The 71879-nt window shown below is 42.6% G+C and overlaps 4 protein-coding genes, 2 long non-coding RNA genes and 1 other non-coding gene across 8 annotated transcripts; 3 read left to right on the top strand and 4 right to left on the bottom strand.

Moving 5' to 3' along the window:
* The first annotated feature begins 11323 nt into the window (after positions 1–11323).
* Positions 11324–14613, top strand: LOC147861212 (microtubule-associated protein RP/EB family member 1A-like). The gene is made up of 8 exons (XM_087323428.1): positions 11324–11543; positions 12238–12306; positions 12383–12469; positions 12549–12658; positions 12953–13140; positions 13225–13328; positions 13660–13773; positions 14115–14613. The coding sequence occupies exons 1-8, from the start codon at positions 11433–11435 to the stop codon at positions 14394–14396; spliced, it is 1065 nt and encodes a 354-aa protein (XP_087179554.1). The 5' UTR covers positions 11324–11432; the 3' UTR covers positions 14397–14613.
* A 1034-nt stretch (positions 14614–15647) lies between these two features.
* On the bottom strand, positions 15648–15720 carry TRNAA-AGC (transfer RNA alanine (anticodon AGC)). The gene has a single exon. It is a non-coding gene; the product is annotated as a tRNA-Ala (tRNA).
* Positions 15721–17479: 1759 nt separating this feature from the next.
* On the top strand, positions 17480–20442 carry LOC147861214 (peptidyl-prolyl cis-trans isomerase FKBP15-1-like). 2 transcript variants are annotated; one of them, XM_087323429.1, is made up of 6 exons: positions 17480–17648; positions 17819–17863; positions 17989–18051; positions 19454–19544; positions 19619–19723; positions 20123–20442. In XM_087323429.1, exons 1-6 carry the CDS (start codon positions 17565–17567, stop codon positions 20197–20199), a joined length of 465 nt encoding a protein of 154 aa, XP_087179555.1. In that variant the 5' UTR covers positions 17480–17564; the 3' UTR covers positions 20200–20442. The 2 variants fall into 2 exon arrangements, with proteins under 2 accessions (XP_087179555.1, XP_087179556.1); XM_087323430.1 differs by having other exon boundaries at positions 17486–17640; positions 17814–17863.
* On the bottom strand, positions 17540–17982 carry LOC147861215 (uncharacterized). Its single transcript, XR_015530105.1, has 2 exons — positions 17819–17982; positions 17540–17648 (listed from the first exon to the last, which is right to left on the bottom strand). It is a non-coding gene; the product is annotated as an uncharacterized LOC147861215 (long non-coding RNA).
* A 1185-nt stretch (positions 20443–21627) lies between the features above and the next one.
* Positions 21628–27129, top strand: LOC147861216 (uncharacterized). Its single transcript, XM_087323913.1, has 7 exons — positions 21628–21865; positions 23350–23386; positions 23474–23615; positions 23981–24163; positions 24775–24876; positions 25778–25933; positions 26782–27129. Exons 1-7 carry the CDS (start codon positions 21736–21738, stop codon positions 26941–26943), a joined length of 912 nt encoding a protein of 303 aa, XP_087180039.1. The 5' UTR covers positions 21628–21735; the 3' UTR covers positions 26944–27129.
* A 27903-nt stretch (positions 27130–55032) lies between these two features.
* Positions 55033–61048, bottom strand: LOC147861217 (phosphatidylinositol 4-phosphate 5-kinase 9-like). The gene is made up of 8 exons (XM_087323396.1): positions 59793–61048; positions 59260–59424; positions 58891–59056; positions 58686–58796; positions 58220–58407; positions 57310–57470; positions 56917–57157; positions 55033–55567 (listed from the first exon to the last, which is right to left on the bottom strand). Exons 1-8 carry the CDS (start codon positions 61028–61030, stop codon positions 55276–55278), a joined length of 2562 nt encoding a protein of 853 aa, XP_087179522.1. The 5' UTR covers positions 61031–61048; the 3' UTR covers positions 55033–55275.
* A 6250-nt stretch (positions 61049–67298) lies between these two features.
* Positions 67299–69216, bottom strand: LOC147861218 (uncharacterized). Its single transcript, XR_015530129.1, has 2 exons — positions 68866–69216; positions 67299–68144 (listed from the first exon to the last, which is right to left on the bottom strand). It is a non-coding gene; the product is annotated as an uncharacterized LOC147861218 (long non-coding RNA).
* Between the last annotated feature and the right edge of the window lie 2663 nt (positions 69217–71879).

Consider the following 71879-nt stretch of genomic DNA (forward strand, 5'->3'; position numbering starts at 1 on the left):
CGCCCATCATTGTTCGCATCAACACCCAATCTTGTGATATTAAGAACTTCTCATAGACCATCTACGTATGTTAGATATTGCACATCGGAATCTTTACTAAATAGTGGAATCTATAGAAAATATTGACAAGGACAAGTGTCAAGTGTCAAGGTGTTAGGGTTGAGGAAGGCATGCAAGTGCATCTCAAGGGTCGTGATATTTCTGAAATTCAAGACTAGGAAGGTTGTTAACGTGTGTGCCTAATATCTCATGAACTATCATAAATGAATTAGGGAGTTATCATATCATGTTGATAAAAATATGTATATGGGACAAATCTTCTTTTTCCCTTTCGTGTCCTTAGGAAGAGTTTGTTATCTTTTTCCTTGATTCTCTTAATTGGGCAAAAGAATAAAGATGAGACACACAAGAAGTTTGTCATCAAAGGTCCACAAAGAGAGTTTGAGACTAGGTGACAAATGACGATGGTCTTATAAAGATATATTGGCTCTCTTGCAACATATGTTGGATCATCTGAGCTACAATCCATGCTCTCTCTCTCTCTCTCTCTAAGTTGTTTCCATGATAATAGTTAATTTATTAATGATATTCCAATTAGTAATTAATATATAAATAAGCATTAGGGGAATTGAAACCCTAAAAGTAATAGGTTTTTGCTTTCACCAAGAGACCCCCTTTCCACCCTCCTAATGTTAGTATATTTCATATCCAAATATTAAATATGTATGCAAGTATCTTGCTACACTTGTATATTAGCCTCCTTGCTTGTCTATGGGGTATTTCATTTGAATATTTTCATAAAGATGTTGATTTCTTTCTGGTTCTTATTTAACTCTTATCACTCCTCCTCCATAATTCAAATAGGGATTTGTAATTCCTTGGCCTCGAGATAATCTAGCTCATGCATTCATTCATCTATCTCATACATGTTACAAGTGCGGTCTAAATCGCCTTTGTTCTCATCGTTATCTTGTCATTGTTCTTCATTTATTGTGACCACTACATCCATGATGTATACATTTGTGTCTCTAACCCTCTAGAAGCAGACTATTTTGGGGATCAACCTAAACAAGTTTGGAGCACTAAAACCAATTTTCTTAGTCAAAACTGCACTACGCATGGGTGGCGGTGTTAGTCAATGCAAGACTTCGTGCGTCATTGAAGGATATCCATCATGATAATGTTAGGGAATCTATCATCCTCCAATTTAACCAACTCTACTTTGTGTTTGTACAAAAAGGTGTCTTTGTTTGAGCGTTCCTTGACCAAATCCATAAGTTTTGATGATCTTGAAACCAAAAGCTAATCGGGACATTATAATGAGGTAACTCATCTATTAGCCCACCGAATATACCCATAGCACAAAGTTATGTCTGCACTAAGAGGTGTCATTGACTAGCATTCCTTTATCTAGTTGATCCATATGTCAAGTAGTACCCAAAGTTCTTCTGGTGTAACAACTTTTAACCTAAAAGATAGAACATTGTGGTGAGAATACTCATCTTGTAGGTCACCAAATACACCCATAACACAAAGTGGAGTTTTTTACCCCAATCCAAAGAGAGAGAATAGAATAGATTGTTTATCATCCACGAAAAGGTCAAATTTCATCTAGAGACTGAATCATCGATCACAACCAAAGAAGAGCAATGTTATAAAATACACATAAAATATTAATAAAACATACCAAATTCTAAGCATTTAAATGAATGAGTAATTTTGAGAACATGCCACCCAAGGCATCAATCCTTGTTTTACCATGGTAGATAACAATATTCTCTATAAAATAACAAATTATCTCCACCTAAGGTCAAGTTCATACATACATAACTTTTAAGTGGCTAAATTTGATGTGGTTACTCTTCTTGAGCACTTTTGGGTCCATATATGACTCCATGAAGCCCAAATCATTCCTAGTCTTGATTCCTTCTTTTATAATATACTCTCTAGTGGATGAATTAATTGATCAACTACATGTTATCCCTTATGCCAAAAAGAAGACATTGACTTATGATGATCATGGTGCTCCATTGCATGAAAGTTCCTATCATACATCTCCTACAAAAGTTTCACATCATACACTTGCTATGTAAGTACATACTATGAGAGTTTCACATCCATCATACATGTACTATGTAAGTTTTGTATCATACAAACTCGTTAGAGGAAAGTTTTAAAAAATAAATGAAGATTAGATATAATCAATGATCAGCCCCAAGTTGTAAATCTATCCCCATATGTGCTCTTAGAGTGCACATTTTGTGATTGCGCCCCAAATGAGGAGCGGCTAGTGTGCAACTTGACCATATGGGTCGATAAGGTGTTAATCTAGGAAACCGTAGATGCGTAGGACACAATGTATTTAGGAAAGAGAGAAATAGGTAATAGGATTGGCTAATCAAGTCAACTAGAATATTTTGTGGGCAAGTTACGATGTACTTAGTCTTGAAGTATGCGTCATTGACTTCAAGATAAGTACTATCTAGCACTAGCTTGTACCTAGGGAGTTGGTCATATTAAATGACAAGTCAGTTGACAGAAAAGGAATATCTCCACTACTATCAATTGACTTGCACATTTAATGTTATACTTAGACCAAACATAGAAAGCAATCCACTTTCTTTTCACAGTGGTTGGCTTGATTATCAGTCCCCACTAATTTTGTAGTGAGTTGGTCCATATCCTATCTAAGCTCTAAGGTGTGAGTGCATGGGAAAACTACCATTGTGAGCTACTCTCATATGTAATAGAAGTTTTGTTTTCATATATCCCATCTTTGTAGTTGTAACTCTATATACCTATCTAATCGATTCTCAATAATTCTAACAGTTTCACCTTGGTATTAATGGAAAGATGCCCAAAGGCTACAACGAATTCATACAATAGATTATAACCTTCATACCCACGTCAACCAACATGTCAAGTATCAAAAGCCCTCATGTAGGGTCGTTCCAAGACAGGGGGGCGGAAAAAGCCATCTTGGTGGATGTGAATAGTTGGTGACTTTACAATCGCGAATGTGAATAGTGGTTCTCTTGGAAAACCAAACAAAGTAGTTGATCTTCTTCAACTATGAGATGTACAGGTTGAAGAAGTATTGAATGGCTCATAATTATGACCTTAGAGGGCTTCATTTTTAATAGAGCTACTTTTGTTGTTGTCTATGGATATGGATACCTTGCAATGTGTCTAGGGAATAGATTGTAAATACTGAACTGTTTTCTTTATGTTGGAGTACATAGATTTGTTTCCTCGGCCATTATCTTACACAAGACAGGCTTGGGAAAAAATACTTTGTATGTTGAACTGTTATGACCTTTCTATATAACTAATGGAAGGATATTTTGTTTTGGAAAAAAAAGCCATCTTGGTGGAGCATATCTCCACTTTATTCTCTCTCCAAAAGAGGTGAAGACCTTTGCCTTTTTCCAAATTTCTCAAATTTGTTGTTGTTTACGAATCACAACCTCAAGCTCACTAGTTATTGCCTCATATTGACCTCTGTTGTCCGCCGGAATAGTAACCGACGGACAAGAGCGTAGGAATAAGAAATAATATAAGATCATAACGCATGTAATGGTTCACGCAGGAAGCGTGAACGGCTAAATAGACCCTGTGTATATAAAGGGCAGAAAACCTCTGATAGAGGGGGCGTGTATTTTGGAATGTAAGAAGCGTATCGTAATAGAATTCTATCTTCTCTGAAAGTCTGTGTATAGCTACAGCTAATCTACTGTGTGTATGGAATACCTAAGCGTGTAAGAACGTGAGTGTAACCACTGCCAAGGAGTTGGTTGTAGCCGTCTCCCTTATACGTTGATAGGTTACGGGGAACATTCCCCTACGCATTACGCATAGACGCCACCATTCATTGTTTCACAATCACTTGGAGATCTAGGTCGAAGGGCTGACCGCATACCGTGTTCCTAATCGGTAACACTTTTGGCACGCTTGGTGATCTATGTCTTCTCACAGACGAAGAACGACGAATGGATGTTTAGCCGTAGATGCCCCAGAGAACCAACACGACAAGACCGGCCAATCACAAGGTCCGTCACACGCCAGGTAGAGGAACGCGCACGGCAAAAGCCTCGCCTCAGCGACCTCAGTACTACTTGTCATGATTACAAAGGTGATTCTGCGCTCTCCAAATACCTCGACGATACGCGGGGAGCACGCTCACCACAACCACCCTGTGGTCTTTCCCGATCTGCCGTATCCCCCAGCATGGCCTTTGCCTATCCCCGCTTTAACGGCGAAACCGACGCCGCAACCCATATTCACATGTTCCTTAATGTCTGGAATGCGAACCACATGGCGCAAAGCCTTTCAGAGGCGGTAGCAGATCAGTCGAAAATGACGGAGTTCGGGTTAACATTGGATGGGCGAGCGGCGTTTTGGCATTCACAGATGGATTTGCCAACAATCACAACCTTTGATCAACTGCAGTCCGCTTTCTTGCGGTTCTTCCATCGGAGGGTTCCACAACGCGAAATCCTCGAACAATTCTATACGATTAAGCAATTGCCGATCGAGACGATCGTAGACTTCAACTTACGTTTCCAAAATTTACGACGGAAACTAGAACGGAGCTCCGCGGAGGACGAGGCTCGAGAGACATTTCTGGCAGCATTACGCCGACCCATACGAGCAACGCTCAACAACAATAGCATGAAAGGGGAAACGACGGATATGGTCATTGAACGAGCGTTACAGCTCGAGTTGGACGAGGAGGAGGAAAGGTTTTCTATGTCCTCCTTACGACAAGCGTTACCCCAAGACGAGGAACGCCAGTTTCGTCAAGCAATCCAGTGCACGATTTGCTTGAACTCAGGGCATTCCGTAGTGGAGTGCAACATGCGAATCCACTGCCCAATCTGCCACTCGAAGGCTCACACAGTCGACCAATGCGAATACAATATGTTGAACAGAGCCGCTCCCACAGTCCGCAACATAGACACATAGCGTCCCCCACGCCGTACTGAACAAAGGAGGCAAGAAGACCAACCACGGTATGTGGATCGCAACCCATGTGATGACCGGCACCACCGGAATCGCCGAAATCACAACGATTCCGAGGAAGACGAACTAGAGGATGAGGATTATCGTGGACATCCGAGTTATGCTAAAGGGGGCCGGCGCTATGAGAATCACCGGCCGACAAATAAACGTGATGGCTTCAATGGTTATCGTGGGAAGTCGCAACAATATCGAGATCATCGGCGTTACGACGAAAGCTTGGGAGATGAGCGACACCAAGAACCACGACGAGACCAACAACAACCGTCGCATGCGTTCCAACAAACAAGGCCGGACCGTGAGGAGCAAGTCGCACCAGGGGATCGACACACACCACCAGGAGCTGAGAAGGGCGAATCAAGCATCCATTGTTTTATTTGTCAGTAGCCTGGACATTATGCCACGCAATGCCTAGCACGCAAGGGCAAGGGGCCCGCCGTCAATACGATTACGGCGGAAGTGCAGCAAGTCACGACATGCCAGCAAACAAAAACAACTGATTGGGTTATGCAAGATGAGATACGATGACAAGCAAACGCGACCAATACAGAGCGCATGCGGAAGGAGTCTACGAATACGAGGGAGCGAGCGGAGGACGAAGGACCGATCCCGGACCCCATTTGGTAGGCGTTAGCGGGCTGCGAGATAACGTTAACCATGGAGACGCTGATGCAGCTAGTCCCACGCTTCCGCCAGACCATGGAAGAATGGGTGACGGGCATACCCGGGGTGAGCATCGCTACAAACCTTACAGACGTTAGCGACAGACCGCCTATAGTGGATCACCACAACCCAGCTATTACATTAATATTACACGAACAGGAAATTCCTGGATGCGTAATCGATGGCGGCTCAGACGTCAATGTAATTAGCGCGAAAACTTGCGAGCAGTTAGGCATTTCAGAATGGGAGGCTTGCCCATTCTGGCTCCGAATGGCAGATACCTGCTCAGTACGACCATTGGGGTTAATTCGCAAGATAGGCATTATCATGGGCGGACATCGCTTCGACATCTCGGCGGTCGTCCTCGCCTTGGACGCCCTAGGGGCGTACCTAGTGCTTCTGGGCAAACCATGGCTTCGGGCAGCAAATATCAAGCAGAGCTGGCAACACAAGTGTATCAGTTTCCAACACGGACGCACTAAGGTTCACGTACCTATGGAAGGAAGCACGCCATAACCAAAGGGTATAACACCATTATACGCAGAAGATATAAATATGTTGGCTGGGGTGGAGGATGCAGAATTAGAGGCATACCTAGATGAGCACCCTCGGATCATTCCGCTATTCGAAATCGACGTCATCGCAACCACGACAGAATATGCCATGACCACTATTCTCCACGACAAGGCTTACGAACCAAACCCAGAGTCTATATTGGAGCTCAGTAGAGCACGGGCGGCATTCGAAAGGGAAATGGAAATTTTACGACGAGTCACCGCCTCCACCCTAGAAGAAGTAAATGTGGGTATGGAGTCGGAACCCCGTTTCCTCTCAATCGCAAAGGAATTAAGGCCGGACCAGAGAAACACGATGATCGCACTACTCAAGAAATATAAAGATGTGTTCGCTTGGGCTCACGAGGACATGAAGGGGTTAGATCCTAAGTTCTATCAACATAAGATCAATTTAGCAACCAACGCAAAACCCGACCAGCAGCGTCGCTACCGCATGAACCCGAACTACGCAACCCGCGTAAAAGAAGAAATTGACAAACTCCTAAAGGTGGGGTTCATACGCACCTGCAACTGTGCCTGGAACGTTGCCGCACCGCACGCTTAAGCCTGAATCCCGCGAAATGTGCTTTCGGCGTGACCAGCGGGACTCTCCTGGGCCATATAGTCAGCAAGGAGGGAATAACGGTCGATTCGAACAAGATCTCCGCGATTACGTAAGCCAAAACTCTGACAAACGCGAAAGCACTCGACCGGTTTTTAGGACAAATACGGTGGCATAGTCGGATGATATGATATTTGGCGGACTTCGCCACGCCGTTACATGTTGCCGTGCATCGGACTCCCTTCCAATGGACCGCAACGGAGGACAAGGCCTATGAGGCACTTAAGATAATGTTCACACAGGCCCCCGTCATACAACCACCAGTTTGGGCGAAGCCATTCCACGTGTTCGTCGACGCCTCGGACATAGCAATAGGAAGTGTGCTAATGCAGCTCACCGAACCAAACTGGTACCAGCCAGTGTACTACACTAGTCGCAAATTATCAACAACAAAGCATAACTATTCCACAACGGAGCGAGAGGCGCTAGGGATGATCTATAACATCAATAAATTCTGGCATTATTTACTAGGGAGGAAATTCACGTTCCACGTGGATCATTCGGCGCTGCTGTATTTGGTGGAGAAACAAGCCCTAACGGGGAAATTGGCGCGATGGATGCTGCTGCTTCAAGAATTCAATTTTGTAATCCGGCACCAACCAGGGACGCAACACGCAGTGGCAGATTTTTTGAGCAAACTCAAGAATGGAGAAATAGTACATAGAGATGACGACGATTTTCCGGACGCCGACATCTTGCGGGTAGCAACACTAGCAGAAAGAACGGAATCGACCTTTCCGGACCGGTGGCTTATGGAAATGACATACTTTCTGACTACGGGATTGCCTCCACCACAATTACGCACGGACAAGAAGAAACGACTAGTCGTCCGAAGACGTAACTTCTGCCTCATAGGAATTTTATATCACAAAGGAAGTGACGGCATTTGGCGACGTGGGGTACGTCAGGATGAGAAAGAAGCAGTTTTACAGGAGGCGCACTGTGGCACGACAGGCGGCCATTACGCGGGCGATGTTACAACCCGGAAAATATGGTAGGCGGGCTTATGGTGGCCGACAACGCAAAAGGACGCATCCGAGTATTGTAGAAAGTGTGATTTGTGTCAATGGATGGGCCAACCCACGGAGGGCGCAAGGATGCCACACCAGCCCGTATTACCACTAGACCCCTTCCAAAAGTGGGGATTGGATTTTGTGGGGCCCTTCACACCGGCGGCAGCCCATATGGGCAATAAATACATATTGGTAGCCACAGATTATTGCACCAAGTGGGTAGAAGCAAAGGCACTACAAGAAAATACGACGACTGTCACAACGAGATTCCTTTACGAGTCACAGCGAGATTCCTTTACGAGCACATCTGGTGCCGGTTCGGCTATCCGATTGAGCTCATTAGTGACCAGGGGAGTCACTTTCTCAATACGGTGGTTCGGGAACTAACACATCATTACGCCGTAGTCCATAAGAAGAGTACGCCATATTATCCACATGTGAATGGGTTAGAGGAATCCACCAACAAGATGTTGCAGACCATCTTGAAGAAAATTGTCGATGAAAATAGAACGGACTGGGATACCAAATTACAAAGTGCGTTATGGGCGTACAGAACCAGCTACAAAACAAGCATACAGTCAACATTGTTTCGACTAGCGTTTGGGCTAGAGGCTGTGATGTCGGTCGAATTTCACGTACCCAGTTTGCGGATTCAGGTACGGGACCGACTATCGGAAGCCAAGTCGGAGGAGGTACGGCTCCACTAGTTACTCGAACTCGGGGAAAAACGCGTACACAACATGGTTGTGTTGGAGCAGGAACATCGACAGCGTAAAGCGTTTGTGGATCGGCATTGGAACGCAAGGGAAAAGGAGTTCGCCGCCGGTCGAGCCGTGCTGGTTTTCCAAACCAACATGGGCCATATGCCAGGGAAGTTATGATTCCGCTGGACCGGCCCATACTGGATAATTGGAGCGGAACAAGGCACGTTCCAACTAGGTACGCTAGTCGGGGAAGTAGTACGGCAAAAGGTGAATGGGTTTCGCCTTAAACCTTACTTGGGCCCTACGCCACCTAACCCATTCACTACTGAACAGGACAGAGCCGGAGAACCCGCGGCGTAAACGGACGGCCCCACTTGTACCATTATGTAAAAATAGGTTGTATATAACCGTTATGAAAAAAAAAACGAGAAGATGGCAACTATTAAAAGGACTAAATGCATGCACATACTCCTAGTTCAAGAACACGCGGCACCACGATGGCTCACCGCCCAATGAACCCTAAGCCACAAAAAGAAGGAAATAGAAGATCTTCTGCACAAAACAGAAACCCACCTTCTAACTATCAGTGCTCCCATCGCTCCTCCCCCTCACCTTCTCCTCCATCCTATCACAGAGCTCCAGCCCACCACAACCACCAGTCTCCTCCCCACGAACCTACTCTGGCGATGCTGATCTTCATCTCTACTACCTTACGCCGATGGCTCGTGGAGAAACGCCTGGATGGATACATCCGGGTCGCAGAGGCACCCCCACACCCGGAAGCCATGGACATCGCCAGAAAGCTTAACATCGACACGGTCACCAACTCTTCCATCCGAAAAAAGTTGGACCTGTCATCGCTAGGCGAAAGGCATTTCAAAATCCCTCCTGTAGAGGCGCTGCAGAGATATTTCGGGCCATATTCCTCCTCCGCCAAGGCCTATAGAACGTTGCAGGCCAGGCGGAATTGCAGCCCCACTCCCCGGAGCGTACAAAGACGGCCGACACCACAGAGGAAGTAACGATTGAGACAGAGCCGCGGCCGACCGCAAGCACGATGATGGCAGAGCCCAACCCACTAGCTCAAGAAGAACCCACCATACCCGGACCGCCCACACACGACAACTGCGACACCGGGAGAAGCCATTCCGACCAAACAGGGGAGCCACACCACGATGCACCTACGGGCCCTACGTCGCCTCCGAACGCGGACACCGTACCAGAGCCAAACATCCGGGCCATTTTGGAAGAAGATTAATGGGATGGGTCTGACGTGCCAGGGCACTGTCCCACAGGCGTGCCAGGTGTTGTCCGCCGGAATAGTAACCGACGGACAAGAGTGTAGGAATAAGAAATAATATAAGATCATAACGCATGTAACGGTTCACGCAGGAAGCGTGAGCGACTAAATAGACCCTGTGTATATAAAGGGCAGAAAACCTCTGATAGAGGGGGCGTGTATTTTGGAATGTAAGAAGCGTATCGTAATAGAATTCTATCTTCTCTGAAAGTCTATGTATAGCTACAGCTAATCTATTGTGTGTCTGGAATACCTGAGCGTGTAAGAACGTGAGTGTAACCACTGCTAAGGAGTCGGTTGTAGCCGTCTCCCTTATACGTTGATAGGTTACGGGGAACATTCCCCTACGCATTACGCATAGAAGCCACCATTCATTGTTTCACAATCACTTGGAGGTCTAGGTCGAAGGACTGACCGCAAACCGTGTTCCTAATCGGTAACAACCTCTTAGAGTATGTAAGAGCATTGACCATATCTCCTTGACTAACTCAACCGCACTCTGTTTTACTTTCTGAAATACACATTCTGAAATACGTTAGAGGAAAGTTTCCTTTGCTTCTTGTGGAGATGTATCAAGTTTTGAGCATGGTTACAAAGAATTGCATCTCGTAAAAGTTCTATGTTGCTCTACCTCTGTTCATCTCACTTTTTTCATGATTAATTGTTGTTGTATCATAGTGGGAACAACTTTGGAGTGTGACCTCAACATGTGGAAAGTGCTCGCTCTGCATGTATCTCTTCATCTCCTTCTTGTACCACAATTGGGAAGCCAACCAAATGAGAGGAGACTATCCTTCTTTCGCGTCTCATTGCAAAAGGCTTTGCGAGTCTTAATGAGTAGTATGACATCGACAAGAATCTGATCCCAATGTCATGAGAGCTACTCGACGTCCACATGTTTGTTCCTTTTTCTGGTAGTATTAAAATAATAGCCCCTCGCCCCCCCTCGGCAAGAGAGGGGCTCCGACCACCAATTGCCTCAAGAGGGCTTTGCCTAGGCAGTTCCTTCGAGAGGGCTTTCTCCAAGCAGTTCTCTCGGGAGGGCTTTGTCTAGGCAGCTTCCTCAACAGGGCGTTGCTTGGGTAGTTCTGTCGGGAGGGTTTTGTCAGGGCAGTTTCCTTGAGAGGGCATTGTTCGACTAGTTCCCTCAAGAGGGCTTTGTCCGGTCAGTTTCCTCGAGAGAATCTGTCCGTGTAGTTGCCTCAGGAAACTTTGTCCGGACACTTCCAAGTTCCCCCGAAGAGGGTTTGTCCGGACTACCGTAGGCCTTCATGTTTTAGAAACAAGTGGATTTTCAAAAAACACAGTAACTAACGGCTACCTTTCATTCTCCTTCTCCTTCTCCTTCTTCTTCTTTTTCTTCTTCTCTATTTTCTCCTACTTGAAAAAGGAGTGTCGCCTCTCTCTCTGTCTCGCACACTGTTACGGTCTAGGGTTCGGATCCAAACTAGGGTTTCTCGCTCATCTTCCTCCTTCCTCGCACGCTCGTGCTTCGACTATCTCTCCATCTCCTCTTTCTTCTTTTTCGTCTTCTTCTCTGCAGATTGTTGCCTATCCATGGCCGCTGCTAACATTGGGATCATGGACGGTGCCTATTTCGTCGGCCGCCATGAGATTCTGCAGTGGATTAACACCTCTCTTCAGCTCAACCTCACCAAAGTTGAAGAGGTAAGCGTGATCATCTCTCCTTTAACATCTAGGTGGAGGCTTCCATCCCTGTCGAGTTGACTGTTCCAACCTGTACGTTTTTAGGTTTCGATGCATTTCTGTAGTCCGTGTCGCCTTTTTCTGTGAAAAAATCATCCTTTTCTTCTATTATTTTTTCGTGAAAATGCGCGTTGCAGAATCTCCATCATAGGGAGTTGAAGGTTTTGAATCGTATGCGGTATTTCAGAGTTCTCTTTGTTAGTTTCATCTTCCAAAATTTAAGCTGCTTACTCCGTTTGTGCGCGATATCTTCATTTTAGGGTATTTTCGTCGGTTAGCTCAACTCCTCCTGTCTTTGAAATTTTGTCACGTCATCCAACTTCATGGAATTTTAGCTTTTTTGTAAGATATTCAGTTAAATTTTGTTAAATTCTTCGCGTTTTGCGGTCTGCACCCGTACTGGATTTCGTGTATTAATGTAGTCTCCCTCTATTTGAAACTTTGTTACCAGATCTGTGTGTAAACATACTCTCTTATACATTTGTTATGCTGGTACATGAATAAGCTTGGATTCTATGCCCTTGATCGTTCCCACACGCACTTTCCCTTCACATTTTTAAAAGCGTTTTTTGTTATGGATTTTAGCGGATCCCGTTTGCATTTTAGTGTCTTGTTCTATTACCTCTTGATATCGTGCATTTGGCTTGTACTTCAGACAGCTAAAGGAGCCGTTCAGTGTCAGCTAATGGATGCAGTCCATCAAGGAATAGTTCCCATGCATAAGGTCCACTATCTAAAGCATTTCTGTCTTCCTTCCATGTCATTACGTCCTAGCAAGGTCTTACAATGATGTGTTTCAGGTTAACTTTGATGCTAAAAATGAGTATGAGATGATTCAGAACTATAAGGTGCTACAAGACGTTTTCAACAAGCTAAAAATTGACAAGGTGCAAACTTTCTTCCAACTAGTTGCATGTTCTCTGTTAAGAGGGTAGGGATAATAATCATTTCTATTTCTCCTCTCAGCATATTGAAGTGGCCAAGCTTGTGAAAGGGAGGCCTTTAGATAACTTGGAGTTCATGCAGTGGATGAAGCGATATTGTGATTCCATAAATGGAGGGTTTATTAACAGCAAGTAAGATGCTACTGTGATTAGGTCAATGGATTTGATTGACATGTTGGACTTAATTATATGCAACATAATCATACTCTTTGAAAAACCAACAACCATAAGTTGTAATGGTTGACTGATATATCAACTGCAATCCAGTTTATTAGATCAGTTTAGGATTTAGAGTCCAATGTTTAGGCTTTTGTAGACATACAGTATTCGTGTTCGGCACCATTTGAGTACATAAATGATAAAAGTGGTACGCAAATTTTTGAAGAAGCAGAGTAAACTGAAGGTTATGGTTGTATGATTTATCAGCTACAATCCAGTTGAACGTCGAGAAAATTGCAAAGGTGGTAAAGAAACAAACAAGAAATCTTCAGCTTCCAATGTATTGAATATGCAAGCATCTGCTAAAACTTCAATGACAACAACATCAACCAAGAGTGCTTTGAGCTCAGGGCCTAAACGTGTAGAAACTACCACCATAGCTGTGCCAAAAGGAGGTCAATACTTACTTTTTAACATTTTTCTTACTAAATTGGTGATAAAGAAATATAAAATTTGGGCGAAATTTTCTTTGTTCACAGGGTTGAGACCTGCAAGGGTGTCTCCTCCTATGGGTGTACCTGTCTCTTCCACGGCTGACGTTGCTATGGTACCAGCTTCACAAGTGGAGGTCCTTAAAGAACAGGTTTTTGTCGAACTTCTTGTTTCTTAAGGATTTTTTTCTGTCCATGCTTAGCACAAGATGTTACTTATTACTCTTTGATTAGCACAATGTGTTCTCTGTTCTTTTCTAAAGTGCCTTTGATGTATATGGTTCTTTGTGTCTAGTAAAATATATTCTACCTTACTCCTTGGTCAGCAATACAGTATCTAATGTTTTGTGATGAGCTTTTGTTATGTATCTACCATTAATATTGAGTTTGCCTACAAAATGTATTACTATTTTTTTTTGTTGCAAAGAGCACTTGCTTACTACCTCCATATATACTAAATTCAATTTTCATCTATTATTACAGGTAACAGAGCTCAAACTATCTGTGGATAACCTGGAGAAAGAGCGCGATTTCTATTTCGCAAAGCTTCGTGATATTGAAATTCTGTGCCAGAATCCGGGTTTGGAACATACAAAGGTAAAGTTCTGAAACTAAATTCATAGATATTTTAGTCGGTAAATTACATGCTTCACTTGGTGCAATGTTCTAATCAGATTGGTGAGATAAGAAAGCATTGGCCTACACTGTGACATGACCATATACGACAAGATACAGTCATTAAAAAATGATGATTGATGATGATACATATATGTGCAAAACTCATGAGTGAAATAAGTTAAACTTGTTCACTTTTTGTACTGTACAAAATGATATAATCGGGCACTGTCCTGCATATTGAATCAATTGTGTGACCTTGTTCTACTTGATTGATATGCAAGGTATTGTTATTGTCTCTAATTATGATCGTGTACCATCAGATAGTCACAGCTGTTCAGAGGATTCTATATGCAGCTGATGACAGCCCAGCTGTTCTAGATGAAGCGCAACAATTGATAGCATCTTCGCCGAATGGTGTGGTTGATTCAAGTGTTATAGTAAATGAAGAGATGGTGAACCACAAGCAGAACAACAAGAGGAAATCCTTATCTGAATCAGATGATGTGGAAGACCCAGACATTTCTCCGAGGCAGAGGAAGAGTCTTTGTTCAGGTTCTGATATCTCTGATGTGCGGATTTCTGCTGAAGCTGCATTGGTTTGAAGTCCCTCCTTAACCATATAGATGAGAATTTTAGAAAGAAATTTGTGCCTGATAAACTACTACTCCTTGGTAAAACCTGATTTACCATTTTCATAGTCTCAATGACATTGAATTTGTTGTTCCTGTTAGGATGTTTGGTATGCTAGCTTACTACTAACTATACTACTTGTAATGGATGTGGCAATAATATACAGCCCCCCAATTCTTTGGAACAACTCTGATTCACCAATTTTACTTCTGCTTCTTCTGTTTCTGTTTCTGTTTCTGTTTCTATTTCCATGATTATGGCATATATATGCATGCATGCATGCATGCATATATACATATGCATTACATGGCATGACATGGCATTACATTGGGAGTGGATCTTTCTTGAATGGTCTTGTCTCACGAATATAAGTTTTGACATTGTTGTCAATATTATCTTTTTGTTGATGGAACACCATGCACTTCAATCATATGCCTTGCTTGAATTTGGCATTTCACATACAATTCTAACGAAGACAACAAGACATTTATACTTGGAATGGACAACAATTACAAAGATCTTAGCACTGAAAGGAATCTGATTATATCAATGTACCATTTAATATTGGACTGCTTGCTTTATGCACCTGAATTTGTGTTATGTGCCCTCTGACCACATTGTGAACACAAAAAGACAATGAATTTAATTGGAGTGCTTGCTTTATGCAATTAGAACGTCTTTAACATGACACATGAATGCATTAAGACCATGAACACAATACAAACTGAAGAACAATTGGAAGCACTTGACACACCTAGGAACTTGAGGTATTATGAAGACAAAAATCCATGAAGGTTTGGATGCCCTCATAATGCTTATGAAGAAGTATATATATATATATATATGCTCGTCAAGAAATGGCTTTGATTTGTTTCCTCCAAAATAAATGTGCACCTTTGTAGTAAATGGGAGAGAGATGAAAGAAAGAAAGATTTATTAACATCTTCTAAGACCAAATTTGGCCCATCAGACAATTCGTTTACAGAAAAAATGGGGTATTTATTATCTACAGCAAAAATGGGGTATTTATCCATTCCTCAAAGGTAAATAAATATAGATTGATACACACATTGAGGGATATATAGATTGATACAAGACATAAATAATCAGCAAGGTACATTAGATTACTATATAAAGTTACGAGACCATGTAAATGACAAGAGGGATAAATAAAAGTTATTGAAGTGAAAAAGTTAGAGATAAATAAAGACGGCAATAAAGAATGGAGATGCGGGGTATCGATCCCCGTACCTCTCGCATGCTAAGCGAGCGCTCTACCATCTGAGCTACATCCCCTTTGATGAAAACCGTTTCTTAATTTTATTACTAAAACCTATAAAACAAAATCCTATCATAGGACCATAAAATGTATTTAATGCATTTATTTATTCATGTAGCAGTGAGCACTATGAAATGCAAAAACAAGGGGGAATGTTTTGAAACTCCCAAAGTCTAGTCGGGTTGGTTGGAGAGTAAAACACATATCCCTATTCTCTCTATGATCATAATTAATGTACAATGTGAAGTCTCAATCAAATGTTTAGTTACACAACATAACAAATACTTATATGCCTTTTTTGCAATTACATCATTATGATTGTGGGTAGTTATGAGGGAGATCAAATGGAAGTCAGATTATAAGGTGTGATGATGGGTATGGTTGGCAAGTAACCTGATCGTCAAAAAGGAGGAGGCAAAACTTTTTCTTTAACTAATGTAGATAATAGATATATGTGAAAGTGTGAATTCATAAGTTTTTTGCATGTGGAAATGTAAAAGTTAGTGATAAGAAATATAAGGGATACCCATTGAAATACACATTGCATCTCAAGGCAAATGAATCTACGAGGTTACATTATAAGAGAAATGTTAATTACTTGTAGCACAATGATATTGAAGTCAATGGTCTAAGGCCAATGTTTGTAAGTTCTTTGTGTAGGCTTATGGATCTCGATGTGGAAGCCATAATCACTTTTACAACTAAACGAGGTAAAATAACACGAGTTTACTTTGAGATTAGCAAGTGACAAGATATTGCCAAGGAAAAGGTATGATTTTTGACCCAATGCCTGCAAAGAGTTTGGTTTTACTCCTACTACATAAAACAAAAGTGTTTGACAAAAGTGTTTGAGCAACTCATTATGGCTTAAAATGTGGATACTATAAGCATAAAAAGTTAAGATGGTTACGGAGAGGCTCAAGTGGGTTAAAATGAAGCTTGTGAAGACAACATGTTCTAACCATACACGTATGTACCCAAACATACAAAATGCATATGTGAGATGAAACTAATGCGAGAGGCTTTCAAGATGATTGCTTTATACCACTCTTAATTTACATGATATATATTTCCATTGCATAAAAGATCTTTCTACCCACTTGCTTATATCCATATGCACATCTCCTCCAATATATAGAGAGATACATACACCTTTATGTACACATATATAATGTATGCATACCCACAAGAAGACATGCATACATAATGCACATCTTCTCCAATATAGAGATACATACACATTATTTATGTACAATGAAGACATGCATACATAATGCACATAGATACATTCCTAAACCTTATTCATTCAATTGGGAGAATTCGAAGGAAGGAAATGAACGCATGCTCCATCTGACGACCTAATGGATGTTTTAGTGCTCCTTTCTGATGATTAATAAGGAGGCCTCCCAAAAGAGGGATTGGTTTTGTTTCGAGTCACTCTGGAAAACTCGAAGAGTGAGGCTACGAAGTTGTGAATATGATTTTAAGTATATGTTTCCTTTGTGATTTAAAGATCTGCTTGTAATCCATTCAATAAAGATTAGCATTAACCAACATGTATTATATTTAGTTCCGATTGACAGAGGGGCCGCAATCAATGGGCCCGGGTTTAGGTTAAAGTTTAGGTTTAGGGTATTAGGATTTTAGGGTTTCAGGAAGGGCATTTCAGTAATTAGATTTGGATCAATCAGAAACTTGATGGCTCGAGCCGGGGGTATTCTTGTAATTTCTGAAAAACAGACATGGAGGAAGGAGGGTATGTCTTTTCTGCTGAATTGGTTGATGATGATATGCAAACGCAGGAATAGGGTATTCTGCTAGCTTGTTTTCCCCTAATTTTGGTGTTGGAGAGATCGAGGCTATGGCCATGGCTATGGACCTCGCCTTTGTCTGCATCCTAGCCCTTCTCTGTACATCACTTTTCCTTCTCCCTCAAGGTATAATACTTTCTCTTTACACTCATGACTGCTGTAGCCCATCGCTATGGAGCTCGCGCTTTTCTGCGTATCTGACCCCCATCCCCATCCCCACCTCCCCTTCTCTTTATCTCAATTTTCGTTCTTGTCTCGTATCTTCTCGTTTCTTTAACGTATCTGTTCTTGAACTGTAGCGCACGCTAAGAAGGAGAAAGATGTAGATGAGCTTCGGATCGGAGTAAAGGTTTGAGTCTTCCATCCCCCTCTTCTTTTTTCTTCATTTTTTATAGTTTATGTGTCTCTGATTCTCGTTCCTGATAGTTTAAATTTCTCTGATCACAATTTGGTTTTCTTGTTTCTCAACTACAGTTCAAACCTAAAACTTGTGAAATCCAAGCTCACAAAGGAGATAAGATCAAAGTTCACTACCGGGTAGATCTATCCATCTTTCCTCTTCATAATGGATATATGATTTTCCTAAATTATTTCTCTGTAAAATCTATGTTCATTCGGCCCTTCCTTCGTAGCAGATCTGTGATTTGGTGAACTCAAAACCGGATCTTTAATATGGAAAATATTTACATTTCATCACTAATCTCATTACAGCTTTATTAATGGAGATATATGCATTTGTTCTTAACACATTACCTGGAAAATCAAACAATCTTTCTTCGTGACATATCTGTGGTTTTGATGAACTCAAAACTTGATATTTAGTGTGATAAAAATCATATTTATGGAAACGTTCAAGGCAGCTAAATTAATGGTTTTCAACAATAATAACTTGAGCCCGTTCTAAATAAATCCGTTGACCTTTTTAGCTGATCCTTGATACAAAATAAATTTATATTTTGTCACACCAAGCTGTATTGCTGTTAGACGATATCCAATATATGCATTCGTCCTTCTTCAAGATTAATATAAGAAATTTATATGTATGAGTCCATTAAACGTAATATGTCACTCCACAGCTCGTTATTATTAGATTCGTTACAATTTATGGTTTTTTCCTTTTCAAGATTGATTTACATAAGAATTTTCTTATGCATGAGTCCTTATCAGGTCAGTTAATACATTTTCTTAACAGATCGACAATGCGATACCTTGGAAACTTGAAACTTAGTGTGTTATATTTTATGGGCAAGGCACGTTTCTTGTTTGACTCATTGTAATCTATCTACACCTTTGGGATATACTGGGGTGCTCCATTTCAAGATCTATGCGTTCATGATTATTGAAATGCTTTACTTTTTTACGTAAATCTGATTAATTCAAATTAACATAATGAACCAATAATTATATGTTTTTATCTCATACAAAATGTAATTAATGCCTAAGAATCGTAGCTTATACTACTTATTAGTTTTTCCTTTTTAGGTTGAAGGTAAATTAAGTACATCAGTTAATTATTAACTGCTAATTACTTGTATTTGTTAGTGAGCATGCTTTGCCAGAAGTAATCTAGCAGTTTAATGGATGGTTAGCTAAACTAAGTTGATTATAAGACCCACAATAGAAAATTGGGTCTGTTTTTGGTAAAGTTTTATAATTATGGCCCTATATTTGTAATTTTCTCTAATAATGTATTTATATATTATCCCTTGGAACTATGGCTATAATCCATTTTTTCTGTCCCTTTTCAAGATCCGCATAATAAATTTCTTATGCATGAGGTTAATGTATGCTTAGGGTCCCTTTTTTCTTCATTAATTGCTGGTATGTATGCCTTTTCAAGGTCTAAGTACATTTTTTCACATGTAGATCAATCTAAGAAGAGTGATTTTTATAGAAGTTTGTATGGAGACATGCTTATCCTTCTTCCATTATGATATAGGGAATGCTCACAGATGGTACCGAATTTGATGCAAGTTATGGAAGGGGTGTTCCGTTTGAGTTTGAGCTTGGAGCTGGACGTGTAATTCAAGGTATAATATTATTGAATATTATATAGTAAAAAATATGTTTCTTTGTTTAGATTTGTAATCCTGTGCTTGTGTAGGTTGGGATCAAGGTCTACTTGGAATGTGTGTTGGGGAGAAAAGGAAATTGAAAATTCCTTCAAAGTTGGGTTATGGTGATTCAGGATCCCCTCCAAAGATTCCAGGCAAGTCCTGCTGCTGCGCATGGCATGGCTAAATTTTTTAATGCAATATGTAAACTCTCATGTGCGAAAAAGATTTGAAATGCAAGAATGAAGTCATTGAACGTAGTAATGTTGCCAATATTCAAAGATTTAATGCACACATCTCATATATACGTACACATTGATATAATATTCCAAGAAGGAGAATCCTCCTTCATTGTGTAGGTTTTAGAAATGTGTTTCTCATTATGACTATGTAATATAATGGTAAAAATGTGTGAATCGTAGAACCTTCAAAGATAGTACTATACAACAAATGCCTATTATGTGATGGTAATTAATGGTTTCTTTACTTAATGCAGTATGGATAGCTTACTATATCTTTAATACCGACTCTCATCTTGTAATCGGTGTATGCAGGTGGTGCTACCCTCATATTTGAAACTGAACTAATTTCTGTCAATGGGAAAACTGCAAGTTCAGACAGTGAACTGTAGGACAATATAGGATTTTGTTTTTACAAGAGAGTCTTCACATGAGCTACATAAGCAGAAGATTGCTTTTTATGAACTTTTCCTAACATATTCTAATTCATTCTCGGATATTCACATCTTACTTTGTATTTTGACTATTTACCATGCATTTTTTCAACTGTGACTTACATACGTCACAGGAAATTTCCAGGGCAATATATTCAAAATGATGAATCCTGATTCTAGTCAAATGGTCTTTTCTGCTTGCTCATGATGAAGATATGAAAAGCCTTGAAGATTCATATCGAGACAATTTGTGATAATCCTGGGAATGTGGCTTAAATGTTAATTTATTGATTTGAACACAAATATTGATGTGAATCATCAATGTCCTACAGATATTTTTTAAATTTGTGTTTTTTCCTGAGCCCATCAAGTATTGATTATTGTGAAGCTGATTGAACATCGATGATTACTTCCATGGCAATGTGATGAATCAATGATAGATTGTTAATTTTTGGAAAAAAGAAGAAGATAGATTGTTAAGAGACTTCTTCCATGGTGTTTATACTTTTTTTTCTTTGTGTTTGTACACAATGCTAGAATGTTTGGAACATACAGAAGCACATCATTTGTTTAAAGATGATGGTTTGGCTAAGAGGGTTTAACATATGCCTTTTATACTTTTTTTTCTTTGTGTTTGTACACAATGCTAGAATGTTTGGAACATACAGAAGCACATCATTTGTTTAAAGATGATGGTTTGGCTAAGAGGGTTTAACATATGCCTTTTATACTTTTTTTTCTTTGTGTTTGTACACAATGCTAGAATGTTTGGAACATACAGAAGCACATCATTTGTTTAAAGATGATGGTTTGGCTAAGAGGGTTTAACATATGCCTTTTTGGAGCTCTTATTTTTTACTTGCATTTTACTAATGAAAAATAACATTATGAAAGAAATGGTCTTTTGTTACTTCAAAATTAGGAGAAGGAAAAGATTAAACCAAGTTTCATGTTTGCCCATAAGATCCTTGGATCCATAAATTAACTGTGAATTTAACCAAATATGAGAACCACTGCGAGAAAAAGCTCTTAAAATCTTAGTGGGGCTTGCGGCCATGGGCTATGCTGGAAACAAAGCTAACTGCAATGAAGCCGAGGCAAGAACCTCGTCTTGCGGGTGATTGGCAACAAGAAAGCCATCAAATCTCAGCAGTAGGATATGGCGCACCTGATGCTCTTTTACCGAACTCTTCTGATTCCGATTCATCTCTCTGAATCTCCCTTATTCATTATTGGAAGCCTCCAAAAGAGAGCTGAGGAAGAGTGGAGCGAATTGATCCCCACCCCCATGGGTGTTCCAATAGCATGTGTGAATTTGGTTCTGTAAAGAGTAAATTCTGGTTTTTTGTCTGTTGTGAAATATGAATGGAAATCGAAGCCTGAAAAATGAGATGATAAGAAAGAAGAAACTGAACCAAATGATTTGATCGATCTTCTCTCGTCTCTCATCATCATCATCATCATCATCATCTGCTTCTTCTTCTCGTGAACGTGATGATGATGATGATGATGATGGCCTGCAGCAGTAGCATCATGAACGCCACCGCCATTACCAATTCTGATATTTCTTCCGTTTCCGTCTCTAAGGTCAGACCTCAAAACCAGCTCGTGCTCATGCGTCATGGTAAGCGCCATTCTGTGATTCGATCTCTTCATATTGCTATCGCTATTACGTTGCCGATCTCGTAGGACGTTTGCTATTTCTGTGTTCTGTCATGAAAGACTGGAAATCGTTCATTATGTCTTTCTCTTGGAATAGTTAGGTTTGGAGCCGGTGCAGCAGAAAAAGTGCACGTTTTTCCTGTGAAAGGCTAATGTTTAGATTCTACATCATTTACTCAAAAGGGAAAATAAGCTATAACAGAAACGTTTTCAGAGATGATAATCTGTGATCAAGATCTGTTAGAGGAACGAACTCTTGCATAAACGTATAATGCTATCTCTACTGCTTGTTTCCCTGGGTTTTGTGACACACTCTGCATGCATGAACTGTGTCAGAGTTAAGAATCAGTGATCAGGTTTTGAGAGGGGAACAAAATGAAGTTTAAGAGCGTTGTTTATATAATCTTTGCCATCTTTACAATCGGGTAGATTTTCGAACGATATTAAGAAATGGCCTCCGTTCTTTTGAAAGGCTAATATAATTAGAATTCAAACATGTCCATGGAAAGAATTTCACTATAAAATGTGAGAGCTGAGTATCAGGGGTCTGATTCCGAACGAGGAACACCAGTATTGAAGTCCAAATGTATAAAACAAAATTCCTTTATGACAGCCTAATATTGTTTGAATTCAAACATGCCCATGGATAGAATTTCAATATAAAATTGTCAGAGGTGAATATCAGGGATTGGATTCTGAACAAGGAACACAATGCTGGGGTCCAAATGCATAAAAATATTTCTTTTAGGTTTTTGTCTGTCATGTTACATCTATACCATCCTTCTCCATGGATCCCATAACATATATTGAAAAGATGAAATCCCTCATTTCTGCATCTGTGTAAATGGATAGATTGTCTAATGAGATTGTTGAAAAAAAGGTTTGTTTCCTGTTAAAACCTAACATGGTTCAATTCCAAACATGTCTGTAAAAAGAATTTCTGTATGTACTGTCACAGACTTGAGAAGTGGTCATCAGATTGTAAACAAGGAACAACATGATTTTATAGATATTGGATTGATAAGTAGGTGCTTCGTGGTCCATGTCTTAATCTCAATTGAGAGTCCATAATCCATTTCTACATAAACGTGTGAATAGGAAGAATTTCAATATAAATGACTGAATGGGAAGTACTGACAAAGCAATTGTAAGAGATAGTTAGGTTAGATCCTGTCAGTGGAAAGAATTTCAACAGAAACTGTGAATCCAATTTTGAAAGTGGAAACAAAATAATGAACTAAATTAGTTTACATTCATCAGAAAGATTTCTTTGAAGTCTCTTCCAAGTTACTTTCTAGTGTTTCTGGTTTAGTGTTAAAGAATACCTGCCCATACACACACATACATGAATTTAAAGAGATATGGTGGATAAACATGCACTTTGTGTTCCGTTATTTGGTCGCAATGTATGGTCTTGGGTGTTACTTTTCTTTCTTTTGCATGTAGGTGAAAGCATGTGGAATGATCTCAAGCTTTTCACAGGGTAGGAAAATCACATGATTCTTTATTATGGTGTGAAAAGTCCATGCTTATGAATTTATAGTTCTTGATTAAAGATTTACTTTCCCAGGGATGTAGATATTCCTCTAACAGAAAAAGGAATTATGGAAGCTCTTGCTGCTGGCAAAGCTGTAAGAGACATTGATTTTGATATTATCTTCACAAGCAGGCTTGTGAGGTCAAAGCAAACAGCTCTCATTGCCTTGACACAGGTATCCTTTGTTAATGAAGCTTGGTTTTCCTATCATACAGGATTGCCCTTACACTAGCGCCTCACTCCATTATCATTTAACAAGTTTTCTACCATGGATCTAGTTTATATAACAAATATGATAGTCTGACAACCTCAGTAAATTGGCAACTTGAAGCTCAATTGTTTAAAAATTTCATAGCAAATGTGGTGAATAATGAATCAATCGTAGCAATTAATTTACCAACTTCTCCAAACATAGCAAATAAGCAAATGCTAGAATCTTAGGAGAAATCCTGGTTTTATAGCTACATGGTTTTTAATACTGCAGCTATTTTTAATTAATCCTGATGATTACTGCTTTCTTCCACGATGATTTTGAAACAGAGCAGATATAAACGGGTACCCGTTCTTGTTAGAGGTGGTTTCCATGGCTCTGGAAAGACGGGTGATGAAAATAGATTGAAGCTTAGGGATGCAGCAGCTAAAGCACTAGAACATGCTGCTTGTCTTACAGTGCCTGTGTATGCAGATCCAGCCCTCAATGAGCGGTGCTATGGAGATCTCCAGGTAATATATCTACAACTTTATCTATCTAGCCCTATATATGTCATAATAATCAGTCATTTTCCTTTGTTAGTACCGTAAGGATATAATTGAAATTAGGAAAAACGCTGAAATACACCTAAGTTGTTTTTTTATTTATATCCTCAAATGCACCTGAATTTTAGTTATTTCTCCGAATGCCCATGATCAACCACTGAAAGATAAATTGTATGTGCTATTTGAGCAACTATATGGTTAATTCATTCCCTTTTTCTCAATTATATGGGCTATTTGAGAAATTAAATGGTCAGTTCATTCCCTTTTCTCTCTTTTGGGAGTTTGACCAAGGACCTAAAGAAACTCAGATGGGAAATAATGAAAACTCAGATGGATTTCAGAACCAAAAGAAACAAATTAGGGGCATTTTGGCGATTTTGTCAGATATATGGAACTCTCAAAGTACAGTCCAACACTATTTGTTTTCCAACAGTCAACTTGATGGAAGAGTAACCTCAAATCTATGGGTTGCAAAAGCTAGTTTAGATTTATGACATGCCTTATCTTATTGTCTGAAATTCGGGTACCAGCTCTATATACAAGAGATTGCTTATTCTTCCTTGATGTAGGGTATATAGGGTTTAAGCAAAGAGGCAGCAGCAAGGGAATTTGGAGAGGAGCAAGTGAAGTTATGGCGAAGGAGTTATGACACTCGACCACCCTATGGAGAGAGCTTGCAGGTTTAGTTTCCAGCGATACTAATATGTTTGATGCTGTTTTCTTGTTTTCCATTGATCCACATTTACATGTCCCATTTGTGAGTAACTTAAACTGCTTATCATCTCGTTTCTTTCAATTTTTTCTTGCACCAGTTTATTTGAATCCTGCTTCTTTACCTTGTATATATCTACTTTGACATTATTTCTTCTTTTGGAGTAGCATCTCTGGATATAAGAGACTGGATATTTACTTTCATTAATTCCCATTAATTTCAACTGAAACTGGCATGTGGAAATTCTAGAGCCAAGTAAAGACCCTAGCAAACCACCAATTAGCTAACTTCAAACACTAGAGAAAAGCTTATATAACAAAAAAAAATCTCCGCAATGTTGTGGACTTACTAAGTCATTATTTCACGTCTAGGAAGCTAAATTGCTCCTGAACAATGAAGTCAACACCCTCTTGGTTCCTTTGCTCCACTCACTTATCAACGCTCCATTTTATGCTTTAATTCCTTTAATTTTGGACATCTGAGATTTGATTTAATAAGGGATTCAAGTTCGCTTGTTTTGAGTTTGCAGTATCTATGAACCAAAGAAGAAGATGACACTTGCATCTTCTAATTAAAATTTGATAAGGCACTAATTATTTTAAATGAATTCCTTCAGTGAACATGTCTCAAATTTGGCATGCCTAGTTCTTCCATCAATATCTCTTACAGAGAACAGATGTTTTTTCACTCGCACAATCTCTCTTTTTATTTGGTTTGTCTTTATCATTCCTTTGTAAAGTCCCTGTTCCTGAATAATGTTACCCTGATTAAACACTAAAAACACTGTTCTTTGTATCATCCACTCTCATATGCTTCCTGTCCTTTTGAGATTTAAGGATGACACTTAACGTCCTTTTATATTTACATAGGATACTGCAAAACGAACAGTGAACTTTTTTAGATCAACTATAATTCCGAGATTGGATGAAGGTCAGAATGTGTTAGTAGTTTCCCATGGAAACGTATTACGGTGCATCATTGCGCATTTAGCAGGTCTGACGGATGCAGAGATGTTGCAACTTCAGGTAATGTTTTCAGTATTACTTTACCAAGGTCATCCGAATGATCACATAGATATATGCGTGTTCTAATTGAGTATTGACATTTGCTTTTGTATTGTTAGAAACACCATAACCACCTTTGAATTTCAACTCATTACAGAAGTCTTAACTTTTGGTTTATGAGCTTAAACTAGATGAGTTTTGGGCATTGACATCTGATGTTGTAAGATAGTGACCTATTGTTAGATATTAACAGGTGATCTAGGTAAATGCTTAATTGTTGGTAAATTCACATCTTTGTCTTTCTGTGCTTGAACTGTTTTCTTTTTTCTGAGAAGATAGCATCGTTGTGTTCCAGATTCCAAAGTTCAATTTATATCGCATTCTTTTCTAGCCTATCCCTAACTTCATCATCTTCTGTCAAATTTTCCTGTCACAATCCACTAGGCACTCACTTATAGGTCATGTATTATGCGTTTTGGTTCATCCCAAAAACTGTGTCATTATGCTTTTACACAACCTACTTCTAGCTTTAGAAGAGGAGAATGAAGATGTATTGAACTCAGTGAACATCAATGGAATGTCTAAGATATCCTTGACATCCCCATATCATTTTCTTCTTTTCCCTATGCATAGTGTAAATCAGACCACTCTTCAGTTCAGAGTTATTAATATTACTTACATCTACTACTCTTCATGCATTGACCCAATGGTCTTTTGTATTGCTTCGATGAGTTAACAGCAGAAGCGGTTGTACTCATCATGGTTGCTTAGTGATATTTTCTTTGTTTCTGTAGAAGGGGGGGAGGGACAGGAAAAGGGTTTGCTGAATGCCTAATTTGCCGACTATTGTTGTGTTTTGCCATGCTCAGATATTGACAGGGTTGCCATATGCCTATGCATTTGATGGGACAGACTTTGCTGAATGTTGCGTTTTGCCACCTCTTGATCCATCTACTAATGCTCCTAAGGAAGGATTTCCTCTTGGTATCACCTCTGTATTGAAGAGGGGTGAAATCGATTCACTCATATGAGCCTCTCAATATGATTTAAGCAAGGCCTAGTTGTTTCCGACATATGATGCTTATGTTGCCTCTAATTATTTTGATTAGGTTGAGGTAATTGTAAGCTAATTCAATTATTCATTGTGCAAGGGAACTCATAATTGTCTTTGTATATACATAATATATTTATATTCAAATGTATTGCAAATTGCTGAACATATGCATAATTGTTTATGCTTAAACAGATCCACAAAGCTACTGCAATATCTAGAGTAGCTTGTGAATTATGGCGTGGTTCTGAACTATTAACGTTTGGTGTTCTCTTTCTTGCTTATTTTTAGTTTATGATTGGTTCCTGTTGTGCCAATCATTCTGAAAGCATTTTCTTATAAAGTTTGATCAAACCAAGGTTTAAAAGCCATAAATATACTCTCTAGTTCTTGAGATATGATGACTTCCCATTGAGATCATGGACATGGAGAGTGTTAACTTATTAGTGGGTGTCTGTGTGTAGCTGTTGATCATGGAGGCTTGAAGGCTTGATCATAGAGCTCTGCCCTCCGGCCATGATTAAGCAAGATTAATAATCAGCCTTGATTTTTTAGAACTAGAGAAATAGAAGGTAGGCCTTCCACTCACAGAACTTGGTCAAAAGAGAATAGCTGCCCAAATTGTGGATACTAGAGGTGGTAGTGCACAGTGCACTCATGTAAAATATATAGGCTGATTTAAGACACGTTGATGTCACTTATTGTTTGCTTGAATTGGCAAATGTCGTTATCAACTACTTAGTGACAATCATTACAAAACTTAAGAGTAAACATCAGTATTGGAAAATTATATAAGGTGATTAAAGAACATAAACACGTCACTTATTGCTTGCTTACATCGTGACATGTTGGTATCAAGTACTTATTAACAATCATAACAAAGCTGAAGAGTATTCATTAGTAAGTGTATAACTTGATTAATGCATAGTTTCATATGAAGTAATGTCACAACTAGATGTGCTTGGTTATTGGATTTTGCACAAAATCATCGTGACATGTTGGTATCAAGTACTTATTAACAATCATAACAAAGCTGAAGAGTATTCATTAGTAAGTGTATAACTTGATTAATGCATAGTTTCATATGAAGTAATGTCACAACTAGATGTGCTTGGTTATTGGATTTTGCACAAAATTCATCACACTAACTTTCATTGTAGAGAGTTGGATTTTGGGCAAACATGTCAGTAGCCAAGCAAGAAAGCCACTGTGCTTCTTTGCACACTTTTCTTGTTGCAACATACTCGTCATCCTCATGCACTCATGAAGTCTAGACTTACACAATGTAGCTCTTCCTTTGAAGATTATGCCACCCAAAAATAGTAACTCTTGAGCTTATGAAAGAGAAGAGTCGACTCATTTGTGCGGCTCGACCAGAGGGATTATGGGAGTGAGAATAGAGAAAGAGCTTCCTAATTATAATTATATGCTTGATTAATTGAAAGTTGTAGTGTTTAATTGTGTTTTCGATGTGTGCTACTTGTGAAGAGAGCTGGATCGAAAGGAGAGCCTAAAGTCAAGAGGGCTAGGAATGAAGCCAAACTACCAAACACTAGAAATCTCTCTTGGTCCAAAATCATTGTAGTATCTGGAATCAAGAATCCTTCGTAGTGATGAAGGCCCTCCACCATATTGTAAGCAAGATGATCCAATACATAATAGATGAGGAAGAAGGGGAAAGTCTTCTTCCTAGACTTTGGCCACCCTAATGTGCATATGTCAAATTTCTTGGGATGTTGTTCTAAATTACTGGTGTTACAAATTGTTTTCAATGTTCTATATTGGTTTACAATGCTTGAAGACAAAGATAAGGTAGTCCTCCTCCAAGCCCACAAACAGATTCAAATCTTTGGTCACTTGAATTTCAAAGAAGCTTATGCAGGAGTGACCACAACCTCTACCTCCAACAATCCTAGTCTAGATCTTGATGATGATGACAATGATAATGACTGCTAGGATGGCCCACATAACCCACCCTCCACCTATTACTATTATGCTACCTCACACATCAATATAAAGTCTATCCTCACCCACTTGAATATGAACCCTCCTAGAGATAATACCACAACTATCACGAGCCCCTCACTCTCGTTACCCACCTTTGTAGATAGTGGTCCCCCACCATTAAAATGGCCTTTGCCCTTGACTTGGCACCTTACACCCCCAATCACCAAAACCTCTTTGCCATTTGGGGGATTATTTGTTACGCTCCCTTAATGGCCTAGGCCCTTACTAGAAACCCTAAGAAAATATCCCCCAAAATACAAATCTTTGATTTATTATGTGATGACAACACAACATCTTGGACATAATGCATATAGTGTTTTTAGGCTTCCATCCACTGCCATTCCTCAAACACCACAAAGCTCCACATGTAGATATATAAGGGAAGAATGTACTTGGTTTGAATTTGGTTTCACATCATGTGCCTACAACATGACATTGTTCAACCATACACTAGCCAAGTTGATGCTTAATTAACAAATGTTGACTCCACTCATAATCATAGACTTGGACACCATAGGCCTACATCACCAACTTGACAATATGGCAAAGCTCTACTAGAGATTTGTAGACCATTTTGAGAAGGATGCAATACTAATAAATAAACTCCATTATATATGAGCCAAAGAGTGGTCACACACAATTTGGTCCCATGCAACTATTTAGGTTCTATCTACAAATAGAGGCAAAACTCACATCAACTTGTACTTATACCTATGTTAATATACCAATAAATTTAGAGAGTGGGTGAATGCCATTTTTCTAGGTGGTCAATCTCCCTAATGCTTTACCTTTTTTTATGATGTCAAATATTGTGTGGATTTCACGACTAATCCATTAGATGTTCATGTACAACCCATGTGGAAGAAATATTGAGGGACTAGTTCCATACAGGAGACTAAAGATCCCCCTCGGTGGGTGATACTCAAGCTTTGGCAAAAACAAAGAACTTGAGTTTACATTAGCGCTTGTTGAGTGGCTGGATTCAAACCTACATCTTCACAATCATAGTACGTAATATACTTGCATGCATTGGCAAACATTCTTTTTCATATGTTTACAAAAGAATGCGTATGTTATCAAAACATTCTTATGTTTTTTTTACACTTTTTACCTTAACTTCTTTTTTTTTTACCTTGTAGTAAATATGTAATGAATACAAAAGTATGGTGTTTACCATACTTTGAGGGTGTTTACCATACTCAAATGATTGAAACCTTCTCGAATGCGAATGCATGTATGGTACGTATGGTTCATAATATGTCTACACTTTTAATAAAATTGGTGCCCTCTTGTTGGGTGACGCTTGAACTTGGGAAGAACCCAATCAATGTGGGGTCCAACATTAAACTGTTGTGTGTGGATTTATCCACATGAAGGTTCTCTCAAAAGGGAAGCCCTTGAGGGGAACTCAAGTCACCATGTGGCTTGTCCACTCTATAGCAATCGTGCTTGAGCTACTAGTTTTAAAAGCCCTACGGATTTGAAAGGCGAAAGAAGAGGGATCTCAACCAAGTAGAGTCTGCGGCTTCAATATCAAGAGGAGGCAACGAAGTTGTTGGACGTTGGGGGACCTAATCAACAATTAAGGATTTCGCTCTTTTATGCTCCACTAATTTCTTTTCTCATCTCTTTCTTCCCCCCTCCTCCTTGATAAATTATCTTCCTTATGACTAAACCTTGATTCTTATTGATAGAAGGAGTTAGTTCCATTGGTGGGGAGCAGCAGAGCGGCGCGCCAACCCCCGACGGAGGTCTGCGGTGTGGGCATCTCACCAGGAGACCAGCCCGACACAGCAAAGTAGCGGTGCAGGAGGTTTTGACTCGCGCCGATAGGCAATGGAGGAGGAGCAGGAGCCAGAGCCGGAGCAAGAGCCGAGAGACACCTCTTTGTGACACAAAAGGATCACAAACTCCATTCAAACGAAACTCAGATTGGAGCAGCGGCACAGGAGGGTTGAATCGCACCGGTAGACAGCGGAAACGGAACCGGAGCAGGAGCAGGAGCCGAAGCAGCGGAAACGTGAGGGTCCAGAAGCCTCCCATTGCTCATTGACACAGTCGCCTCTCCTCCCCGCCGCTGCTGCATCGCCCTCCTCAGTTTCGTGAGGAGGCCATCATTCAGGGTTTCCTCTCACTCCTCCCCCACTGTTCGAGGAGGAGTAGGTTTTCAGGAGTGAACCCCCCCTAGAATACAACATGTTACTTCCTACTATTGGCAGCTCCTTTGGGATGATGTTGGATGAAGAACTAACGCTAGCAGACAGACTAAAGAAGCACCCAGGCCCTCCCTCTATCCGCCTCTTGGTGCAGGACATCAATAAACTTCCCTCCAAGATCCTCATTCCCAGGAAAAACGGAATGCGAATTGAACAACACATAGAAGTGATTGGTGCAAAAAACTTGGTCATTTAAAAAAGAATTTCCCCACAAGATGTATTAAAGATCCTACAAAGGAGACTCTGGAAGGTCAGGATACCATAAGACATCAAAAGCCTCCCCCACCACGACCCGACAAGGCTGTGATGGAATGACGAGTGGTGGAAAAAACCTATGTCCTTCGAAAAACATCACCGACACAAAATCCTCCATCGCCTATGAGCCCCAATCGCTTTGATCTACTACAAGAGCTCCCCCCCACAAATGAGAATTCCCCTAGTTCTTTCGTAAACCCCAAGGAACGACCTAAGGTGACACCAAGCACCCAAGAGAAAGTTCTCGTTAAAGCTTACGAAACAGGGAAACGCAGACGAATAAGTCATGTAAAGACCCTAATAAGGAGCTTGAGTGGAACGACACCCAATGCAGAAGCAACAACCCAAGGCAGAAGTGTGAATGTCTCGCCTCAAATCATGGTCGTCCCGGACACAAATGAGTGTGCTTCCTCTAGCCAAGACCTTGAACCACACCCACAAAACGCCTTGAAATGGCTAGGTAAAGGGCTCAAGACAGTGGAAAAAATAAGGGTACATGTATCAGCGGTGCACAATAATGGAGCTCCGACGACCTCAATCTCCTTTCCACTCTTGCTTCCGACTCAGGAAGATTGGTCAAAATCCAAGATTAAAGATATGTTATGTAGCCAAGCAGCGTGCTTTGTAGCACAAATAAGAGATGAAGAGCTCATGAATGAACTAAAGCAACATTGGCATAACACTGAATTCTGGTGCATCATGGATGAAGAGGACCCCCATCTTTGCCACATCCACCTACGGACTATCATAAACACCCAACTAACTCCAAGCTTTGTCTATTTCTATGAGAAGCATGAAGGGGCGATTGAAGCTCACAAGATAGCCCACAAACTCCACTCATGGATGTGGACCACTATTCCATCCTTGGAAATGACGGGATGTGTCAATGGTGAGTGCTCCCCACTCACGACCTGCTGTACAAAGCACCAGGCACAACTGGCAACCTCCCACCCCATTCCATGAGTATGAAGATTATAACATGGAACGTGCAAGGACTCAGAAGTAGACTACACCAACAAAATAGATGGAAACTGAGAAGGGATCTTGAAGAATATTTACTAGGGAGTGGTGCTGACATCATCATGTTGCAGGAACACCACCTCGATAGCACACAGTTAAAGGAAGTCAGAGACCTTCTACCAGGATCATGGCGAACGATTTGGGAGCTAGCAATTGGGGAGGATGGAAATCATGGTGGTATTTGCACTTTGATTCGGGAACATCTAGCCCAAGGCTTAATACACCAAGAATCACTTATACCTGGTAGGGCACATTTTTGCACGCTGACCATCCAAGGGCAACGATGGAACTTCATGAATGTTTATGCTTCAAATAACAGAACAGAAAGAGCAACCTTCTGGGACCGCATCCGCCTACAAGTAGTGGGTGCGGAAGAGTGGTGCATTGGAGGGGATTTTAATATGATCGAATCCATTCATGATAGCTCCAACAACAACCCCATAGTTCTACAAGGAAGGGAACGCAAACAATGGGAGAAGCTATGTGTCCACCTTAACCTGCAAGACATCTCGCATTGACCGCATTTATGTGGGGGAGGCTTTAGAAGCGAAGGGAGGGTGGTGTCGCATAACTCCAGGCACGACTTTCTCTGACCATTACCTGGTAGTTGGTCATTTTCAATTGCACCGAAAAGGGGGCCCGTTCTAGACTCGCATCCCACACACTATTTACACACTTATAGACGTGAAGGACCAACTATCCAACCAATGGTCATTACCCGTCAATGGCTCATCAGCATCGGACAAACTTTTAGCTAAATTAACAAGAGCCTCTACTCTCCTACATGAGTTTGTCAAGACCAGACGCAAGGATGCTCAGGAGAAGCGGCATAGGACAAAACGGGGACTAATAGCCTTACAACGACTTCAACAGAGATACCCATCCTATATTTGGATCACAGGACAAGTCGCCACGGCCAAACAGGAACTTAGCATGGCAGAAAAGGAAATATATGACATGGAGTTTCATGGCAGCATGGCACGATGGATTCGAGTAGGGGACAAAACCACAAAGGAATTCTTCCGCTCCAAAGGCCCGAGGCACGCTAGAATTGTGATGCACAGCCTCAACCGGGAGGATGGAACGACCACTGAGGATGGCGATGAAATGAGGAATATTGCCACAAGGTATTATAGCCGCCTACTTACCGAAGACATCATAACTACAGGGGAAGACATAAGTGATGATACTATCCTCCAAAGCATACCCGAGAAAGTCACACCGGAAATGAATACCTGGCTCGTGCGTCCCCTATCAATCATTGAGATATGGGAGGCCCTCACTGATTTAGACGCCGAGAGTTGCCTCGGAATTGACGGTCTCACCCTGCACTTTTTCACATGTCTTTGGGGCACTATTAAAGAAGACCTCCTCTAGGCATATGAGGAGATCATCACATCTAGAAGCATGTTGGAGGAATTTGGACAGGGGATGATACATCTCATTCCTAAAAGTGGTGGGAATGCCAACGACATTCACAAGTGGTGGTCCATTACTCTTCTCAATACTATCTATAAGTTGCTCGCAAAAATCGTGGCACGCCGTTTAACTCCACTTCTCCCTCAACTCATTCATCCGTCCCAGACAGGTTTCGTTAGAAATCGGAGCATCCTAGACAACCTCTTCTCATTTTGGGAAGCAGTAGCCCTTGCCAAGCAGACCAACAAGAAGGTAGTGGTGGTGCTACTAGATTTTGAGAAAGCATATGATAGGGTATGTTGGAACTTTCTAGAAAGTGTGATGAGGAAACTCGGCTTTCAAGAGACATGGATCAAAGGCATTGCAGGATTTTATAGGAATGGCAGCAGTTGTGTTTCGTTGGCAGGTGAAAGGGGCCCCTTTTTCCGAATATCCCGCTCTGTACGGCAGGGATGCCCACTACCTCCATCCTTATTTTTATTATACGCCGAAGCACTCTCTTGATTTCTCAACTTGCAACATCTCAACCTACGTGGTCTTCCCATACCTCATTCTTACCAAAGCATCCTGGATATAGAATTTGTAGATGACACAATAGTCTACCTGCAAGGGGACCTGGAAAACCTACAAAAGCTAGAAAGTGGGCTAGTTTTATTTTGCAAGCGATCCAACGCCATGATCAATTGGCACAAATCCTGTGCAATATAGCTCTCTCAGGAAACATGTTGTCCAGAGGACAAAAATGTAAAATGAGGGAATTAGCAAACGCCGAGTCCGAGTATCACGGGCCACTGATGGCTCGGTTGTGTATTAGGGGAAAAGTTATTTAAACGAGGACCAGTACCTCAGAGAAAGAGAGAAGAAAAATATAGGCGGAAGAACTAGCTTAGTTCCTCGTAATTAGATAAACTTGTAAGGTCACCGGCCATAGGCCGTGTTCTGTAATCTTTTTTGTCATAGTAATATATCTGATTTGTGCCCAATTTGCTCCATGAGTCTGTGCTTTGATCCATACCTATGAGTTCAACACCGCCCACGCCTATCAAGACCTCGCTAGTGTTTTCTCTCTGAGCCCTATCTCTCTCTCGACGCCTCTGTTACGAGCCTTCACGTACCACGCCCTTGAATACCGATAGCCACAGATCTATCGAAGGTGTTCACCCAAAGGAACGGGTAACACAATTTGGCACGCCCGGTTATAGTTGTGAGTGCACAACGAACTTCGTTGAAGGTAACCACCAGCCACCATTACGGTGCCCTCTTGCACCACGAGGTCTCGGTCACCCACCCGACGCCCTGAGCCAGTCGAAGGAACTTCCGACTCGGCGGTCACTAACCAATCCTTTCTCGAGAAATCAGAGGCTTCCCTAGTGCAATCCTCGCCACCGGACACTCGATCGCGAGTTGATTCACCACCAAAACCCCCGTGGAGCCCTTCGGAGGTCAATCAACCGGAACTAAACCCTTTTCCGGTGCTACCAGAAGACCCAGAGTACGACATCATGCCGTACCCATACCCACGATATATCGACGAACCAGACGCGGAGTCACACATCCGTGCCTTCATATCCACGTGGCCGGCTAACCACTCCACGCACCGCCTCACGCCGGCCGAAATAGATGCCTCAAAGATTGCCGAGTTCACACTCTCACTCGATGGACTGGCCGCACGATGGTACTCTCGCCCCGAAATAGGAGAGGCCACCACTTTCCAAATCGTGCGCACAAAGTTCCTTGAACTTTTTCATCGCAAGGTGCCTAAATGGGAACTGCACCGGCAATTCTTCTCTATATGCTAGGAACCGCACGAAACGGTCGCGCAGTTCACGATCCGGTTCCAGGATCTCTACAGACAAGTGGCCAATGATGTCTCGGCACAACATATACCGGACACTTTCCTATCCAGTTTACGAGAGCCTCTACGAACGACTCTCGCACTTACAAATTTCGTGAACCATACTATCGAACAAGTCATAGCGCGCGTTCTCGCCCTCGATCGGAACCAGCACAGCGCGGCCTTCTCGATGACATCCTTGCAAAACGCTCTTCCCCAAGAGGACAATCGCTTTCGCCAAGCCCTCCAATGCACGGCGTGTTCAGGATCAGGGCACCTGGCCCTCGAATGTCCCCACCGACCACAATGTCCGATTTGTCAGTCTCGAGCTCACACGGTCGAGCAGTGCGAATATAATATGCTGAACCGCACAACGGCGGCACCGGTCCGCCAGATCGAGCCACGAAATACATACTCTCGGTAGGACGAGCGATATATCTACCGAGACCAGGATAACGACCGACCGCGATCCCCGGATCGACGGCGCCGAGACGACGACTACCGACGTGATGACCGCCGTGATCATTATCGCGATGACCGGCACGACGATTATGCCCGATATGATGACGATCGCGATGACTGACGGAACTCACGCATTGATCGGCGAAACGGCGACCGCAACACACGCAACAATAGAAGACCTAATGACAACCGCCGACGGGACGCTCCTCAAAATGACCAGCGCAACTCCAATGCACCTCGGAACAACCCACCACCAAACGAGACCGAGAATCAACAACAACAGCTTCCACACACAGACCGAGCGGACACCAACAGCTTGGCCAACGTGACATGTTTTAAATGTAATCAACCAGGCCACTACGCCACGCAATGTCCGACAACCAACCGTGGCAAGGCACCCGCGGTGAACAGTATCATGGCCGATGTTCAAACGGTCACTACCCGGAGTAAAGCGCAGACTACTCAGTGGCAAATCCAGGATGAAGTACGTTAGGCAGCAAAAGAATGGATCGACACGCATGCAAACTGACATGAGAGACGGGCCCAGTGAAGTACCACAAACCTCGGCACCATCCACGTCGTCGGAGGACGACCAACTATGGGGTGTTCTTACCAACTCCCGCATCTCGCTGCCCCTACATAAACTGCTACCACTCATGCCGAGATTTCGGGACACCCTGGCGGCACTCCAGACCAATACTAAGCCTGTGACGCCATTGGTACACCTCACCGAAGCAGGAACCGGTCCACCACTCATGGATTCTCAGAACCCAGCCGTGCGAATCATCATTAAGGGACAAGACCTGCACGGATGCATCATCGACGGCGGATCCGGTGTAAACGTTATTAGCAAGTTAACGTGTCTCAACCTCGGCCTGAATCAATGGGAACCATGCCCCTTTTGGCTTCGGATGGCCGTCACACGCTCCGTTCGCCCCATTGGTTTAATCCGCCATCTCGACTTCACACTCGGAGGCCACATATTCACGATCTCGGCCGTCGTGTTGAGACTGGAGACACAAGGCGCCTACCCACTGTTACTAGGTCGACCATGGTTGCGTACATTGAATATCAAGCAACATTGGCAACGCAACATGATCTCGTTCCGAAGAGGCAAGACATGTTGGGAGATAGGTCCCTCCGGATGGGAAGGGAGAAGAACAGCGCCGATGAACAAACTCGGCCGAGGCCGAAACCGGATAAGGAGTACCCGGCTACGGAGAGCCGGATGATACAGACCCGGTGAAGACCGGATGAGAAGTACCCGGCTACGGAGAGCCGAATGATACAGACCCGGTGAAGACCTGATGAGAAGTACCCGGCTACGGAGAGCCGGATGATACAAACCCGATGAAGACCGGATGAGGAGTACCCGGCTACGGAGAGCCGGATGGTGCAGACCCGGTATGAACCGGATGAAGAGACATATTCGTAAATATGTTTTCTGAGAGTTCATCGAGGAGGAGTACCCGGCTATGGAGAGCCGGATGATATAGACCCGGTGAAGACCGGATGAGGAGTACCCGGCTACGGAGAGCCGGATGGTGCAGACCCGGTATGAACCGGATGAAGAGACATATTCGTAAATATGTTTTCTGAGAGTTCATCGAGGCTATATTTGTAAATAGCCGAAAAGTCATATTAGTATAAATATGAATTAGGGCAAACTTTTAGTAGTTGTTGTTGTCATTCTTGTTGGTGCAAGAATAGAGTGTGTGCGTAACTGTACAGAGAGAGAGAGAGAGAGAGAGAGAAAGAGGTCGTTGCCTCTGTTGTAACCGCCACCTGTGGCGAAGATCTGTGAGCACGAGGTCGGTGCCTCAGTGAACTCACTGTTGTATATTCTTACATAGTGACAGTTTGCAGCCCGTGGGCTGCCGTGGTTTTTCCCCTAGTTTGGGGTTTTCCACGTAAACCTCTTGTGTATCTTCCTCTTCCTCTTGTCGTGTTTTATTTCCCGTTTTTTGTGTATCATTCTAAGCTCGGTTGTGGCCGAGCGTTGTGCATAAGGAACGACCAGTTCCCGTCAAGTGGTATCAGAGCGAAACGACACAAAAAATGGACGAATCGTTTGGCGGCATGTTCAAGCTCACCGGCTCCAATTATTCAGTGTGGAAGTCGAAGATGAGGGACATGCTCATGGTTAAAGACCTCTGGCTGCCGGTTCAGTTCGGGGACAAGAGACCGGACAAAATCGACGCCGCGATATGGGAGGTGATGCACATGAAGACAATGGCGTACATACGGTGCTTCATCGACATGAGCCTATACAACAACTTCAATGAAGAGAGCAAGGCTCATGAGCTCTGGGAGAAGATCGGCATAATGTTTCAGAACAAAAATGCTGTTAATCAGGTGTCGGTATTCCGGAAGCTAGTAAGACTCCGGTACCAAGATGGCTCCAGCATGGCGGAGCACATGAATGCCTTCCAGGGGCTGATTCACCAGGCAACATCTTTGGAGGTACCTCTCGCCGATGAGGTACTAGCACTACTCCTGCTCGGTTCCCTCCTGGATAGTTGGGAAACGTTGGTTGTCACTTTGGGCAATGCCGGGCCTGAAGGAAAGCAGTTATCCCTAGCAAGAGTAAAGTCGAGCTTGCTAGATGAGGAGGCGCGTCAGAAGGATAAAGATACGAGCTCCGACTCGAAAGCGCTCCTTACCGAATCGGAACGCGGAAGACATAGAAACCGTAGTCCCCAGAACCGGGAGAAGTCGGGGACACGGTCAAAGTCAAGGGGGAGGCCCACTTGCTTCTATTGCAGCAAGCCGGGACACTTCCAAAAGAACTGTCGGCATTTCTGAAAAGATAAGGAGACCGACGGTACCTATTCGAAGCGGACCCCGAACCGGAACGGTAAAGACCGGAGGGGGCCGGACCAGAAGGGAACGACGGCAATCGCGGCAAGTGAAGAAGAGTTGATGCTCATCACCGAGGAGAGTGAGATAAACCTTGCCGGCGACGAGATGACCTGGGTGGTAGACTCCGGAGCATTGTTCCACCTTACCCCGGACCGAAAATGCTTCTCATCCTACTCAGCCGGTGATCACGACTGTGTCCGGATGGGGAATGAAGGTACATGCCGAATTGTCGGCATAGGAGACGTGTGGCTGTCGACACCAACCGGATGCAAGTTGCTGCTGAGGGAAGTCCGACACGTTCCGGAGGTTCGACTAAACTTGATATCAGCCGGTCGGCTAGATGATGAGGGCTACACGGGTAGCATCCGGAACGGTGTCATGAAGTTCAGCAAAGGGAGCCTGATTGTGGCTCAGGCCCGGAAGGTAAACACACTATACCTGATGAATGCCCGGTTATGCCCGGAAGAAGTAAACGTGGCATCCGACACTGCCGGTGAGCTGTGGCACAAGAGGCTGTGTCATATGAGTGAGAAGGGGATGAAGAGGCTTGCAGACGACAACCTCATTCCAGTGAAGAACGTGCACTTAGAGAAGTGCACTGATTGTCTGGCCGGTAAGCAGAACCGGACCTCCTTCCGACCAAGGCCACCGATGAGACGTAATGCACCACTGGAGTTGGTGCATACGGATGTGTGTCAGGTAGACATGAAGTCACATGCCGGAGCGCAGTACTTCGTGACTTTCATAGATGACCACAGCCGGAAGCTGTGGGCCACACCGTTGAAGACGAAGGATCAGGTGTTATCCGTTTTCAAAGTGCTCCACGCGAGAGTGGAAAGAGAAACCGGCCGGAAGCTGAAGGCGGTTCGAGCAGATAACGGAGGAGAGTACCGGGGGCAGTTCGAGGAATACTGCCGCTCGAAGGGAATCCGGCTCGAATTTATCGTGCCGAGGATGTCGGAACTAAACGGACTGGCCGAGAGGATGAACCGGACCATAATGGAGAGGGTCCGGAGTATGCTAGCGCATGCAAAACTACCCAAGAAGTTTTGGGCTAAGGCATTGTCGACGGCGACATACGTGATAAACAGATCACCCTCGGTACCCTTGGACGGAGACACGCCACAGAGAGTGTGGACTGGTAAGGAAGTGTCCTACCGGCATCTGAAGGTGTTCGGGTGTCTGGCGTACGTGCATGTAGCTAAGGACCGGAGAGGAAAGCTAGATCCAAAGACCCGGCCATGCATATTCCTCGGTTATGGTGACGATGAGTTCGGCTACCGAGTGTGGGACCCGGTCGACAAGAAGGTATTCCGGAGTCAAGATATTATCTTCATGGAGAACAAGACGCTCGCCGACTGGGAGTCGGAGAAGAAGATAATGAACTCCGAGTCGACTGATAAGGATAGACTCTACGATGAGTAGACCCAACCGGCAAGAGACCGGTTAGCACTCGAAGGACCAGGCGGTTACGGTGAGGATACCGAACAGGCTGAAGAAGAAGTAGAGGAAGCTGAAACCGGAACCGGCCAAGACCCCGAATCGGATTCAGATGAAGAGCAGATGGATGAGCTAGTCACCGAAGCCTAAAGACGGAGATATCCTCTCAGAGAGAGAAGGCCCCCCCGGAGATTTCCGGATGCAAAGCATGTTCTGCTGACCGATGAGGGGGAGCCGGAAAGCTTCGAAGAAGTGAAGGAAGACACCCACAACCGAAAATGGTTAAGTGCCATGCAGGATGAGATGGATTCCCTGCATGAGAACCATACGTACGAATTGGTGGAGTTGCCGAAAGGAAAGCGGGCACCCTGAAACAAGTGGGTGTACAAGTTGAAACCGGGTGATGCCGGCAACCCCTCGAGATACAAAGCCAGGATCGTGGTGAAGGGGTTCTAGTAGAAGAAGGGCGTGGACTTCGACGAGATATTTGCCCCGGTAGTAAAGATGACCTCCATCCGGACGGTGCTGAGTATAGCAGCAAGCATGGACCTCAAGGTAGAGCAGCTGGACGTGAAGACGACATTCCTTCACGGCGACCTCGAAGAGGAGATCTACATGCAGCAACCGGAAGGATTCGTGGAGAATGGGAAGGAGCACCTGGTATGCCGGTTGAAGAAGAGCCTGTACGGACTGAAGTAGGCTCCCCGACAATGGTACCGGAAGTTCGACTCCTTCATGACCGATCAAGGGTACCACAAGACGCAGGCCGATCACTGCGTGTTTGTGAAGAAGTTCGAAGGAGGTGACTTCTTGATACTCCTTCTGTACGTGGATGACATGTTGATCGTCGGACGTGACCAAGTCAAAATACGGATGCTGAAGAAGGCTCTCAACCGGACCTTCTCAATGAAAGACTTGGGTCCGGCAAGACAGATGCTGGGGATGCACATCATCTGGAACCAGTCAACGAAGCAATTATGGCTATCACAGGAGAAGTATCTGACAAAGGTGCTTCACCGATTCAACATGTCAGAAGCAAAACCGGTCGGATCGACACTTCCGGCAAACTGCAGGCTGTCCGGCAAGCAAAGCCCGAAGACGAAAGCAGAGAAGGCGGATATGATGAAGATTCCATATGCCTCTGCCGTCGGGAGCTTGATGTACGCAATGGTTTGTACTCGACTGGATATAGGATACGCAGTCGGAGTGGTGAGCCGGTTCATGAGTAATCCCGGCAAGGAGCACTGGAACGCGGTCAAATGGATACTCCGGTATTTGAAGGGCACTTCAAATATGTGTCTCCGATTCGGCTCCGGAAAACCTCAACTGGACGGTTTCACCGATTCAGACATGTCGGCTGATGTGGATACCAGCAAGTCTACATCCGGGTATGTAATGACATATGCAGGGGGAGCTGTTTCGTGGCAGTCGAGGTTGCAGAAGACAGTTACATTGTCAACCACGGAGGCGGAGTACATGGCAGCTGTGGAAGCCGGCAAGGAAATCCTATGGATGAAGGACTTCATCGGAGAGCTCGGTATCCGGCAAGATGAATACCGGCTCTATTGCGACAGTCAAAGTGCCATCCACCTTGCTACGAATGCGGCCTACCATTCCCGGACGAAGCATATCCAGCGGAGGTATCACTAGATCTGGGAAAGAGTAGATGACCAGGAGTTCGCACTGACGAAGATCCACACGGCCGAGAACGGGTCAGATATGCTGACCAAAGTGTTGACACCCAACAAGCTGGACGCATGCCGGAAGAGGATCGGACTGGTAAGACACCCCATGCCGGAGTGAAGGGGGAGTTTGTTGGGAGACAGGTCCCTCCGGATGGGAAGGGAGAAGAACAACACCGATGAACAAACTCGGTCGAGGCCGAAACCGGGTGAGGAGTACTCGGCTACGGAGAGCCGGATGATACAGAACCGGTGAAGACCGGATGAGAAGTACCCGGCTACGGAGAGCCGGATGATATAGACCCAGTGAAGACCGGATGAAAAGTACCCGGCTACGGAGAGCCGGATGATACAGACCCGGTGAAGACCGAATGAGGAGTACCCGCCTACGGAGAGCCGGATGGTGCATACCCGGTATGAACCAGATGAAGAGACATATTCGTAAATATGTTTTCTGAGAGTTCATCGAGGCTATATTTGTAAATAGCCGAAAATTCATATTAGTATAAATATGACTTAGGGCAAACTTTTAGTAGTTGTTGTTGTCATTCTTGTTGGTGCAAGAATAGAGTGTGTGCGTAACTGTACAGAGAGAGAGAGAAAGAAAGAAAGAAAGATATATTAACGTCTTCTAAGGCCAAAATTGGCCCATGAGACAAATGGTTTACAACAAAAATGGGATATTTACCCATTCATCGAAGTAAAAATAAAAAAATAAGATGAAAAATAGAGTTTAAGCTAAATAGTTCTAAAAAATAACAAACATGTTTTATATAGAAACATGTTCTACTACAATGAAAATGGTGTTATACAATTGTTATTTTCATTTCCATCCAAGTCTCTCGAAGAGAAGCGGAAGGTCAAAGGGTTGCGATGTGGATGTGGCCCGTGGTCCCCATGTAAGAGGTACCCCAACCATAGCTTCTAGTCGACGTAGCTCACGTTCCCTTATCTTCTTAATCTTGTCTACTCCACGTTGACTTGTTTTGAAGCCCAACATTCGAGGGCGTTTCGTTGTTCTTTGCATTTCTGCTTCCTCAAGGGAGAGGCCGAGCGGCGTAAGTGTATCCACATTCATCGTCTCCCCTTGTTCCTGAAAAATTACACTAGTTACATGGTGATGAATACTAAGAGGGTTATCGTTAGCACTTTGTAATTTATTCTCCCTATGTTGTTTTAGGTCTAAGATATATCTACCTAGTCTCTTTACATTCGGGGTATCTAATAGTTTGGAGAGGGTGGGAGAGGGTCCTAGTATGTCTTGGTATTCCGCTCGTATCTTGGCATAAGTTGGGCATTTGCATGTGAAGTGATACTCATCCTCTATCTCTATGTGGCATAACCTACATAACCTTTCCTCTCTAGGGACTCTATTAGCCCGACCATTCTCAATGTCAAGTTGGTGAGATGATATCCTAAGTTGTCCAATGGCCACCCTTAGTGCATTTGATAAGAATGTATCTAAATATCTTGGTCGTGTAATAAAGCCTAGCGTAGAGAAGCGCAAGAAGTGTTCCTTATAGTACACCATTTTAGATGGGAGTGGTTCTCGTGGGGTGATCCATTTGTATCGAGTGTAAATTTGCCATATTTCTTGGCGTATCACTTTATTACGATCTTCGTGAGAGATTAAAGTTTGATCAGTCCCATGGTTGTACTTAAGGGGAGGTAGGTTATTAATGTCTATGCCGTTCGCACGGAGCCAACTCACCACGATGCTATACCAAGAGCTAGTGTCGCCAGACACATATAAAGATCGAGACGCCTCAAAGGCTCGATGGGATATCCTATCTTGTGGTTGGCTATGTATCCGATGAATAAAAACTACCACTTGAAAGAGTGCTTCTACTAACATCGGGGGTAGACTGAACTCAGCTCTAATAATGTCATGTGGTACTGTCGATTTGTTTCGGAGTTGACGTGATAACATCGTCACTAAAGGTCTCTCTAATTGCGTCCACATGAAAGATGGTAAACCTGGAGCCCATACTACTGATGCATACATGAGGGACGGGGTCACTAATGAGTCAAAAAGCCATCCCTTAGTCCGTGGCTCTTGAAAGTATGTCTGATGGCATTGTCTCTCTAAGAGTGAGAGGGATGCATACCCTCTCGTTAGCCTATCTTTGGCTGCCTGGGTCATCGAGAATTTACCTGAGCGAGCACTAAAGGTGACTCCCAAGTATACATACGATCCCACTACCTCAACTGGTTTATGAGAGAGGATTAGGTGACATTGACTCCTAACTCGGGACGATGTATGAAAGATAAGGACTTTAGTTTTCGCTAAATTCACTACCAGTCCTCGTTGTGTACAAAAGTCATCCAGGGCATTAAGATGCTTTTGTAGGTCGTGTTCTGACTCTGAGAGCAAGACAATGTCGTCTGCGTAGAGTAAGAGACTAACTTGCGTCTCCCCAATAGCTACTCCCTTGCCTCCCTTACGAGCAATAAAATCAGTGATCTCATCAATGTAGATCCCAAAAAGAGTCGGTGATAGGGGGCAACCCTGTTTTACACCAATGGTGCTAGTGAAACAATCGGATAGGCCACCTGGGCATCTTACACACCCAGAGACTTGCTCATATAGGGCATAAATGGCCCAGATCATGTCATCTGGTATCTCCAAGCTCTTAAGTCTATCAAACAACCTTTCCCTAGGAACCGTGTCAAAGGCCTTGCGAAAGTCCACAAAGCAACAATATAGTTTCTTCTTACGAGCCTTTGTCTGGTCAATTAAGCACCTGAGTGTGAAGATATGGTCAATAGTGGAGAAGGCTCGTCTAAAGCCAGCTTGCTCAGGTGCTCGAAGACTTAATGTTTCCATATAATCACTGAGCTCCGCTTCCATTACTGCACCATATAGTTTAGCGAGCGTATGACCTATCATAATGGTCCTATATGTATTTGGGTCCATTGAGTCCCCTCCTTTATGTATAGGGGCCCACTGTGTTCATGGCCCATTGTGGTGGAAAACCCTCGGCGAGGGCGCGGTTGAAGATTAGAGCGAGAAGGGGGGCTAGGCACTCTCGAGCATATATGATGTGCTCGGCACACAATCCTGTGTGGTCCATGGATTTCCTGAGAGAGAGAGAGAGAAAGAGGTCGTTGCCTCTGTTGTAACCGCCGCTTGTGGCGAAGATCTGTGAGCACGAGGTCGGTGCCTCAGTGAACTCACTGTTGTATATTCTTACATAGTGACAGTTTGCAGCCTGTGGGCTGCCGTGGTTTTTCCCCTAGTTTGGGGTTTTCCACGTAAACCTCTTGTGTATCTTCCTCTTCCTCTTGTCGTGTTTTATTTCCCATTTTCTGTGTATCATTCTAAGCTAGGTTGTGGCCGAGCATTGTGCATAAGGAACGACCAGTTCCCATCAAGACAAAAGTCTGCATCATCACTGAAGAACGAGTCCCCGTCGCCCTCAACACTTCGCCGTTATACGCGGAAGGGGTCCATATGCTTGACGGTTTGGCCGATGAGGAGGTCGATGACTTCCTAGATGATCATCCCACGATCATCCCTCTCTTCGAAATAGATGCCTTACCAACCATCGAGCCATCTAAAGACGAGGAAGTCACGGAGGAGTCACCACCCCAAGATGAACCAGATCCAACCACAGTTGCCGAACGTGAACTCGCCATTTCACAACGAGTGAAAGCATCAACCCTGGAAACAATAAACCTCGGTTCGGACGAGAATCCCCGTACGTTACAAATTGTCAATAATCTACCAACCGGAGAACGGGCATGCCTCGTAAAATTGCTCACCGACTACCAGGATGTTTTCGCTTGGTCTTACACCGATATGAAGGGGCTGGATCCTCAATACTACCAACATCAAATTCATATCTTACCCGACACTCGGCCGGTTCAGCAGAGGCACTACAGGATGAACCCCAACTATGCCGCTAAAGTCAAAGAGGAAATTGACAAACTACTCCGAGTGGGCTTCATTCACCCTGTTAAACGGGCCACGTGGTTGAGCCCGATCGTAGTGGTCCCAAAGAAGAACGGAAAAATCCGCGTCTGCATCGACTATCGGAAGCTTAACGCGGCAACAGTCACCGACGATTTCCCTCTCCCATTCACGGATAGCGTCTCGACACGGTAGCCGGCCACGAATGCTACAGTTTCCTCGACGGGTTCAGCGGCTATAACCAGATAAGAATGCACCCGGAGGATCAAGAGAAAACCGCTTTCGTCACGGAATGGGGTGTTTTTGTAGCAGAAGTTATGATGTTCGGTCTAAAAACGGCGCCGGCTATGTTCCAGCGCATCATCACCGAAATCTTTCATGACTACATCTCGACGTTCATGCAAGTCTTTCTCGACAATTTCGCCGTGTATGGCCATCGACGGGAACACATGACCGAGGTACGACTCTGCTTGGACCGATGTCGCCAAGCTCGATTGAGTTTAAACCCGGCGAAATGCGCGTTCTTAGTCACCAGCGGCAACCTTCTCGGCTACATTGTCAGTCAAGAAGGCATCGCTATGGACCCGGATAAAGTAAAGGCAATCTTGAATGCCACCGCACCCTCGAACGCTAAGGCACTAAGCCGTTTTTTGGGACAGATCCGGTGGCACAGCCGAATGATACGACACCTAGCCGATTTCGCGACACCTTTACACGTGGTAGTCCATCGCCTTCCTTTCCAACGGACATCAATCGAGGACACGGCCTATCAGACCCTGAAACGAATGTTGTCACATGCCCCGGTGGTCTAGTCCCCGGTTTGGTCCGAACCGTTTCATGTCTTCGTAGATGCTTCGAACATCGCCATCGGAAGTGCCCTGATGCAATGCACACCCCCGAATTGGTATAGGCCCGTGTACTACGCCAGCCAACGGCTCTCGACCGCGGAAAAGAATTACTCCACCACCGAGCGGGAGGCCCTCGGTATGGTTTATAGCATCAATAAATTTCGGCATTACCTCTTGGGCCGAAAATTTACCTTTCACGTGGATCACTCGGCCCTTCTTTATTTGGTCAATAAACAAGCCCTCACCGGACGGTTGGCTCGGTGGATGCTCCTACTACAAGAGTTTGATTTCCAAATTCAGCATCGACCCGGGGTACAACACGCCGTCGCCGACTACTTGAGCCGTCTTGAGTCAGGGGAACCGGCAAAAACAACGTACGACGAGCTACCGGACGCCAACCTATTTAACCTGACCACGATACCAGACAATAATGGAGATGAATGGATCACGGAGAGGACCCATTTTCTCACTACCGGTGTACCTCCCGAGCACATGACCCTTGACACGAGAAAATGCCTAGCAGTGCGTAGCCGGAATTTTTGCCTCGTCTCAGACATTCTCTACCACAAAGGCTCGGACGGCATATGGCGTCGAGCGATTCGGCAATTCGAGAAGAACGCCGTTCTTCAGGAAGCCCACCAGGGAGTAGCTGGGGGGCACTACGCCGGGGATTCCACGGCAAGGAAAGTTTGGCAAAGTGGATTGTGGTGGCCGACAATGAAGAAAGACGCTCACGAGTTTTGCCGGTAGTGCGATTTGTGCCAACGACTGGGGCAACCAATGGAACAGTCACGGATGCCACACCAAGCGATTCTTCCGTTGGACCCATTTCAAAAATGGGGTTTGGATTTTGTAGGCCCTTTCAAACCACCCGCGGCCCAAACAGGGAATAGGTATATTATTGTTGCCACGGATTAGTGCACCAAATGGGTCGAGGCTAAGGCACTCCGAGATAACACGGCGGCATCCACGGCTAAATTCGTGTACGAGCACCTCTGGTGCCGTTACGGATGCCCAATCGAGCTCATTAGTTATCAAGGTGGGCACTTCATCAATCACATAATACGTGAGCTTACACACCACTACGCGGTGGTGCACAAGAAAAGCACACCATACTACCCGCAGGCGAACGGCTTGGCGGAATCGACCAATAAAATCCTCCAAACCATACTGAAGAAGATCGTCAATGAAAACAAGACCGATTGGGATGACAAACTCCAGAGCGCGTTGTGGGCATATCATACGACTTTCAAAACAAGCATCCAATCAACCCCCTTTCGAATGGCGTTCGGGTTAGAAGCCGTAATGCCCGTCGAGTTCCAAGTCTCAAGCCTCCGAGTTCAAGTCAAAGCACGGCTCCCCGAGGCCCAATCCGAGCAATACCGGCTGGAACAACTCCTCGAACTCGGCGAAGATAGGATAGAGAGTATGGCCCAGCTCGAACAACGCCAACGGCAATGCAAGGCTTTCATGGATCGACTTCGACACGGGCTGGAAAAGGAGCTCACCATCGGCAAACCGGTTCTTCTTTTTCAAACACGACTCGGGTCTATGCCGGGAAAATTAAGATTTCGGTGGACCGGTCCATTCTGGATTATCGACGAGTTCAACGGGATGTTCCAGCTCGGCACGCTCGCCGGCAACACTTTTAAAAGCTAGCCCAATGGTTTCCGACTTCGACCATATCGAGGGACTACACCACCCAACCCATTTACCGAGCCACACGGCACAAACAAGTTTCGGGAGACCACCACAGAGGAGGCCACGTGTCCCCCTGAATAAGGACTCACCCACCTTCTTGAAATTAATAAAAGTAGTAGTAGGTAGGATTAACCATAGTTTAGCCACCGATTACCTACACCTACACCACCCACCTAGGCACCCACAATTTTAGGAGCACCCCTCGCCACCACTCATTTAGTACCTATTTAAGCACATGCAAAGCACTAGAAGCACCTCACTCACCTTCAGGACACGTGGTGCTAGTCACTTATTATGGCACCCACGACTCAGAATCTTCAAGATTCGCTTCAGGCACAAAACCCTAGGAGTAAGTTACTAAAACCGTTTCCAAAACGCAGCACAGACACAGAAGTTCATTATCGCTCCCCATCTCCATCGCTCTCAAGCTCAGAAACCCCGTCTCGCTCTCATCGCGCTAAACGCTCTTGCTCTCAAGCCCTCTTTCTCTCTCATAACCCCTCTGCTAGACTTCCCGTTCCTGCTGTTCCTCCTGTGGCTCGCCCTCGCCTCATCACTCTTCTTCACGCCTCCACACAATCGAACCCCGTCTCCATCTCCACCATGCCTCTTACCACTTCAACAGAAACCCACGCCTAGCTTTAGGAACGAGGAATGGGCGGTTACCTGAAGATCATCGATGCCCCCGCGCACCCAGATGCCCAAACTGTGGCTAAACGTATAAATCCCGAAGCCATCACCAACAACGTGCTTCGGGCTGTTTTGGACCTGCAACGGGGAGGGGACCATGAGGTCGACATACCCACGGCATCAAAGATGAAAGCGTACTTCGGTGAGTACTCAGCCTCAGGGAAGGCATATCGCACATATGGCGGTCACAACAGAGCTTTCGGGGAGATTGCTCATATATTAATGGAGTATGTGTTCGTGCATACGAACCCAACGAGCATGCCGCAGAACAAGGCAGCCATCATCATTAGCGCGTATGAAGGAAACAGAATCGATTGGGGAATCATCACAGGCGAGGGATTCCGCGCCGCCTTAGCTTCATTTCAGTCCGGTAAGAAGATGTTGTCTATTCTTACCCACTTTTTGATGGTTTTGTACCCACCCTCTTCTCTTCCTTCCCCTCGCACACTCACGTCCCCACCACCACCACGAAGGCAAAAAGAGAAATTCGTTGCCATCAGCCACGAAGCATGGGAGGAGCCCACATTGCCTCCACCTCCTGCCGTTGACCAAAACCCTGCATCTGCACCACCACCAACAAAAAAGGGCAGTTTCCGAGACCTGCCAAGAATGGGAGGAGGAGGTAGCCGCGGAAGATAACACGGCCGATGATTTCACCATTCGACAACCAACGTCGCGCCCCTCGGTAACTTCCCCAGGGCCTAGCCCACGCCCCAACACACAGCAGGTTGCACCACCACGACCCCAGAAAAGGAAGCAGGCGGAGGAAACGACACTACCGGCCCCGGAACCCCAAACACAGCCGAGCAAGAGAAGACGGCTTAACCGCGAGTCCTCGGAAGAACAGAAAGAGCCACAACAAGAACAAGCCTTAGTTGTCAGACAGAGCAACCTGGCCATCATCCCTGAGGAGGCATCGCTGAACTAGGGAAAGATCGAGCATGGGCAGACAACGCAGATCTCGGAGGATGAAGTCCTCAGGTATAAGGACCTCCCCGCGGAGGCTTACGAATTTAGTGCGCTCCTAAGCCTCGGTACGACATTCGAGCTGGTCGACTTCCTCGCCAGAGCCCAAGTCGCGGCAGCCGCTCGAATGGCGGAGGAGCACGCCGAAACAACAATGATTCAACGCGCGCTAATAGGTGAAATTGAGCCCCAGGAGGACAGGGCTTTACAAAAAATTGGGAGAAAGAAGCAGGCAAAATAGGTCGCTCTCCTCATGGAGGTCCCCGAGTTGAACACGGCCCTTATCGAGGCATATCGGGACCTGGATCGCACTACGCGGGCAGCCAAAGACATGGCCCGAAAGATAAAAATAGCCCAAAAACAGGCTAAGATGACTACAAAATTATGGCACGCTACGAACCAGAAGTTGGCAGCCTGGGAGCAAAACCGGCCGGAACAACAACTCTTGAGCCTTCCGGTCACGACCACCGAGGCCCTCACAGTGCCTCCACGCATAACAATGATGGATGAAAGCACCATCACCGACTCAATCCTGACGATGCAAGCCAGTACACAAACAGACTCGTTACAAATGGTCGATGCCTGCACAACAACCGAGGCGCCCATGCCCACCGAGATACCACCACCTCGTGCACCCAAGGAGGTGGCAACCCAGACAGAACCCCTGCTCCGGGATTACCGTGCGGAGCTTAAAGAAGAACAACGGCGAACCGAGAGACACGAACAACGGCATCAAGAGGCGATGGCTTGCCTAAAAGAAGAAGCTTCGAAGCAGATGGCCGAGATGAGAGCCCAGGCCGACCAAAGGATACACGAGCAGAACGAAGCACTGGACCGGGTACAAGCGCAAGCCGCGGGCAAAGAAGCCGAACTCAATAGCAAGCTGGAGGAATACGCATTCACAGTGGCAAAGAAAGAGAAGGAGGTCCTAGACCTACAGGCCGCGCTCGACAATGTGAAAGACTAGAACCATTGGCAGGAGGAAAGAAATCACCAACGGGAGGAGAGAATGATCACGGAGAATGCCGAGCTGCAGAGTCAGCGTACGACCCTTAAAGAAATGGCTGACGAGTTTTTCATCAAATGCAAGCTACTTTCGGAGCAAAAAGACGAATTATCGGATTCCTACTTCGCCCTACAAGAAGAGAGAATCGTCGAACGAGAACAAATCCGGGCCACATGTCAAAAAGAACGGGAGCAAGCCACCGAAGAACTCACCAAGCGTTACGAGCAGGCTCTCCAGCTCGTAACCGCGGATGCAAAGAACACTCAAGCCATCTATGAGCTAAGAGCACAGAAGATTCAGGCCGAGGTCGACGGCTTAAAACAGGAATTAGCAGCCATCCGAGCACAGCCCGACATGGATGAGACACACATCAGAATACTGATCGAGAAACAGCGCCAACACCTTACCAAAAAGGTCGAGGAAACATTAAGTCGCGCAGGAGACGAATGGGCAGCCCAAGCTACCGAATTGCATATTTTACGCGCCGACGCCGAGAACCGACGGAAGGAGGGCCGCGGCTTCTACAAAATGGACGAAGCCAGCATACAAAACCTACGTGCAGATTTAACCGAGGATTACCAGTCCTTGGCAAAATCTCACACCGCGACAATCGAGCAAATAATGGAGGACTTCAATGACGGTCAGATGTTGTTTTGCCTGGAAGCAGAAGCCTTCGAACGAGAACGACTCGCAGCCATCCCAACCATTCCTCCAACGGCCACAGAGCAGAAGGAAGAACCTTCCAGCAAGGAGATCATGGACACGGCACAGGAGGAACTTGCCTTGGCCAACAGACATCCCATGGACGGCCACACGGTACCAAATCCTATCGAAGTAGAGGTCAGCGCCCACGAACCCACACCCCCACCAGAAGAATCGGCCGCACCTGAGGCGGACGCCCGAGAAGATATGACACCCCCGGACCAAACTCAACCCCCCGCACCGACAGTCCAACCAGACCACCCTGCCACCACCCTGGACCCCGAAAACATCCTCGACATCTTAAAAGAGGAATGAAACAAGGATCATGCCTAAAAGGCAATTTTTGTAATATTGTTAGTAATTTGTAAGTTATGGGTCCGACGGACAAGGTCCTGTCCCACAGGCGTGCCAGGTGTTGTCCAGAGGACAGAAATGTAAAATGAGGGAATTAGCAAACGCCGAGTCCGAGTATCACGGGCCACCGACGGCTCGGCTATGTATTAAGGGAAAAGTTATTTAAACGAGGACCAGTACCTCAGAGAAAGAGAGAAGAAAAATATAGGCGGAAGCACTAGCTTAGTTCCTCGTAACTAGATAAACTTGTAAGGTCACCGGCCATAGGCCATGTTCTGTAATCTTTTCTGTCATAGTAATATATCTGATTTGTGCCCAATTTGCTCCATGAGTCTGTGCTTTGATCCATACCTATGAGTTCAACGCTGCCCACGCCTATCAAGACCTCGCTAGTGTTTTCTCTCTGAGCCCTGTCTCTCTCTCGACGCCTCTATTACGAGCCTTCACGTACCACGCCCTTGAATACCAATAGTCGCAGATCTATCGAAGGTGTTCACCCAAAGGAACGGGTAACAAAACACATCCGGCGTGGCACCCACACCCCGCTTTCAAGTGGATCAATCAAGGAGCGAGCACCAAATATTTGGGCTTCCAAATTGGTTTCAACATACCGCCGGAGACTATGATTGCACTCGTTATCCTTTCCATTCGACAAAAGTTGATACATTGGAGCTCTAAAAAATTGTCGCTAGCAGGTCGCATCATAGTGGCAAATCAGGTACTCCTCGCAACAACATGGTACAGTCTATCATGCTCGACAATCTCCAAGGAAAGTATACATCAGATTCAATGACTGGTTCGCAACTACATTTGGTCTGGTAAGGAAGACCTTGTAGCTCGCGCCAAGGTGGCGTGGCCTATACTCACAACGCCTAAGTCGAGAGGGGGATTGGGTCTTATTGATCCCCTTTCACAATCGAAGGCCTTACTTGCCAAATTTGTGGTGTGAGGACTCCAACCAGGAAATGATTGTTGGAAAATGCTACTGAGGTTACGTTTCTCTTACTTTACGCCACAAAAAGGGGTCAATTGGGCCCCCCAAACGGGATGGATCCTAAACATGGATCTCAAACCTAGTTTCTCCCGCCATTTGGAGGACAGATTCAGTGCATCCATGTGGAAGGCATGGTGTGACATTCGTCGAGGGCTCTAGTGTGATCAACCGAGATCCGAACCTGCCTGGCTCAGTCAATGTATCCTATGGAACCCATGCCTCAAGGATGAATCTAATAAACTACTGGGATCACGTAAGGGGTTGTCATGGGGATACATTGCAGAAGGTCCAGGCAAAAGTATAGAATGTTGGCGACGGTTTATGTCAATGCCACTACAAGATCAAGCGAACATACTCCATGGAATCAAGGGCGGATGGACTATGAGATCGGAAATCATTAACGCGCTACTGATTAGGGAATCTTCTACTCAAAGGACGACAATGGAGAAATGGATAGGCCACGAGGAGGGTTCTCTGATCTCGAGAGGTAGGGGATCACCAGACAGACGCGAAGGCCCTGAATTGCGAGACACTGAGACACCCACACAGAATAACGCCATTCGAGTACTCGCGTACACCGGTCATAAATGGATTGTAGATCCTGATCCGATTAAAGTACAACCCGATTGGCATATATGTACTCATGAAAACACATGGCTACGTAAGGTCAGTTGGGACCCTTTGCAATGGACATGGCGTGATCCCTATGCGAGGCAAGGAAGTAAACCCATCCCTTTCTTCCAATTCACAACTAGATTGGGTCGCCACATTCTAGCTGCTCAAGCCGCCTGAGAACCGGCTGCTGCAAAGGTCTGGCACTCATTTCAAGTTCCCTTCGCAATAATCACCAAGTTTTGGCAGAAAATCTGGAAGTAACAACACGCGAGGCGAATTACCACTTTCCAATGGCTGTTAATACATAAGTCCCTACCGGTGGGAGCATGGCAACGTGGGAACCTTAGCTCTCCTAATTGTGTAGAGTGCCCACATGCAGTAGAATCCATACGACACGCTCTATGGGACTGCCCAACGTCCCATAGAATATGGCGGGGGGTTGGCCGTTTGTTGCAATTATGCCAAGTGCAAGGTTCAATCAAGTGGGGAAATATATGTTGGCTATCATGGCAGGCTGCAATTGGCCGTTACAAGCATCAGGAGGAGGGGATGACTTTGGTGATAAAAGCACAAGAGGTCCTTTTCTCCGCCAGCGGCAATGTCCACTCTATTCCTCTTAATGACAAATCTCAAGAGGTGTTGGAATTGGTCAACCCAATAACCCTTTGGATTCTCTAGAAACAACGATGTAGGCAAGTCTTCTCCAACCAAACCGCCCATCCAACAAGGTTACTGCAAGAGATATGGAGTGAAACTGTAGCCACTCTGAAGAGCCAATATGATGACCTTAAAGGTGGCTCCGAGGGAGTTGAAAGACAACGCATAGCCTTCATCCAATAATGGTCGTCCTCTCCCTTTCTTGAGTCAGTGGACTTCCACATTAGATGGAACTATCGCGTCCCTTTAGGGATTTGTACATAATCGTCTCATTTGTAAAATTTTATAACTAATGGAAGGAGTTTTTTTTGGAAAAAAAAAAACTTGATTCTTCTTTTATAAAAGACACTCTTATTTTGTAATAAAAGAGAGAGAGAGAAGATGAAAAAGATTACGAAAAATAGAGAGATCAAATAAGACGACGCCTTATAGAATAACTTTATTTTGTTTACAATGCATCAACCATGTGATCAATGACTTAAATCTTTTGAATTATTGTTGTGATAAAAAAATTTTGCTTTTCTTCAATCTTCATTATGATTCATGAAACAAGTATCAATTTCTCGACACATTATTTCACATTACTTAAATCATTTTGAATTTTAGATTACCTAGACTAGGGAGTGCTCGAGATGTAATGCTCTTGTTTCATAAAATGAAATGGGTATATTAGGGTGTTTGCTCATCGTCGGGAAATGCCTTTCTAATGAACTCTTGAAACCTTTTAGAATAAAAATGTGGTTCCACAACAGATATTGATATCGAGTCAAATTTTATTGATTTATATGCATGTTCTAGTCTCTTTGATGCGTTATACTCTTGTAAAATGTCGATGATGCCTAAGCATAGGGCCACATCATATACGTCGCATATGCATTGATCGGCTTCCGTGGCAATTTTGTCTTCTCTTGTTCGACGATACGCTCTTGCTGGCATGTTCACTCCTAGCTGGATTCGTACTCTGACAAGTAAATCAATCACGCACAACAGTTTCAGAAGAATCTCGAGGTTTTACTGACAAAACAATTGCGGCAACAAAGGAGTTGGGATGAAAAACCGAGGCATTGATGGCATGTGAAAACTTACATACATACATGATACATATATGCTTCTAGCAATCATAGACAATTTAGGATAGGTTCGTGAGGTTACTTCAATCATTGAAGTGTTGTTTCAAGGTTTAAATATGTAACAAGATAACAAAAACTAATCCCCTAAATACCCCATCATTATATCGAATTGAAAATATGTAGAGTCATTTCACAAGGTAGTAAAAATGATTTAAACCTAGCACCAAAACTAATCCCCAAAATACCCCTTCATTATATACCGAATTGAAAATATTGTAAACATAACACGAAAGCTAATCCCCTAAATACCCCTCAATTATATAGTATTGAAAATATTTTAAACATACCACCAAAACTAATCCCCTAAATACCCCATCAATTATACGGTATTGAAAAATATTTAAACATAGAGCAAAGATTAAATCAGATATTAATTAGCCCCAAAAAAACTACTCCTCAATTATAGCAGTGAAAAATATCTGACATTAGAACAAAAAATTGAATTAGATAGTAATTAGCAATAAATAAAAACAAGTAGGAGTAAAAAACCCCCCAAAAAATAACTTGTAAAACCATAAGAATATATAAACAAATAACAATCCCCAAGGGTTCGGTTCGGTTCGGTTCAGTTCAAGAGTGTCCAAACCGAACCGTTTAAAAATCTTGAAACCTGAACCCCGAACTGAACCGAACCGAACCGAACCATGAAACCGTTAAGCCAAAACCGTAAAAACCAAACTGTTTGGTCAAATCTAAACTGTTAAACCATTAAACCACTAAAGTCGCGGTTTTGTGGTTCGGTTTCGGTTTTCAACTAAAGTCAAAATTAAAATTTTAAAGATTTTTCCTAGATGTGAGAATTAGGCTTAAAAAATTTTAAAAAGTTTTTTTTTTTTTAAATAAAAAATAAAAAATGAAACCATCAAACCGTTTAAAATGCAGTTTCAAACCATTAAAACCGAACCGTTGCTAATTGTTAAAAACAAACCCAGGAAAAACAGAAAACTAACTGTATAATAAAATGTCAAGATTTTGAACAACATGGTGCAAGCCCTAAGCTATAACCCTAAAACCACAACCATGAAAACCCTAAAATAATGAACCAAACCCTAAATTCCTGAACAAATCATAAGCCCTACCTGTTTAGGTGCTAAGAAAATGAGTGAATTTTTAAAATAAGGCTAAACAAAATAAAAGATTGACTGAAGCAGATTAATAATGAGAAATGGTTTGATTCTACCTCGCACTTCCTGCAATTAGATCGACAACTTCTTCTTCTTCTTCTTCTTCTTCTTCTTCTTCTTCTTCTTCTTCTTCGGCTTCTTCTTCTTCTTCGTCTCCTGCTGTTGATGAGTTATAGCTTCTCCTCACACTTAGACCATTCCCTCTGCTGTGCAGGCTATGGCTTCCTTCTCCTCCGATTCCTCTTCCTATCGCACATCTCTCACGCGCAACCAACACTAGACCTTCTCTGTAAGTCTCTGCACATTGTCATTTTTTGTCTTCCTTTCTCATCAATTACTTCATCAAATTTACACATTCTTCTTTATTCAAATCACAATGCATATATTCTTTGTTTCAGTAGGTAGAAAAAAATAAAAATAAAAAGATTTCAAACTATTGGATTCTTTACCATCACGATCATTCATTTCCTTCACTATGCACTCTTTTCCTTCATTGCTTATGTATCTGTTTGTGTGTTGCTGTGGTGGGGCTCTGAAATGAATGCCTAACAGGAGGCTGTAGTCCATGATCTGTTCACTTTCCAAGAATTTGCAATCTTCTTCAATTTGCCTGCCCACCCACGAGTAATGATGATATAACCCATATGAAAATCAATTCAGCCAATCCACCTTAATGATACTCTAATTATGTGGCAATTGTTGTGCTAATGCAGCATATTCATATGATTAATGCTAATCAACGTAACGCATTATGTTAGCATGTTAGATTAACACATCACATTAACACGTTAGATTAACTCATATGTATTTTAAAAGACTAATCTGTTAATGGCCTTATTTTAACGTAGAGCAATGTAAGGATTTCCAGTGAAGCCTGTATTTCTGTCATGCTTCGGATCCTAAAATTGTTTGGAAGGAACTCTACTGTTGTATAAGCTCATCTCCATTAGTTGGATATGGCCTGGAAGTTAGATTTAAGCTTCCAGAATAGGATTAACTAATGTTAAACCTTCCATATCTGGAGACAATCTTCCAGAAAAGGATTAACTACTGTTAAAGCTTCCATATCTGGAGACCATGTACATATATTGTATATCATGAACTATCATGAGGACTTGGAACAAATTCACAAAATATAGAAACAGAAATTCTGAGGAGGGGAAAAATGTCGATGACAAATCAGGTAACTAACGAAACCATCGAGAAGATCTTGATGATTGCTCTTATCAACAATACACTCTCGTTAGTCAGAAAAATTGGGAATCGTTGATGATTGCTCTTGATGATTGCTCTTACGAATCTATGTTAGGGCAAAATCAGAAGGATTGAGAAGAGGAGAACGTTGGTTAGGGTTTTTACTTGAGAAGGCAACGACGCCACGATGGCTCCATGTGGAACGTGAAGTCCAAATCAAGGTCTTTAAGTATGGTGGTCTCGTCAATCTCCAGCTTGTTTGCTGAGCGACCAAGTGACGAACCTTTAAGGTCATATCTACGATGAATCCTCAGTTGCGAACAAAAGACGTTCCCCATCACTACAAATCTAACCTTCAAAAACCAAGAAACAGAAACAGAAACAGAAGCAGAAGTGTTTTAATCCAAACTGATAATTATATATTCGGACATAGAAGAAGTATTAGGGTTCACCAAGCATGATTAATGAGCATATCATGGATTATGTAGCATCTAAATCAGATGCAAACAGACAAAGGATCTGTCTTCCTTACTTAATTCTCTGACGGAAGATGTTTATCTAGCTACCCTAAACCCTAAACCATAAATCCCGAAACCCTAAATCCATATCGAGAAAATGAGGCCTCTACTACCTTGTGCCCCCCGTCGAGCTTGATGCAATGGAGACCGAAGAACTTAGTGATTAACGTGTTTTCATACTTGCAAACATGATTGTAGTACTTCGGCAGCATCTTCAATAGGACCTGTGTGTAGCACAGCATAATTGATATAAATGATACAGAATTAAGGATATTGATGCAGTTTTCTTCCATTAATTTCTAACCCTGTAAGCTGCACCTTCATCTCTTGCTTTCTTAAAGTCTTGATCAAGAACCGCTCGTCGTGGGAGAGATAAAAGACGCTCCCGCTTTTCCCTGGAGATGAAAGCTCTCGCAGACCATCGTTTCCACATATGGACATGAGGTAATCCGCTTCCTCAATCTTGAACATTTCTCGAAGCATCCTGCGAATGAATAGATCGATGAGACAGAGTCCATTATCTCGGGCTTAGATTGGGAGGCATTTCATGCGTCTCAAACCGAAACAGAATGACTGATTTTTTTTCTCTCTCATGAATCCAAGGAATATTGAAAGAAATAAAGCCAAACTTCTGCAGTCGACAGGAGAAATGATTCCATGGTAAAGATTGAGAGAGAGAGAGAGTACCCGAAAACTGAAGGGCAATAATCTTTCCATTTGAAGTTCACAGATTGATGAGATGGCGCGAGCTTAGAGCCTTCCCTTGGAAATTTCATCCATGTTTGAGTTTCTTTTGCAAAATCATCATGGTCGAGGTCACGCTCGATGTGCCTGAATTTACCGACTGTGTACCTTCAATAAACACACCACATGCAGTATGTCAGAAAACAGAAATCATCTCTTCTCTGTTATTATTGCGCTGAAATCAGGATGATTTATAAGTTAATTAAGTGATAAGCACTGCAAAAATTTCCTCCATTCTTAGCATTTAGAATCCTACTCTAGATTTTTTTTTTGTTTCATTCGAGTCTCTGGATCATGAAAAGTATGTACCATCAGTGATCTTGAAAGAATCTTCAAAAGACTGCCACTTTCCATGGCAGATGCAGTAACTAACTTGCGCGTCACGTCATGTCAGGTCATGTCACTTCAACAAAAGATCAAAGGACTCTTCTAAGTTGCAGAGAAACAATGGAACCTAAGAGATCATTAATATGTACCTGATACCAAGCTGCAAATCTCGCATTAGATCGTAACTCCTGTGTCCTTTGATGATTTTCCCCCCTGATCTTTTCAATCCATAGAACTGCGATTTTCCTGCCTTCGCGATCTCGTTAATGAGCACTCCCTGAGCATACTCCCTGTCCACAACACACAGAGTCTCCTTCCTTTCCGAGCTCGCGAATAGATCATTTCCATCCTTCTCTGTCAGATCGTCCACATTCAGCGATTTCGTCACAAGTTTTGACAGAGATGATGACTTCCTCAGGAAGCGCGAAGAGCTGTGGGAGATGATCATCACCTCCTTCTGCGTCTCCTGCACAAATGGGAGAAACTTCCGGACACCGAAAGCCGAGTGCCAGCGCAGAGAAGAAGAATGCTTCGATCTGGTGGGAGAAGCAGTACATGGATTCTCTTTGTAATGGACCAGCCATGGCTCCATGCCAGGAGGAAAGAATGTTCCTTTGCCATCTTTGAGACCTCTGCTCCATGTCCCTATATAGGTACCACTGCTAAGCCACATGTATACACCATAGCCATGCTCTTCACCATGGGCCCAATCACCATCAAAGCTATCGCCATTGTTCCATGTCAGTTTCCCCCTTCCGCTCATGGCATTGCCCTTCCAAGCTCCATTGTAGAAGTTCCCATTAGCCCATGTATATGTGCCCAATCCTTCCTTCTTCCCTCTGTACCATGAGCCTCTGTATACATCTCCATTACTGTAGTGCTGTTGACCAAATCCATGTCTGAGATTCATGATCCAGTTCCCCTCATAAGCATACCCATTTGAACCTGTGTATGCTCCCTCTCCATGTAAGCATCTGTTCAAGAAAGTGCCTTCATATGTAGCATCATTGGGCCATGTGAACTTCCCCTTCCCAGAATTTGTGGATATGTTCATTTCACCTTCAAATGTGACACCATCAGACCACATATAAACCCATGTATCATTGGGGCCTCTCTCTCTCCAGCATCTCAGTTCTTCTGGTCTGCCCTCTTTTGATGCTGCTTTGATTCTGTCTTGCTTGGATTCGAAGAGAAGCCGGCTGTAAAGCGAATTCAAATTATAACCACCGATTCGAAAAGCTTCATCAAGTGGAATCTGCGGAATTCTCGAGTTTCTTGTGAGGCATAGCTCATTGGATGGATAAATTTGATCATATCTTCCAGCTTGGACAGAGGTATGGAGATTCTCTTCTTTCTCAGGATCGCTGTCGACCAGAATGGTAGACATACAGATTGATATATATATATATATATATATATATATATGTTGCTTGATGAATTGTGTACAGTTTTGTACAGTGTAAATTTTTTCTCTCTGTTTTTTCTTTTTCTTTTTTTACATGCCTGCAATATTACCCCAAATTTCTTCCTCTGTAGAAACGGAATATGAGATCACTGCAAAATTGCAATTTGAAAGAAAAACAAAATGTGGTATTGTTTGAAATTGAAGTTGATGAGTTTGTTCATTCCACACAGAGTCCCACCATCTGGAAGGAACAAAAGTTAATTGATCTCTGTCTCTGTCTCTCTCTGCAGATACATACAAATTGTATGCATATTATATATATATATATATATATATACAAATTGTATACATACATACATACAAACATACAAATTGTATACTAATACATATACATAAATGTTATATGCATACACATATTATCTATACTATATATACACACAATTGTATATAACATGTATTGAATGATGGTTGTTTCTCTGGTCACTTTGCACATTCATTGCATTTAGGTTGGGTGCTTCAGTAAACCATCAAAATCTCTCCTATTTTTGCCTTGCCGCTTGACTAATGGAAGTAGTAAATTTTTTGGGAAAAAAAATCACTCCTATTTAAGTCAACAAACAGGCTATCTACAATGTTAAATGTTATTTGTTCGATCCTTTCTCTTCATTGCCTAGACTTTATTGTCATCCATTTGAACAGTAGGCCCGGGGCTTCGAAACCTTAAACACGTGGTGTATAAAATACCTTGCAGTGGCATATGTACATATGTATATAGAAATTTGGGCACGGATTGTTCTTATGATTAGTATAGGAAAAAAGCCCCCCCTCGAAAATGATTTGTGGGGTCTCTCTCCCTAACCAATTCACAAGTCAATAACACACCATTCAATTATCTCGAAAATGATGTCAAGAATGCAATGGCGAAAAAGAATAAGTCCCGAAGGTAAGGAATTGTTGATGAATTGTGACCACATAATTGTCTCGTCGAGGATGCAGATGGGCTTTGCTACCATACATGTCAATAACAAACCATAACAAGACATGGCAAAGGTTGATACATTGAATGGTAAGCTCTCTCCATGCTTCAACTTTAAGAATGTTATGATTATCATACAACACTTTATAATCATTCTTTAATGCTTTACACATTTAAATAATTTACGTTTTTTTTCGCTTTCATGACCGTTTCTCTCTCGCTTTGTCTCTAATCATTTATGAATGAATGAATACAATCTCCTGTTTCCTGATTTGATGTTATGATTATCATACTCTTAGCAATGTGATGTGTCATGCTTAACCTCAAAAAGTATTTGGAAAACCAGATTGAAATGACTACATTCATGTTATGCCAATGTTTTTGTCTAAAATTATGTGTGATGAATAATGGCACTATTATTATCTTATTTGATGTTTGGGTCAATCATGTGGTATTCCTCGTTAGGGAAGATACATGATTGATGGCGGAGTCATCTAACCTCAATTTCATTATCTCTAAGGACAAGAAACATTATGTTAATCAACATGATCCCTAGTTTCGAGATTTTCTCGTTCATGATTTCAAATGTGAGCTACCACAATTCTCACCTCTTCATCAATCATTAATCTCCCATGTTTTTAATGAAACCTTTTGTGTCCCAAATTCCAAACTAATCATCTATGTTGTTTAACAACATCAAGCGGGAAACAATCAAAGTTTTCTTTTTAACCTCTAGGATTATAGTGGAAATGATGATACAAGATTTCAGAAGTAGATAACACATACCTACAAGCTACAACAATGAATGAACATGCTCTTCTGTTTAATTGAACTTTAGAATGCTAATAGATCACACATACCATGGGTCGAGAATGGATATGCTTTGCTATGAGAGCGAATTGCTTAACAAGAAAACATTCTCATAAACCCTTGTGAGATTACTTACTTATACTGTTGTTTAGATTTATTTATTCAAAGAAGGGACAAAGTCAAAGTAAAAAATCAATAAATCTACAAATAATGTTTATACAATAAACAATTCTTACAATCACATGTGGAAGCTAAAATATTGGATGAGCAAATAGGTTGCATGATCAAGATTGGTTTGTTTAATTTCCTATGGGTGATAACAACCTACCTTTAGCGTAATTAAATTAACTAGTGATACTTATAGTTGCCAAAGAATAAGTTAAATCTTTATCTGACAATCCACAATAGGTTTAGGAATTGATAAATCCTCTACTTTCGCCTTAATGATATGGTTGTCGAAAGGAAAAAGAAGTAAAACGCATTACAAAAATTGAGTACAAAAGTTTGTACAGATATATGGAGCCATTTCTTACTATGATATGTGTTAACTCCAATATTGGGTGAGCAGATGATCTCTATAATCGAGGTAGGTTTGTTCTATTTGCTATGGCCAATAACAACTCGCCCCTAGCATACACATACATATGAGCAACTAATGGTAGCGTATATCCTGCCTCGACAATCGACAAAAACAATAATGTGATATTGAATATTGTCATTTTGACTAGATGCGGCATTGGGAAAAAAACCCCAGCATAGTTTAAGAATTTTGAGTTCAAAAGTACAAACACATCTCATAAGATACAAACACTTTTTCTTATATTCTTTGATTAGAAGAACTTTATGCCTACCAAAATAGTGCACGATAATGGGGATTGACAGGAATCGGTGAATAAAATAGGAAAATTATTGAATATTCCTTTCATGTTGCGGATCAGACATTTCGGCTTTGGTGTCTCGTTTTAACTATAATTTAGTTAAGAGAAAGCTTCTTACGTTTGACATGTAAATCGTTTAAAATAATACCATCATGTTCAATAGCCTAAACTACAAATGTGGTTCACATCAATTCATAAATCAAACACAATGAGAAAGTTATTCAATATGGTATGTAGGTCGATTTTGGATCACTCTCAATATAATCCCCATTTTGCAATGGGATGCAACGTCATAAAGAAGATCATATAATTTCCATCATATTCAAGTCCTTTTTTATCACCGCCTTAGACCCATCAAGGAAATAGAAATTTAGGATCATTAGAAATTTCTTCTTCTTTTAAGCTTGACTCTCCTGAATGAAGTAATCACATGCTTTTTCTTGCAATTTGAATCATTATGAAGATTCTTAATGCTATTCTAAGTCATTAAAACTGAGAATGTCAATGTAACATTTAGTCTCCCACTCTTTGGATGCTTTTACACTACAACAATGCGGAGGTTACGTACCGTTTTGAGCATGTTGAAGTGGAAAGTATCCTTTATGGAACCAAGTTATACAAGTACTTACACACAATAAAATGAAGTGCCCACATACGAATACTTTTGGCTTGGCTAACTAGAAGAACTACGCAAATAATTAGTTTGTGTCTGCTCATTGAGTTATTAGGTTAGATCCATGAGTTATTGTTCTATCAACTACTTGAGGTTTTTTCTCAAGCATTGTTGGGTTGAGGAATATCATTTTTTGGGCAATGTATTCACATGTTTGTATGTTCAGATCCATGTATCAGTATTGTGTGTAGATTTGTGTATGCACATATGTGTTGCTTATATGTTTGCGCATGCGTTCATTTGTTTCATGTAGTTTTTTTTATGTATATGTCTGTGTATGTGTGCACCTACATGTGTGTGAATGTGTATGTCGAAGCATGTATGATTGTGTGACTTCGTGCTTTTGATTTTATGTGGGTGTGCATGTATGTGAATGAATGCATTAACATGAATGTAAATGTACTTTGTGTTTGTGAGAGAGAAACTTGAAAGGATGAGAAAAACACTAAGCTATACAAGGATGGTAGCTAAGTTGAGCTTAACAAACAACACAACAACTTTAATGATGCAAAAGTTTTAACTTAGGAGATTGAGAAAAGGGGGAACTAGGCAGAGAAACTAACTAGGGTACTAAGGATATCGAAAGAGAGTGACTTTGTCTGGTACAAAGATAGAGGTTGAGAGAGAATGGAGCTCCTCTCCTCTCCTCACTCATATCATTAATTCATTCATTGTCTCCCTTGAAAACAGACAAAACATAGATAGTGTGTGTAATATATATGTTATATGTTATTATATGTACATATATATGTATGTGTGTATATGTGTGTGTTGTTGAGGTCCTCTATGTTCCCTATTTTGTCTCATAACTTTGAAGGATCTAACATATATTGCGTAACAACCCTCAAGTTCACTGACACCAATTCTAGTTCTCACATTATGATGAATCTTTGATAATAAAAAAAAGATAATTATATTTCTTGCACATACGAAAGATAAGTGTGCATGCACACACCATTTTCAATTCATGTGCACTCCTTCCATGCCAATTTACTCTCTCTTCATCTCTACTTGTTCATGCTTTGTCCCTAGTACCTCTAAAGCCGACCAATCAAAGCAAAAGTGACAACTCTTTCCACGCAAAGATTTTTCTACCAAGGGTACCTTTTAGGCACACGACTGTGGGGCTGCGGAAAAGGAAAAGAAAGGTTGCCTCTTCTGCCCCCGGTGTGAACAAATCTTCACAATTGTGACAATCAATCAATCAATCAATCAATCTTGCCTCCCTTGACGATAGTGTGGAAACTGAAGCAATGTCAACATTTTTGCCTTGTTAATTAGACATTGAAGTAATGAGGAACTTGTAAAAAGGAGTTTTGTCGTTTTTGTGAACTTTATATCCCATTGAAATTCAAGATGAATTGGATTCAACTTGTAGGCTTAGTGGAGGAGTAAAGACACTTTTTAATTACTTGGCTTACACCTTGTTAGATTCTACTCTAATGTTTAGTATATTTCTTTACAATATCAAAAGCATTAAGCAAGCTAATGTGGATAATATATGAGCAATTGTCTTGTAATGATAAACAAAGGACATTTTTCGAGGCATTAGAAAATTTCGTTTCCGTTGTTATCACTATCCTTAGGGAAAATTGCCATAATATGCTTATTTATATTAGTAAATAAGTAAGCATGCTTTCATGTTTCAAAATTCTCAATACATCGTTGGTCTGTAGCTTCAAATCACACGAAAGTTTATATAAGTACATAAGTATACATCGTAGAAATAATTTAGGGTTAGGAAACTTGATTTACAACAAATAGGAAATCATTTGTATGAATTACAATATTTACCGACTAACTAGAAGATTGATAGAATTCGAAGCCATCCAAAGCTTAAAATGTAAATTAATAACTTCGACTAAGATCTAAATCAACTGTAGGCTGATTGCGCTAGAGTATAATCCACAATTGATTGCTGATTATATCTTTTGAGTGTGTGCTTTGAACATCTATGTTGCTTCTTTACTTTATGATTATGTGTGTACATTTTCATGTGATTAGGAACCCCTAACATTGACCAAGATGTGTATGTAGATAAATTTGAAAACTAACAAGCGCAATTTATTAATTTGAAGATATGTATAGGCCTAATATGATACAATTTCTGCATGTTTATTTAGATTTGCATGGAGTCTTGTTTTATATACGTTTATGATCATATATGTAACAAGGTGTTTGCATTGCCATATTAAAAAAAAATCCCAATATTCTATACTAAAACAAATAAAATATCGTCTTTAATTATTTATTGCCATTGATCGATGTGTGAAACTTTGAAGAACTTCACATACATGCCAATCATCACAATTATGACATACGAGACATTTCATTTTCAATTACATAATGTATATAATCAAGGCTTAAATAGTAATGTTACGTAATCTAGGTGCATGACAATATTTCTCATTCATTGTAGAGCCAAAAAGATTGTCCACTTGTTTACAATTGTAATCAACGTCTATAACATCAAGATGTGTATTGTTAAGGTTTTTTTTAGGGTTAGATATAGGTATTGTTACTTGGCATCATCCATAACAATCATATGGACAAGTTATTATGAAGACAAATCAAATGAGAAAAGAATGCAAAAAATATTCGTGTTAAATAATTTGTCCTCAATCACTTTTCCCCAAGGCAAGGCAAACCAATGAAATCATCATGCTTATATGTTTCTTTTAAAGAAAGTCGAGTCTAATACGAAAAGTATCCAATCACATGGTAAAATTTTAAAAACTGGTGATACACTGATATAAATAGGATGAAAATCAATCAATTCCTATGATTTCCACGAGTACACATTGAGATGATCACATACAATAGTATTTCAATCAGCCCCATCCCTAAACATTGTTTCCATGCCAACCGTATAATGTCACCTTGTTTTATAGTTTCAACTTCATTCATGTATGATTTCATACGGTAACTAATTTATTCTCTGAGTTAAAACATCTTCCATTGTACTCTCTAACTCTCGGATACTCCAAATCCATCATACATTACAAAGATCCCATTGTGATTCCAAACACAATTCTTGTATCACTTTGTTGATGATTAAATATGGTTGATTTATAGAATATCACTTTGTACTGATAGGAAAGCCTTTTCCTATGCGGGTTTTCCCTTCTGTGATTGGTATTATATCACTAGAATTTACAATAGGTCTGAATAATCATGATAAGTGTGTATTGTCAATAGTATAAGTTAAAAATATACTCATGCTTTCTATGTATTGCGGTCATCATTCATAGTTTGCTTGTTAAAAAAGGAAAAAAGTTACCTTTGACTATGACATAATTCTTACGTTCAAATCTTTCAAAGGTTTGTGTTGAGATCGGGAAGGCTTCTTTGGCAATGCAATGTATACGAGTCCACGATGAAAAGAAGCTGAAATATTGTCGATGATAATATTCGGTGGAAGATTAAACTTCCTCGTGAAATTTCTACCTTCACGCTCTACACAAATGCATCTCAAAAAGTCATGGGACAGTTCCGACTCATCTTGCTTTCGTCTTCCACTTATCTTCAAAATGCTGCTATTCTCGACTCGGACCTATACACATTAAAGTACCCGAAACTTCCAAGGAATGTTGTTCTTAAGTTCCCATTCACTTTTTTCACAAATATAAGAACTTTGTTTTTAAATGAAACCTTTAAATTAGTGTTCTTTAAACCACGGACTTCTACGACAAATAGATATTGTTTAGGGAGTTCAATAACATCCACTGCAACCCCTATGGCAGGATGTGGATGCACCTCCTGCATAAACACAAACACAAACACTTTGAATGGCAAGTGCCTAGTACATAATTATAGGGACACATAGCATCCAATATCACTTTTATTCAGCATTTTAAGCCAAGAAGACCTTTGTTTTATTAGTAACTAATTACACAATTTACACACATCTTTTATATATTTATCCATAAAAATGATTATATGTTGATGCCTATCCAAAAAATGGGACTCAAATTAGGTCTACAAAGAGATCATGAAATTTTGCATTTTCCACCTCTCATTGACACTTATTATGTGCTCCTTGAAACACATGCACAATCCTCCTAACGACATGTCTTAAAGTGAAATGTAACTTCTCTTTCTCTCTCAAATGAATCGGCATTTTAATAAATTGTTGATCCCGAGTTCCTAGGCGATGAATGCTATATTGTGCAACCTTCTCTCCATGTCACACACAATCCCCATTGGCTCCCCCCCAAAATGGTTATTTCAAGTTGCAAGGTACTTCGGAGACGAGTTGGTGTCTAGCACACAAGGACACGAGTTCGTGACATTACTATCTATTCCCTATTGTTGTTATTTGCTAATAATATGGCAATCTACGCAAACAACAACAACAAAGTAACGACCCCCTACAAATTCTATCATCTCTCACCATTATACTTGTAACTATACCACACACACACACACACAACACAACACATTGAAAGGAGAAATTAACATGATCCAAGTGGACATTGACCTTTGGGCGACAAATGAGGCTAAACGATGGGGTCGATGTCCTCACGATGCTCATTTGCCGGGCAGCCAAGGTCGATCCGGGCGGGGACGGGATCCAACTCACGTACTCGTTCACATTGTCGTAAGGGAGGTTCTCGAGCCGAACAAAGTTAGGGTGGTAGCAAAGGGGCGGGGGGAGGCGAATGTATCGATTGTAGTCGAGGAAGCAAGTGAAGGCATAGCCATCGCAACGCGACCTTTCGGCCTCGTCACGGGGGGCTATGGCCGATCCGGGCCTAGTGTGTGCGCGTCCTTTGTGGCTGCGTTCAATTCGTGAGTCGAGATCATCGATCCAAGGGGAGGTCAAGACACGATTCATGGCCTCCGAGAGGGAGGACGAGGCGACGGAGAATTCATGGTCCGTGGCGATCGGAGCCGTGTCTGTGTCCGTGTCTTCTTCTTCTTCTTCATCGGGATTGCGGTGGATAATCACCGAGATTGCCGTCCCGAGACTGCGGGCCGGGCTCCTTTCCTCGTCCCGAGGGGATGAAGGGGTAGGGTGTGTAATGTCCGGCGAAGAAGAGGCGGACATTTCCGACATGTCATGAACATGCTCTGCCCGCGGAGATGGAGATGGAGATGGATAGACATTAATCTCCTCCGAGATAAAAGTATCATCGCCGGAAACTCGAGGGGGATCTTCGATGATAGGAAGAGGATGGGCCAATTCATCACTATCATCATCATCTTGGATGGAGGTATTGTGAGGGGGCTCTCCATGAGGAGATGCAGGGTCTATAGGATCCTGAGAGGGCGGTTCAGAAGGTGGGTGTTCTTCTTCTTCTTCTTCTTCATGATGGGGAGGAGTAGTAGTAGGGGATGGTGGAGATGGAGGATCAAGGTCTGAATCCATGGTTTCTTGGTCCCCAGGTTATGACTGCTCTAATCCTGCTGCATGTCCATCATCACCATCGCCACACCATCGTGTAACATCATCATCTACACACACACACACACACACACATTGAAAGGCCACCATCGCCAAATCTTGCACCCTTTCCCAGTAGGCGTGTCATGTGTATGTTTTGTGTGTGTATACACTTAGTCACGCCTTCACATTGAGAGCACTTCTTTGCTACCTTCAAAATGTATATGTGGGTTTCTTATATTTCCAACTCTTCATATAGTCAGATACCGCTACTTTTTGCTTTTTCCCGTGACCCAACCATGCGACCCGTGAGATCTGACGATGCAAACAACCTTACACGAGGAGATGCAGAGCATTTCTCTAGCTCTGATCGATTCAGACATGAGAAATGAACGTCCGAACTCGAACGTCACACGTAATGCAGGATCCTTTATCTAGATAAGGGAATAACACTCAGTAATGTGTAGGTTCCCCATTGGTTACGTTGTAACTACGCGTGTTCTGATGCGTGTCGTGTAGCTGTCCGAACCCAAGACTTGCGAATATGAGGGTTTGGTAGTGATGACAATATATTTCCTCACAAAATGAAGAGCCACTATTAAGATATCTTTGTTCACTGAAATGAGGAGCCACAATGGTAATACATTTGTTCACAAAATGAAGAGCCATTGCTTATAGTGTGTGAGACTAGGATCTAGAATCTAGAGAATCAATTTGCCCTTGTGTGGATGGTGGAAGGGAAGAAAGTTGAGGTGTTCACCATAATCCTTAGAAGCAATTCGCAAGAGGGAGGGTTGTGGATGTGGATGCGCTAACACTTGAATATGGATTCTACTTTATATACTAGTTGGCATAGAGAGAAGTGTAAAAAGATGAATACCAACTCTTTGTTAACAATGCGACGTTGTCGTGACGTGGGGAGTGCACAGAAGGAAACAAGTTAAACTATAAATATATAGAAGGTTAAAGGATAGGGCAAAGCAATGCTAAGAGGACAAGAAATGAGTTATATTTAAATACAATAAAAAGCCTTAGCTCAATTGGTAAGGGCTACTTGTACTATGATTAGAAAGGAGATCAAGTGGACAAATGAATGGTACGAAGGATATTATTATCGGCTTTTTATTAGCAAGTGAGGTGCATGCTAAATTAAAAAAAGGCATCCATTACTCTCTCAAACCCTATCGATGGGAGAGCAAAGCTCATTGTTAAAAAACTTTTAGGGGCAAAAGGAGGAGCTCTTCATTTTGACATCTTGGAGCCTGAAGGATCTTCTTTGCATTAAGGTATAATTTTGGATTTTCCACTTCTTCTCCACCTCGAGAAACATCTCTCATTGACAAGAGCAAAGCTCATTGTTAAAAAACTTTTAGGGGCAAAAGGAGGAGCTCTTCATTTTGACATCATGGAGGATCTTGTTTGCATTAAGGTTAATTTTGGATTTTCCAGTTCTTCTCCACCTTGAGAAACATCTCTCATTGACACTAGCTAGGTCAAGGAGGAGCTCTTCATTTTGACATCTTAGAGAATACTTTTGCGTTAAGGTATAAATTATGGATTTTCCCACTTTTTCTTCTCTACCTCCTCTTCCACTTCAGAGGGTTTCTTACTTCTTCATCACCACGAAGTTCATCAAGTGTTGATGACTTCAAGAAGGGGACCAACTAGCTCGCATGTTGGTCATTGAAGGGAGCACAAAGTGACCCAAGAACACCACTTGACTTTTAGGCACCATTGCCGTCGGTAGTGACTACGGTCTCGGTGATTCACTCAACTCGCCCTCACATTTTGGAAGTTATAAATTTTGTTGTTCTTCACTTCTCCTCCATCTCCTCTTCGACTTTGGGGGTTTTCATGGTCTTCATCACCATCAAGATCACCACACATCGACAGCTTCGAGAAGGGTTTGACCAATCGCACAATGGTTGTGGAAGAGAGAACGAAGTGGCCCGAGAACACTACTCAAACATTGAGATGCCGTTGTCGAAAATATTTGCAGTCTGGACAACCCACTTGACTCACCTTGACCAAAAGCTCCAAGCCTACCCCATTCTTTTCTAAGCTCTAATCCTTGTCAAAGCCACCACACTCATGGCATATTATTTAGT

The sequence above is a fragment of the Azolla caroliniana genome, unplaced genomic scaffold, assembly GCF_043228905.1.
Source record: "Azolla caroliniana isolate FFs.n. ecotype wild unplaced genomic scaffold, voAzoCaro1.0.p SCAF_8, whole genome shotgun sequence".
In the NCBI taxonomy this organism is placed as follows: domain Eukaryota; kingdom Viridiplantae; phylum Streptophyta; class Polypodiopsida; order Salviniales; family Salviniaceae; genus Azolla; species Azolla caroliniana.

Coding starts and splice junctions, on each gene's coding strand:
- LOC147861214 (XM_087323429.1), top strand. CDS start 17,565: ATGGCCATGGCTATGGACCTCGCCTTTGTCTGCATCCTAGCCCTTCTC. Junction 17,864..17,988: donor AGCTTCGGATCGGAGTAAAG/GTTTGAGTCTTC, acceptor TCTCAACTACAG/TTCAAACCTAAAACTTGTGA. Junction 19,724..20,122: donor ATCCCCTCCAAAGATTCCAG/GCAAGTCCTGCT, acceptor CGGTGTATGCAG/GTGGTGCTACCCTCATATTT.
- LOC147861217 (XM_087323396.1), bottom strand. CDS start 61,030: ATGTCTACCATTCTGGTCGACAGCGATCCTGAGAAAGAAGAGAATCTC. Junction 59,425..59,792: donor GATTTGCAGCTTGGTATCAG/GTACATATTAAT, acceptor TGTTTATTGAAG/GTACACAGTCGGTAAATTCA. Junction 55,568..56,916: donor CTAATTGCAGGAAGTGCGAG/GTAGAATCAAAC, acceptor TTTACTTGTCAG/AGTACGAATCCAGCTAGGAG.
- LOC147861216 (XM_087323913.1), top strand. CDS start 21,736: ATGATGATGATGATGATGATGGCCTGCAGCAGTAGCATCATGAACGCC. Junction 21,866..23,349: donor GCTCGTGCTCATGCGTCATG/GTAAGCGCCATT, acceptor TTTTGCATGTAG/GTGAAAGCATGTGGAATGAT. Junction 23,387..23,473: donor GATCTCAAGCTTTTCACAGG/GTAGGAAAATCA, acceptor TTACTTTCCCAG/GGATGTAGATATTCCTCTAA.
- LOC147861212 (XM_087323428.1), top strand. CDS start 11,433: ATGGCCGCTGCTAACATTGGGATCATGGACGGTGCCTATTTCGTCGGC. Junction 13,141..13,224: donor CATAGCTGTGCCAAAAGGAG/GTCAATACTTAC, acceptor CTTTGTTCACAG/GGTTGAGACCTGCAAGGGTG. Junction 13,774..14,114: donor CGGGTTTGGAACATACAAAG/GTAAAGTTCTGA, acceptor GTGTACCATCAG/ATAGTCACAGCTGTTCAGAG.